The 72,089-nt window shown below is 40.6% G+C and overlaps 1 protein-coding gene across 10 annotated transcripts; it reads right to left on the reverse strand.

Moving 5' to 3' along the window:
* Positions 1-8,134: 8,134 nt before the first annotated feature.
* LOC120803743 (neural cell adhesion molecule L1-like protein) lies at positions 8,135-57,689 on the reverse strand. 10 transcript variants are annotated; one of them, XM_040152585.1, is made up of 30 exons: positions 41,427-41,596; positions 39,076-39,246; positions 38,378-38,486; positions 38,019-38,206; positions 37,758-37,880; positions 36,166-36,336; positions 35,735-35,773; positions 35,451-35,562; positions 35,159-35,340; positions 34,901-35,035; positions 34,024-34,164; positions 32,425-32,536; positions 31,389-31,555; positions 30,212-30,377; positions 29,654-29,793; positions 29,391-29,495; positions 27,346-27,543; positions 26,880-26,950; positions 26,540-26,762; positions 25,427-25,542; positions 23,861-24,065; positions 23,047-23,169; positions 21,113-21,295; positions 16,023-16,085; positions 15,260-15,373; positions 14,787-14,948; positions 14,251-14,430; positions 12,975-13,047; positions 12,711-12,780; positions 9,138-9,208 (listed from the first exon to the last, which is right to left on the reverse strand). In XM_040152585.1, exons 2-29 carry the CDS (start codon positions 39,155-39,157, stop codon positions 12,711-12,713), a joined length of 3,753 nt encoding a protein of 1,250 aa, XP_040008519.1. In that variant the 5' UTR covers positions 39,158-39,246; positions 41,427-41,596; the 3' UTR covers positions 9,138-9,208. The 10 variants fall into 10 exon arrangements, with proteins under 10 accessions (XP_040008513.1, XP_040008514.1, XP_040008512.1 ...); XM_040152579.1 differs by lacking the exons at positions 12,711-12,780; positions 41,427-41,596 and adding an exon at positions 57,544-57,689 and having other exon boundaries at positions 8,135-9,208; XM_040152580.1 differs by lacking the exons at positions 12,711-12,780; positions 41,427-41,596 and adding an exon at positions 57,085-57,128 and having other exon boundaries at positions 8,135-9,208.
* Positions 57,690-72,089: the final 14,400 nt, after the last annotated feature.

The raw sequence follows: 72,089 nt of genomic DNA on the forward strand, positions 1-72,089 counted from the left end.
GTCTGTTGGTTTAGCATGGGGGTTTATGTGTGTTGCAACAAATGAGGAGTCACCAAAACATCATGGTCATTAAATGTTTATACACATTGTACTTCAGAGAAAAAAAATGACTGAATGACTGAAAATTTCTCTCCTGGCCGTGCAAATGTATCCATCCACATACATCAAATAACATAGAAAAGACTGAATTTCACACTCTGCCTTCTATAGGGCAGAATTAGGCTCCATCACAGCTGAATAAGCATGATGGGAAAGGACAGTGAGAGGCTTTCTAGTCATCGGGCATGTCGGAAGAGATTTCTCTCAGGCAGATATTGCAGAGTTAAGAAGAAGGGTGAAGTGCGAATAAATGAGGTAGGCAGGACTTGATGGATTCCAGAGGAGGATGACTGACCAGTAATTGAGGAAGAGGCACCCCTGTTGTGTTTCATTGCATGTCACATAGACAGTGGAGGAAAAATTACGCTTCTTGAAGTCACATGGGAGATATAAGGCGTGATGGAGTATAATAGAGGCAAATGGAATGAGGTGATTTCGACTGAAAGATGCAGAGGACACAGCTCCTTAGGGTAGCTTGCAACCACTGGAGTGTGAAAAGTTATCAGAACTTAGGTATTATGAGCCCACACAAGTCAAACTCTGTGTCCCTAACTTCTTATCATGGACAGTAGCGATGTCAAATCCAACATTACAGGTACAGTTTGACATGGAAGCCAGTTCCACCCAGTACACGCAATGTGAACAATGGAGGCTGAGCCATGAATATGTCATTGAATCTATATGTGTGTGTGTGGTGTGTCTGTGTGTGTTTGCATGTGTGTGCAGTGCACGTTAAAGTCAAGTCAAGTTTATTTATGTTGCCCAAAAGATGTGTCAGTGGGCTTCACAGGTTCACATAGGAATAGGTCCTGACCCAAACAAGAAGAACTCCACAAAGGCTGGAAAAAAAACTTGGTACATGGGGGGAAACAAAAGAAGAAACCTTGGGAAAAGAAGTTCAAAGACAGACTGCTGCGGAAACAATAAGTGGGAAAAGACACTGAGTCTTTATTTATATAGATATACAGTTGGGTCCAAAACTCTGAGACCACTTTCCCATTTAATTGACTTAGACAGTGGTTTCAAACTTTTGAACCCCACTGTAATTTTTGAGAGATAGCTGTAACGGTCAGGAGAAATACAAAGTACAATACCATAATAATCCAACAACAGGATAATAGTTCCAGCACTATTAAAAGCCCGAGGAATGACTCCAACAAGTCCAATAATACTTCTTCACACCCTTTCTGGTCTAAGTTGGCAGGAAGTGAGGTTTAGGTGTTGGGGAGCATCAGTGAATGGGGGCCTGAATGTGTCGTGGTGGACGCAACAAGTTCTCCAAATTAAATGCATAATTTGTAGCTGCCCTCCAAAACACAGACTCGGAGTTTTTCCTTACTGCGTCTGAAGAACTGGGTTGGGCCATCTGGCACAGCACTTAAATCGTATTCCTCCTATTTAACAAATCGGAACTTTTTTTGTATCCTTTGCCGACCAATTGTCAGATTCGGCTCCTCTAACATGTGCAGTTCCTCAAGGATCTATTCTGGGACCTGTTTAATTCTCTCTGTACATGCTTACTTTAGGGCATATTATTCGTCAGTTTGGCTGTTCCTCTTAACATTACTATGAGTTGCTGCCATTTAGTCTAGTCTAGTTCGTCACCAAACAAAATTATTATCCACTAGTAGCAGCAGCGCAGCTTTTTACAGAGGAATCAATGAAAGAAACAAGCTAGTCTAAGAAATAAAATCCACGTTGTTGTACCACAACAAAACACTGTTTGCTGCTGCCACTTTCAGCCTGCGCTTTTAACAGATGTAAGCATTTGAACTGTGTCTCGAGGGGGCATCACATGATTATAATAAAGACTGTAATAAAGAAAAACAGTGAGAGATTGAAAACTCCACTAAACACATAATACCCATCTGTGCTCATTGCTCCAGTGTGCACATGTGATTATGTGTTTGTGTGTTTGAATGCTCAGCAGTAATGGTACACAGCATGCAAAAGGATCAAGTATTTTCATGGCGTATCACAGGACAAAGCCATTACAGTAATCAGTCTGTGTTGAGTGGAATTAAAAGAACCAAATATGCAGGCTTTCATGTTAGTGTTCCACAAGGATTTAAGAGTTGATTGTGATGTGTGATTATCTCTGGCCAAATGATGCCTTTTGCACCAGTTTTACTTGCCATTTTCATCCACTCTCAGCCTTTCGTAACAAATTGAGAAATAGGAGGGGAAGCAGAAGTGGGGAATAAAATCAAAACTTCAACAAGAACATTGGATGTTACCCATTTCTGCATTGCAAAAGCCAAGGATGGACAACTCTGGGAGGGGTCACAGGTAAACAAGTCTGACAACAGGACTTTGTTAGGACAAAGTCACAATGCAGATTAAATTAGCCCAAATCAGATGTTGTTTTTCTCTTAATTCAGATCTCATAGTGTGACAACAATTTTTATGTCTGGACCTACAATGTGGTCCTAAAATGTGGCAAATGCAACCTCAGTCATGTCACAATTTGTGCGAATTTTCAAAGCCCTCAGATATTTCAGTAAGATTTTCATGCCTCTGTCCTGATTCTTGCGGAAACTGGGAGAACAATTGCTATGGAGGGGTGCAGCGCAAGGACAGTGAGCAAATAAGCAGTGAACTACCGCTTGTCGGCAACACACTGTACAACTATTGATTGCTCCAGTTTTTCACACAGAGTTTGAAGAACTTTAAAGCAGCAATAGACTTGAATAAAATAATCAGCTCTGGCTGTTTAACGTACACAATGTAACACTGATGTAGAATGTATTGTCCTGGTCTTAGGTTATCATTTGTCATTATGCTCGGCTGCCAGTCCTCAAGAGGGCGAGTCCTGCATAGTATGAACTGGTTTGAGGACAGAAATCAGAAGAAAGGTGAGGAAGAAGACAGGAGAGTGGTAAGCTGGTAACCCATCTCTTTTGGTGAGAACTATATAATAATGGACAATAAATGATAACTCTCGTTCATATTATGCTTTAGTTTCTGTCTGTGTCTGTTTGTTAACCGAGAAGATGTTAACAAGATCAGGAGGATCGGAGCACACTGCCTCGACAATGTTATCGAGTGAGTAACACTGTGGGGAGCGAGTGGAGCGACGGCAGAAAGCTACCGGCATTCTCACTGTGCCGTTGCGGTATTTTACACCTTACACAACTATCAGGGAACATAGATCATAGATTAGTGTCAAAAATTGGTCTCACTGAAAAATATGAAGAGGTGTAATTATAGGCACGTCAAATAGAGGTGCAAGTCTATTAACAAAGCAGCGTCAATGAAAAAAGTCAAGCCTGCACACTGACTCCAAGAGGCAAAAGTAAACACGTGTACGTGTGTGTTTGAGTGTGTGTGTGTGTCTGTGTGTGTCTGTGTGTGTGTGTGTGTGTGGCAGGTGGCAACTGAATTCACATTTGACATTTCCCCAACTGGAGCTACTTATATTAATGAAGTTCAGCTGTAAATGTTTTTGGAACACAAAGGCCGGTGGTTACACCTGTCTTGCCAATGCGGCTTTTACATTTCAATCTGTGTTCATTAGCCTGATTGCTGCAAACAGGGAGGAAGCTTTTAAGATATGATGGGTGTGCAGATGAGTGTCTGTGGGATTAGATCGGTGTAGGATTGCAAACTGGTGTGACTGAAATGAAAATGTAACAAAATTTGCTCTATCATTATAGATGCATCTGGAAAACCACATTTGCCAAAAAATGTCATTGCCTCCATCAAAATAATTATTATAATAAATCACATTGCTGTAGCTTCTCCAGAAAAGCACTTATGTCTTCCAGAATCAGATCTCATTTATAATACTTTATTTACTTCTTCAAGTGGGTTATTGCACCGAAGAGTTCCACTCTGACCCACTTACATCTGTGCATGGTAATTTTTCATTTCAAACTTTAAGCCCTGTAAGTTTTTTCTTTCTTTTTTTTTTTTTTCAGTTTATTTTGAGACATTTAAACTCTTCCATGTTGCTGGGCTTTTTGGCGGTCCAAGTCTGTGTTAAATTATTTGACATGTACACCAGGATCAAAAGTCCTAATGCATCTTATACTGTGTGTTATGCAAATGGAGGTATTTTAATGAAGGCGGCATGAATAATTCACGAGTGGTGTTCACGAGAAACACATCGCAGAAACAAAATCATAGAGCAAAATTACTTTGAAAAAATAAAAATTGATGTTGAAGAATCTCTCCTTTTTGTTTGGTATCCAGGGTCCTTCTCAATTGCTTATTAACAAATGTCAGCAAACTGAAATAACTTGTTTAATTAGTTTAGTAAAGTACAGGAGATACACTCAATCTGTGTCCACTCAACTTTTCTCTTGCTGCCGCTACCCTTTTGTACAATAACTAAAACTTGAAAATGTCTGTGGTTTCAGAATCAATTTGTCTCTTTGGGGGTTGTTTGTTCAATACCACAGTCTGATTACTCCCTACAAAGAAAAAGAAACAAAAAAGGAACATACTGCTGCAGTTTGTGTTCTGACATTTGTTAAAATAGACCAATTGAATGGTTATTAACAAGCATGTTGATGCACTAAAAATAACATTAAAAACCTCACTGTAGGTGAGCAGGTGGAATGTTCAAACGTGAAAAAATAGGAAAGTGATTTTTGATTTAGCCGTGCAAGTTACGGATGCCATTATTCGCATTGGGTCTCTTGCAGGGATTTTGAGCAGACCTACATATTGTGTATGGACTTTGCTTTGTACCAAGTTGTTGCTTTGACAGCCCCGGGCAAAGAAAGTAAGGTGAGAATTATTCACTACCCACGCAGCACTGGGTAGTGAATAAGTCTATTATCTATTCCTCCGGCAGGAGTCTAGATGAAACCCTTTGCAGGATCAAACTCAGGACGTGTTGACCTAAAAGGGCCCGGACTGCAGTCTTTAATGATATGCATGCCGGAGTTGCTTCAAATCATCATTCATCAAGCTTCTCTTTGTTGGTGTCAGTGTTGTCATGGTCTGACTGACAGCCAGTCTGAGCCTCGTTTTCACCATCTGCACTCACGGCTACACACTTCCACTTAGAGTAATGTAATGTAAGCACGGTACAGCTGAACATCCCGGTGTCCACTTTGTCCTGCGCAGATGTCTCTACCAAAGTGCCCCCCCCCCCCCACACACACACACACACCCTGCCCTCGTTCTCTGACATAGCCAGGCTGACTTTGTAATCTTATTACCAATGCATGTCTCATTAGTTTTTGCCATGGCTGAGTCTCCCTGTCTCCTTCTGCTCTACTTATACCCTCTGACACACAACAAAGCACACACACACACACACGCACATATATCCACTCAATTGCTGGCTGGCATTTGAGGGTGTCTGGACTTGCATCTCAAGCAGTTTACCAGGGAAATAATAGTCCTCTAAAAGGATTCTTTGTATGCAGAATCATCCCTTTCCATTTGCATTCTAGTGAGACAAATTCAATTTTCGCAGAAAGTGAGTACTGTATAGCGCCATGTTGAGATGACAAAACAATGAAAGGGCCAGGGGAGGAGGACGCCAGAGACCTAAATTAGGTGGGAGTTCTTCCGGGTGCTACTGTGAGTGGCACAACTTTTATTTGAGATATTGATGCATTAAGATTTATTTTATTTTTTTCCAAAAGTGGCAATCGATAAAAGCCGGCAGGTTAGCAAGTTTTAATGAAAGACTGTGAACGAGACAGACAGAATGCATTTTAGACTGTTTCAATAACAGCCTCTAGTGTGTGTGTCTAGACGCTGATGTCTTGCTTGATGGCTGTTTTCTTGTTAGTCTGCTTTTGATTTCAATAAATAGGTAAGCCTGGGCCATTGTTTCCACAACCACTTCAAAAAAATGCAGACAAAGAGTGAAGGCCTCGGGCAGAATATGGAAAATAAAACCCTGACATTTGCGTGTAAGAGTCTTGAGCTCTCTTCCCGAGCTTCTTTTTTTCTTCATCGGCAATGTTGCTAAAGGAGGTTTCAATGAAGAGTGTGCAGTCAAATAACCTTCATTACTTAACCCCGTTTTTTCTCCACCCATCCATAACCCCTTTCTTTGGCGCTCATATTTGTATAAGAGTATTTGTATGTACTGCTCTCAATAGGCCCAGCTAGATATTTGTCCCTTTTAAAAAAGAAATTGGAGCTATGGCGTTGGTTTAACTCCTGATACCAATGCTTCTGCAAATGCTATAACTGCAGTCCCTCAAAAGCCAACAGTCTTCCTTAAGAGCATCTCCGGAAACACTTGTCACAGTTCCCCTCTCAGTGAACCTGAAGGTGTTCATTATTGATGAGATCTTCATAGCCATCATGCTACCTCCTTCTTTACTGGGTAGTTGCAGTATAAACTCAATATCTCGCAACCTGAGAAAAGTGCCAATCTTCCCTGCACGCAGTCTCCCGTCCTTGCAGCATCTTCGGTTGGCTTACAGTTGATACAAAGCTGAGTGGTTACAGCCCACGGTTACTGGGCCGGACCCACAGCATGTGTGAGCCTGCTATCGATTTCCTCCCACCAGGCAATTTCCAGGGCGTTTAGCCTAAATATCAGCTCCGATCAAATCGACTGAAAGGGAGTGATGTGCTTTGAGCTCGGACCTGGGTTTTGTGTGTGAGTGTGCAGCGTCCGCCAGTGATAACATGAGCAAAACATCGTGCAACAAACAAGGCTGTTCCATTCAACATGGATTGAAGTGATGTTTGAGGGATCCGGACCTGCGTTCCTTCAAAATAGGGCTATTATGCCTTTTGAAAGGGTTACCTACATGTCCTCAGAATAGATTTAGTGGAGCAAAAAAGCAGCTTGTGACACTTTGGGAGGCTTTTACCGAAGTAATCTTCTGTTGTTGTTTAGAGGTTTTAACATTCCACAGAGAAAGCAATTTTAAAACGGATGAGGGCATAATCCCTGGCAATACAGGGATTATCTCTTTAAATGACCTTTATTTTGGCATGAGGCATGGAGTGCTTTTCAACTCCACTATCCCAAGTCTGGTTTGATTACAGCTCCAATGCCTATTTATAATCACCAGGCTACGGACAGCCTAACTGCAGGGAGGCTGCGTATTCAAAATAGAAGCTAAGGGACTCCAAAGTATTTCAGAGATATGTAAGAAATCAATTATATTATATATATATTATTGTTGACTATTGTTTTCTCATGTTGTTTACTGTGAGGGAAGATTTATTTTTGTCTTTAACATCTTCAAATAAACTCATAAAACATGCAGTTTGGTCATTAAAGTTTCTCTGGTTTGCATTTCTATAGACCAAGTTTTCTATCTTCAATATGAAATACAGTACGTTGTTTCTGAATGCTTAAGTGGTCCTCGTATCTTAAAAGAGCTCAGTGTAGAATCGTAAACATGAAAAATAAGTCTCTAACCAATTAAACATTTAGTACTTTTGAGGCCAGCACCACTGCTATATCCTGTTTTATTACATCTGTTTAAGTAAGATTGTTGAATAGGTCAAATCTCAACTTTATTTGAGTTATATCCTTGATAAATATTTTAGTAACATACATTATGCATATGAGGATTCACCGCATTTATTGCGGAGATAACGGGTAAAATATTTCTGGGATTTGCAATGTGTTTGACCTCTGAGAAAACCAAGCTTAATTAAGCTATGTTTTTATCGTTTCAGCATCAGTTTGTGCTTAGCTTGTGAACGAAACATGCTGTATAATCTGCGTTTTTTTTCCCATTCCATGTTCAGTGGAAGGACATCTCAACTTGAAAATGATATTATCATATAAGTGGCTGCTTTTTAAATTGCAGCAGAGAAGCAGCAAACACAAACTGATGAATAATTTCACCCAGTTTAAAAGAAAAAACTGGGAGGAAAGAATCTGATATTTAAAATTTCAAAACAACAAATAGCCCGGCTGCCTGATCATTTTTAAGGGCTGTAGAATGATTCGCTCTGTGATACCTGGCGGAGTAAAGGCACATGATTAAAAATCCAAAACCTGCTTTGGTTTAAAAAGTTCCACTTCAGTACTGGAGAGTCCCTAAGGTGAAAGCTTTATTCACCAATTAGAGTTTTAAGAAGTTACTGAAATAAATGTCTTCATGATTACACCAATCAAACACAGAAACACACTTATCGGTCTAACCTTCTTTTTGATAACTAATATGTGTCCCTCCGGGAATTCCCGCAATCGACCAGGCGCATGGTTAGGAAAATCAGATACTTGAACTTGTAATCGACTTTGTGTTTGTTCTTACGTTTATGTCAGCAAACACTTTTGATGTAATGACATAAAAGGATATCAGCATTTTCATGATGAAAAAATACAAATGATCAACTTTCACCCATTTGCATATTGACAAAAATCAAAAATGTATACATGTAATATACAGTAAAGCCTTTATGACAATTTGTAATCATGAGAGCAAGAGAAAGTCAGACATCCTACACTATGTGATGAATGAATGAACAAATGATTTAGATACAAACATACATAGCATGTATACGGTGTGTGTGTGTGTATATATATATATATATATATATATATATATATGTATACAGTATGGTTTTCAGTGTTCTTTACTTTGTGCTAAATAATTTTTGATCCGCTGCTTTTTGTTACCGTACAAAATCAATGTACACCACTGAAGAGTATGGCTGATGGGTACAAAAACGCTTTATTATCATTAATAAAAACACTCGTATGAATCAGTTGATTCTCTTACAGTATGTACAAAGACTCACATGGTTTTCACGCTGATTTGTATGGCGGGTGTATTCTCTCCTCTCCAGTCTTCAGGAAAAACTTCTGCCTGCTGTTAAAACTTCTGCACATTTGGGTCATTTTTATTCCTCCATATTTGGCTAATCAAACTATATTTAATGCCAGGAAAGCTGAATTGAAAAAGTATCTTGAAAGGATCTGAAGCAGACAGTGTCAAATGGAGCCTGGCTTTATGCGGTGACTGGGCTGGGTCCACTTGGCTCGCTAACAGAACCTCCGTGCTTGCGTCCAGAATATTCTCCGATAAATGAACCATCCTCATTGAATTCTCCTCCACCGTCGGCGTAGTCGACCAGGCTGTCTCTGCTGACGCTGTCCCCTACCGCATTATTGCCATTCAGGGAACACAAGCTACTGCCCTTCAGTGGCTTTTCATCGCTGTCACTGCCATCAACAACAACAGAGAAGGATGACCGGGGTCAGTGTTGCAGTGCATAGACAAACATATTGTATAGCACATCAGGCAGATGTTTGGAAGCAACACACACATGGCCCTAAGCAGCTGTCTTTGATACACAAACATGCACACATACTTTCACATATAAGCAAAAGCTACACACATATACACAGAAACCCCAGCGCACGGAGCATGTATAGTGCAAACAGACTATTAAATGCTTGGCTGCACTGACAGACACACGGGCTTCCACACACAAAGCAAGTTCTTATGGTTTCAATACATCACTACGGGCAGTAGGCAGGAGTGGATGCAGCTGCTGCACAGCAGGAAAGGGAGCACAAGGGAGGCAGGCAGGGCTTGCTACAATCACTTCACTAATTGTTAATTGTCAAGGCTTCAGGACCAAAGGCAATTTCAAATCTCTTTAGAGCCGACGATGGAAATTGCTGGAGCGCAGTGAGAAAGAGGGCGGCTGGGAGATGTGTGTGTGTGTGTGTGTGTGTGTGTTTGAATTGGGGGGGCTGAGATTGAGAAAGGGAGAAGGGGATAGGGGGGGCATGCGCAATCCCAGACAAACAGCCTGTCATTCCCTTAATTCCCAAAGGGCCCACATGCCGGCCAAGGAGATTAGATGCCAATTTAAGGCTGGGCAACTGGCCAGCTTGCAGGTGTCTCACTACAAGACGCAGGGTCACCTCAAAACACTGAGGATATTTTTCCTCCCTGTCCTCTTTTTTTTTAATTCCCTGAACTATCTATGTTTGGTAACACCTCTCTCTAGTTTAGTATTCATAACACAGAGTGTCTGCATTCAGAAGCAACGCTCAAGTGGCTGGTGTATGATAGTGCCATTTGAGGCCTGCTGTAGTTGACACCTGTGTCAAACACAAGCTTGACATTTTGAGCAGCATTTTGGTGCAGAAATGTGGTTCAAGAAAAGATTACAAATCGGATCTCCCTCACAGGGATTTATAATGACCAATCTTATCTATACTATTTAATGAGGCCTTTTAGCATGCAAGCCACATAAGGTCCGCATTTCAACTCTTATCAAACCTTCTTTCTCTGACGACTCTAGAGTGCTGAAGATAAGTAGCTGTTATCTTTAGAGCAGTGGAATGCCACAGCCGCTGCAGCCCTCCCACAGTGACTTTGAATACAGTGATAAAATGGGGCTGAGTGCTTCTGAGCCGCAGCTCATTCAAGACCCTGGTCAGGATCCAGCTCGGTGTCAGCTGTTTCCGTGAAAAGGCTTTCCTTCAGCCACACAAACAAGAGTGAGATGGAGGCACACCAACCGGACAGAAGATAATTAAATTTGTCTTGCCATTGACCCATGCTGACTTGGTCTTGGGGCAGCACAGAGACTTCAGGTGCAAGATGGATTTTTTTTCCCCCCCTTTGCACCTGAAGTTGTATTTATTTCAGTTTAATGGTGTCTGGAGGAAAACTTCACCGCATCTGCTGCCACCTCCTGAATTGCACATAAAAATGTGAGAAGATGAGGGCTGAGATGAGCGGGGGTCAAAAGAGAAAAAAAAAAAACAACTACAGGTAAGCATGCTCAGGAAAAAATTGCATAACACAGTCGGCTAAAAGGGTAATCCAGTTATGACACCTGCTGTACCTGCAGTGGACCGAGGGGAAAGGCAGCAGAGCGCTGTCTAAATACTCTCAACCATAATTGCCACTTGTCAGCTCCCCAGACATGTGGCACACCAGTGGGTGGTCCACTGCCTTCAGAGTTTCAAAGGGCACAAGAGAGCCCTGAATCCAACTCTAAAGCCCGGAAAAACAACATCATAGTAAGGCTAAGGGCACTCCGGGGCGACAGCAGTCAGGACAGCGTCACAAGCCCAGCCATGAGAGGCATTCGAAACAGATAGCTGCAGCCACACATCTGCACCAACTCACACCTAAACACCTAAATAATGTGGCTTCCCCTGCCTGATGAGCTCCAAAATGAACTTGGTATCACAACAAATATATCAATACAGAAGGTGTGCAAGCCACCATCACGTGTGTGCAGCAACAACTGATAACCCTATCCATCCACACAATTTAAGTCATTCTGAGCTTTCGGATAGTAAAAACTTACTTATTAAGTCTTTAAGCTGTATAATCTATATTAATGGATTTGTAGACGCTAGACAATGCTTTTTTCTTTTTTAATAGAATTATAGTCTTGGCAAGAATCAAAGGAGCACAACTGGCAGCAACCACACAATTGTGACTAATCATGTTCTGAATAATACGATGACGAGCAGAATCAAAGCAGACAGAAGAGGCTATTTTAGGTGATTTCTGTTGCGTGTGCACAAACAAATGCGCCACTGTCACACAGTTGCTGCAGTGCTGTAAAGCGAAATAGGATTCAGTTGATTTCCCTAAACTGTCACTGCAGCAGCTAAACAAAAGCAAACAATGGGAATTCAACAGCTATTATAAAATACAACAGCTGTCTTCTTCGGCCTTAAAGCCTCAGCTTTTCCACCCATTTGCCATGCTTAGTCTATGCCTATTTCCAGAAATTACTGTACAACAAAAATCAATCTGTATGTCTCCAGTGGGAGCTTCCTCTATTGTAATTAAAAGTGTGGCCTCTATTGAAGATAGTCCACAGAATACAACTTAATTCACAATGTGAATTAGTGTTTAACAGTAAATCTAGATCTGTTAAGTTCTCAGGCAAGCAGAGGCACTACAGTAACAGACAGCAACATTTAATGTTTTAACTACCTGCAGTCTCCTCAAAGACAAGCAGATCTAAGAGCTTAAATAGTTAATAGCATTACAGCTGTTGTCTGCCTTCCGTTCACTTTAAGTGAAGACTACGTGACCGCAGAATTCAAGAACAAGCTTCCTGTTGTGGTGCAAGATTCCAGGCAACTTGTAGACCAAAGTTCATGTTTTGCTCAAATTTGAATATGAATCTGAATGGTTGGCAATTACGCTGTTCTGCACAATATGTATAACTGAATTGGCCTAAATATAAGAAAATATTTGTTTAAAAAATGGGGCTCATATTATATTTATTATATATGAGGCCTGTCACTGTATTACACTTTTTTCTTCCTGTTGGAGTTTGGATTTAGAAATTCAGATTCTGACTGTATATTAGGTATATGTGTAAGTATGTTTAAGTCAGCTATAATTATATTACACAGAGAGACAGCAAGCATACACTGATTTTCAGGCAGACATTTTAGTTAAACTAGAGAAACACTCTACGTGCACTCCATAAAAAAAATACACATAACAAGAAACAAGCAGCCTACCAGTATGCACAAACACACACATACTAACACACAAAATAACGAACTAAATCCTACGAAAAACGAGGTGAAACACACTCTGCTGAGCGCACACATGCACACAATCAGAATCTAACAACAAAGTAACTGCACAGACTGCAATTGCAGCTACAGGGGAACAAACTTCAGCTAGTGGTGTCACCCACTACTCTTAACTTCTCCGTGTGATTACCTAGCTCATTAAAGGATGAGAACATTGGCTTCTAGGCCGATCCCGGTAAAGCTCATGAGTGCAAGGTTTGCTTTTCGGGATGGGAGAGAAAAACATTACTGTGACACATGACAAATGAGTTTCTCAGCCAGAAAATATGTATCATATGGTTGTTAGATTAATATTGCTACAACATAATGCATTTCAAGGAGATAAAAAAAATGTCATCCCCTCGGCACACTTTTGCACTGCAGATTTCCTCTGCGGAGTGGGAGTACAGCTCACCTGTATTCACAGAAGGTGTCATCATTCACGCCTTGTGACTCCACATCAGGGTGGAGGTCCTCCTTCTCTTTCACTGTGGGTGGGTGGTGGGGGGTGGGGCGCACAGAAGACAGACATTTCATCACCATTGCTAAAGAGCAGCACTTTCATCCGTAGACATAATACATTCTCCTTGTACTGTTGGGACACAAAATCATTTGTAATGCTTCAAATTCAGATAACTAGAAAGGTCTTTAACATTTGCACACTCTTCACAATTAACATTAATGCCACTAACCAATTTTAATGTTGTGGCTGATCGGTGTATGCTTAGTAGGTGTAAAGTTATAAATTATTTGAACTTTTACAACTCACCAGTGTATATAAGAGTTAAAATTCAATAGTCATAACCGAAAAGCTTTTGAGAAAAAGTAAATATGACTGTGTAAACTTTATATCAAGTTTGTGCTCTGAAAGCCTCTTTCTGTGTGTCTGCACAAAGTACTGCACATCAGCTCTTTGTGTAAATATGCTTTAAAAATACCAGTTGCTTTGAGAGAGACAACAGAGGGATTTCATGAAAACGAGCTGGATGGGCAAAGGGGGAATCCAAAGGAGCTGATGAAATATTCAGTGCTTCATGTCAAAAGCTACAGTAGGCAAAGAAGTGGAGTTGTGAGGAGAGGACGGGAAAGGTTGAGTGGAAAGAAACCGAGTGAAGAGACACAATGCAGGTACCACTGTGAAACCAAATTGGGCTCTGGTACCGCGCAGCACAAAGGCGCAGAGGAAGAGCCAGGAAGGTCTGCACAGGTGAGAGGTGGGTAGGAGTGGAACAAAGCCAGCTGATTCTCACTCATGTTGCTTGGCGAGGTATGTTATCACAGGTACCAATCAGACCTAACAGGGCCATACAAATTATTTCACATGCGGTAAAACTATATTAGCTGCAAGCATCTCATGGACAGTTCATTTGGGGTTAATGATCTTGGGCTTGGCAGGGTTGGCATGCAAAGGGGTCCAACACGCATGCATAATGCATTTCCAAATGGGGTCGGGGTCAGGGTTGAGGCCCACTGCACATTTTCATTCCTTCAGGAGGTCAACTAAAATACGCTTAAGAGTCAAAGCAAAGTTTCATCCTGAGAAACTGGTGGTGTCAGAGATAATTCAAGTAAACATTGCCAAATCTGACTGATAGCTTCAAAATGTACTGTACATTTCGTGAGCTGAATTTTGGTTCACTTCATGAAGTGAAACGAGAAGGGGACCCAACCCTGGTCAAAGACTAACTGACCTTTTTCCATGGAGAAAATGTCTTGTCGCTGGCGTGGCGGTGGCGTACCTGCATACTTGCCACCTTTGTTTCTCCGCACAAAACAGGCCATGAGCGCAACAAGGGTGAGGAGCGCCACAGCACACATGGTCCCAATGAACCATCCCTGGGTCGAAAAGTCGCTCTGCTGACCTTCTGCACCTGAGAAAAAAAAAAAAGCGAACAGACACAGAGCTCAAAGAGCGACTCACCACACTGGTATATTTGAGTATGACAATCATCTCAAGCACTCCTCATATAACCTCTTCCTTGACTAGAAGAGAAAAACACAATGGATTCAAGTTTGTATTTCACTCACATTCCCTTCAGCTAGCACACTTTGTCTCTTCTGAAGGAATATCAGATAAAAGGGAAACAAAACAAATGTGCAGAGACGCAAGAAAATAAACAAACTCACACATTCACCAAAGCCAATATTATTTTGTCACCGACATCGTTTGTACTGTTAGGTCTGGTTACTAAACCCTATTGACTGCTACTTCTTTCTCTCCTCTCACCTTTGACTCGAGTCTGGATAACGTCTTCGAAAATGCTAGCATTATCAAGCAGCCTCTTGGCCATGAGGCGTACAGTGTACAGCGTCCCGGGTTTGAGCCCATCAATTATGTGGAAACTCTGAGAAGTGTTTACAGCCTCTGAAATCCGCCAGTTACCATCACCTACACAGCCAAGCACAAGAAGTGCACAAGCAGCAAGTCTGTATTAGCCTTCATGCAACCAAAAAAAGAAGACAGGATTAGCTGTTGCCAAGGAATAAATGTTTCCTAAGTTAATGTATTTGTAGTACAATATATAACTTTAAATACATCTTAATAATTTTTGAGGACATCATGGAAATGATGGAAGTTGCCATGCAGACATTAGGCTTACAGTATAACATATTTTTAGATGTTTATTGAAAACCTTCCCAGTTGCATTTAAACCTGATGCCACAATGTTAAGCAAGGCGGGGACAGGAAGAGTAGCTTACGGTTATTCATATAAGCCACATAAAGCTGTGAGTCCTGCTGCTCTTCTCTGGCAGTCCAGCTGATTTTGGCAAAGGTGTCACTCACATAGGAGCTTATGTTCAACAGGGCTGGAACTGATAAAGAGAGAAGAAATGGTAGAAGGAAAATCAGAAGGAAAGGAAAACAGAGACGGGCAAAGAGAAAAGGAGAAAGAAGGCAGGAAAAGAGGATTAGTAGAGGCAAATAGGATCCCCCCGCAGCTTGAGAACAGTGCAGCAGAAACACTTCAAGACGACAGTTCAAAAGGCAGCGCTGGGCCCCAGACTTAATTGAGTGGAGCCGGATTTTGGCTCATAAAGGGTAGATATAGAGATCGTGGGCGGGAGTGACATCTAGTCTTCACTCTCGCTTAAGCAAAGCTGGAATTTCCTGACGCCCCCACCATTAGCGGATATCGGAACAGATTGAAACGACTGCACGTCTCAAATCCCATTGTTAGTGGAAAGTTCAGGTACAAGATGAGATTAGATCACAGGGATATTATTGGCTATACATGTGTGAGTTTGAGCTATATACCTAAAGCAGTGGTTCTCAAACTTTTTCTGGTGTACTCCCTTGCAGAAGTTCACACGCCCCCACCTCAATTTCCATCAATCATTAACAAGGATAGAGGAGGCGACTAATAAAAAAGGATCCAAGCTGATTTTTAATGAAATACCCCCCCCAACCAGTGGCTTTATGCATCCTCAGGGAGGCCTGCCCCACAGTTTGAGAACCACTGACCTGAAGAAAGATGAGTAGAATTGCCTGGGATAGAGCTGGGAAAGGAGCAAGAGCAGTTGTAGCCTGAAATCAAAGAGAAGCCTCAGATGTTAGATTCCTGTTACAATACTGTCAGGCCCAGTGCTCTAGATCCTGCAACAAGCGAGCTCCATAGACTACATGAAAGCAGGATTGTTAGAGCAACCAGGAAAACTGGAATAATGGTAGTAACTGCTGAAGTACAGTGCAACTGATAGTAAACACACTGTAACTGTAGCAGGGATTGTGTCGTTTTACAAAGAAATGTATTATAACCCAAACTATATTTGTACAACTATATAGGACAAACATTTGCTGAAGCTCTGGCCATCTACTAGCTGCACCAACACACCTACAACCTTGTCTGTATCTACCATCACTACTTCTATGTTAGCTTGCTGAAGCAGCTGCAGGTGGTGGTACATACTGCTCTGAGCAGGGGCCATAGCTGGAGTCAGGGACGAATCTTCAGAGGGATAAAAATAAAATGAAATACAGCGGAAGATTATAAATATATGGAAAGCCAGCTTCAAGGTTTATAGAACAGACACAAACACACGCGCGCACATACGCACACACACACACACACACACAGATTTATAGGGGTGCGTGATTTCACGTGCATGCATATCCAGATATAAATCCGTGGGTACTGCATCCTCATAAACACTTGCATGTGGATACCTACATAAATGATCTGTTTGTTAGTGGCACTTTCCGTTTGTTGACTGGTGGAGCACAGAACACTGGAGGGCACTGTGCTGCAAAAAGATTTACACTTTTTCCCTCGCAAATACATACTACTTAATGATTCTAACAAGAAATTGAGTATGTAGTGTATTTTATGACAATGATGGTGATTTGATGAACAATCATATCCCACAATGCAATGCACAAAAAATGGAGAAGCGACTCAAAACTGAAATAATTTTGGAATAGATCCAAAAGAAACAATGAATCAGAGAATCTTTTCCATTTCGCTTTTTGTTTAACAAGTTTCCATATTTATAATTGTCAGATCCAAAATCACAGTTCAACTGCCCACACCTTGTATCATTTTTTAATTTCATTTCTTGCATGCTAACTGCCAGGTAGTCTGGTATGATTTGCACAGGTACCATACATATACGCATAGTATTCAGATGTGGTTTGGAACCTAAACACGGCTAGTTTCTCATCACGGTGCTACTTGGACTTGCTTTTCTTTAAAAAAGGGAAAAATACAATATGCAATGAAAAACTACCAGTAGGAACTTGGATGTTGTGTATTTTTATTATTTTTACAGTTTTGAGGATTTGTACTCCAACACATGACGACACAGAAAATATTAACCTGAATTTAATTAGTGAATAGATTGTAGTGTTATGGGTTTTGGATTAGTTTAAAGGGAAATTTGTCACATAGTTTGATTTTTTTTAGTTTTCATTTTGTTGGTTTTGGTCCAATAATCTGTGTTGGTAATTTTCTAGTGTTACATTGATTTTTACATGGACTGAATTTGCAATCATTCGTAGAAACGTTTAATTAGCTGTGAACCACACATCCTTTAATTTGCACATTTGCACATTGCCTGTATTAGTTGTCATGTTTTGTGCCCCTACCTGAACTTATATTGAAGAAGGGAACACTGGTGTACACTGAAACAGCCTGTTCTACTCTGATTGCTGAATCCTGAGCTGATTAGAGCGAAGATAAAGTGAACAAAAACTTTTTCAAACATTAAGTTAAAGCCATTAGCAAATTTGTTGCCAACAACAACTTCGGTTTTCAAATGCTGTGCCAGGGAGCAAATAATTTAATCTCTGGAGGAGCTGGTTATTTTTGTATAGCTTTAGAGGTACAGTACATGCTCCTCCCTGTTTTTGTCTAGTTTGTAACCTGATTTATCCGTGCTGCTTTGTTATCTCATGAGACTTGATGAAGAAAAACTGATATTTTTCTCTGTCTGCCACACTCTTCAGCTATGGCTGTTAGCTGTTTTCTCTCAGATGTTTCACCCCATTCTTCTGTGTCTATCTCTTACTTAAGCCACTCTCTTTGTATTACAAGCCTTTCAAACAAACACACGTGGACAAACACACATGAAAGAACAGCAATAGAGGTATTAGCAGATACACACACATATCTGCTAATACCTCTACTGCTGTTCTTTCAGTCTGGTATGTCATTCTGTAATTTTTCCAGACTATTTTTAAGCTTACTGTTTACCCTAACTAAATGGCGATAAGCCTTAAAAGCTCATTTAGTCACCGAGGTGAAATCTAAAAGGAACAGTTCAGAGCCTGGGCTTACTAAGTCATATGCATTTTTTGTTTCCACTGTCAGTCCATCCCTCCCCATTAATGTCACTAAATTCATGATGTCCCTGCTCCGTGCTATTGGCATCCATAAATCTACTCTGCTGCATTGTGACTAACATGCCCTGAGGACAGCGCTCTGAAGCAGAACCATTTTATCTCCGCTCCGAGCCTCTACTCAACCATATTTACAAACAATGCATCTGATGGCTCTCAGGCTGGACATCCACCTACAAGATGCAGAGCCTCTCAAAGGAAATATAAAAGCCAGAGAGGAATGAATAACTTTTATTAAAACATTCAGAGAGTGGAGAAACATTTTGTTGTGCATTTCTTCCCCCCTGCCCAGTAATGAAGGGAGCAAAGAGTTTTTCAGGAACTTTGAACTGTCACAAAATTCTAGCTCTCATTTCCAGCGTCACTCGTGTACTATTAGGGCTGAAATTAACACCTGCCAAATACAGCTAAAACTGTACTGTGGCAGGTAATGATGTCAAATTAGAAGACCAGAATGGCTGTATTGAATTATATGGTTCAACAAACAACCAATGTAGAGTTTTAACAAAGAGTAAAACTAAAAGAGACAGAATCTGCATGGTTCTACTTTATGTGAAATAGAAATTAAAGCCACTATGTCTGTAGAATTTAAACATTTTGGGCTTTGGCACCCCCTAGTGGTAGAATGTATATGCACGTAGGCAGCACCATGACCAGGACTGTCTAATTTTTTGTACTAAACCAAATAAATAGATATAAAAAGGATGCCAACAGAATGATTTAAATGATGCTATTATCCCATAACCTCTAACACATATTAGCTTTAACCAATTAATGCCATAACTAAGAGGGATTTGAATGAAGTGGCTCAAAATTGTCAACATACAGTAGCTGACTGAGTAAACTATAACATTTTACCCTTGGTTAGCCAGGATTGGAGAGAAGAGATGGGTTTCTACTGACTGCTACATTTCAAATCAAACTACCTTTACTGTGGTTGATCTAGACACATTTTCATGTTTTGAATATCTTACGTTGGAGCTGACATGACGACACACAGTTATCCATAGTTAGGCTTTACAGACAAGCAAAGCAATTATCACGGTTTCTTTGTGAATGATCTTAATTATGCTATCATCAGTTTTTACAGAAAAGTTTTAAATTTGGACCTAAACATTTTCATAAACAATAATGCTGACCCTGATGCTACTGACTGATTAACCTATTAGAATTTACTCAGTTAATAGAGGTTAATATCAAATGGCTGTTTCTGATGGTTATTATGAACTTTTGCTTCCCATTTGTAACTACAAGCATCAGCGAACTCACAGTTCAGAACATTATCCGAGATGCTAGAGCAGAGGTTTTGCTCTCTGAACTTTATCTTTCGTTGTAGCACTGGGCAGATGCTTTGATCTCATGCTCGCTCTTCTCACTTCACATCCTGCTTCCTTAAGGTGATGTATGCAGAGTGTATAATATCTATAATGTATGTATAATATCAGCGCTTTGTTGATGACACATAATATTACATTTCTGTAGAGCCAAATGAACTTAATGCCTTAGGCTCATCCATCTTTTTGCATTACAAACTAGATTAATAATATCTTTCAACACCTCATAGAAAAAACCAAAAAAAACTAGTAGGCCCCAAGGCAAAAGAGATGCACCATCCAAGAATCTTGGATCTCTGGTTCCCCAGATGAAATCAAAAGTTATACTTTAAGTCTGTGTCTTTGAATCTCAACTAAGCTTTAAATTGCACATCAGCAGATGACCAAAATAGCATTCTTTCATTTAATGAAGTTTATGTATAGCGTAGGCCAACATGTCAGGGTACAAATGATCCTAAATTAGCAAGATGCCACAAAGCCCAATCCATTCTTTAATCTCATCCAGCACATTGTAACTTGTTGCTCATAAATCTGGTGCAAGACTTCAAAACAAAATTAAAAAGAGGAAGCACAGCATGATGAGTTACACTGGCTCGCTGTAACATTTCAAAAAGTCCTTTTGCTTTTTTATGCAGCTCTAAATGGCTATCGACCGACCTGATCTGCAGACTCCCTGTCGTTTTACTGGATGTGTCTTCAGGTTCACTTGGATCCTCTGCTGCAGGTTTGTTATACGTTCATAACCTCCATCATTTTTTAAACTGGAGACACACCTTTTTTTAAATGCAAACCGTGGAAAAGGTTCATTCACAAGGATATTAGGGAGGCAATGTCACTGAGCATTTTAAAGCAGCAGCTTGAAACCTAATTTACCTGTTTCAGTTTGTTCTTTCCTTTATTAGTATCCTATTTTATAACTGATAGGGTACGCTGTGTTCATTATTGTTAGTTTGTGCTTGTTTTTTCTCAACCTTTTTCTTGTGTCTATTCTCATTACCTCTCCTCATTGCAAAGCATTTTGAGCTTTTTTTGTGTGAAGGGCACAATTGTAATAAAGTTCATTTTCATTTCAAGAAAACAACTTTGACAAGTGAGAATCCAGAGGGGCAGAAATCTATAACCGAGAACTGATGATAAAACATCCTGACTTATATTCAGAGTGGTCCAAGTTCCAAAAAGATTGGATCCTACAATTCCCTCAACTAAAAATGTTTTCAAAGGCTGACAGGTACTCCCTGTAACTATAAAAAGTGATTTCATTTGGGGCACAGTACAATAAATCATTATAATTACATTGCAACTACCATTATGTTTCTAACACTGGAGGGGCTTTCAAATGCAAACCACACTACCACCACAGGTACACTGATTTCATCTACTCACGTCTTGGAGTGACAGTGTTGCTCTCCTGGGCCACGGAAGGTCCACAACCTGCTCGAGTGCAGGCACTGAGGTGGAGGCGGTAGAGGCTTCCCTCCTCTAAGCCCTGAAGCTGCCACTGAGTCGTGTCAGCCCCAGTGATGTTCATCTCCTGGGAGTCAACCACCAAAAGCGTGGTCTCATTAACTAAAGACAAAGGAGAAAGATGTCAGGTCAGTTCAAGTGGTGTGAGTGAGCCTACGATGGATAGACGCTGAAAAAGTCATCATTGTTTGGCTCAAGTTATATGTTAATGGAACACAACTATAATGACAGTCAATGGTCGAAGGAGGGGGAAGATGAGGAGATGTTATGCTAGCTCAAGCAGAAAGTAAATGTAGCAGATACATGTACTGACAGGTGAGCTGAGGGGGAATACATTATGAAGAAAGGTGATAGAAGATGTAGGGAGCAGATAGAGAGCTCGGGGGGGGCAGTAAACAAGTGGCAATGGATGAAAAGAGGAAGAAGAGGAGAGAGGGGGAGGAAATGGAGGAGACTTAATGAAGGAAAAGCTGGAAAGACAAAAGTGTGAAAGGAGGAGAAAATTCTAAGAACAGATGGAAAAGCAGAAGGAAGACAAAGAGGCAAAAGAAAAAAATTAACATAAGGTAGATGAAGTAAAAGGAAATCAGAAGAGTAGCAATCATAAGCAGCATAACGTATAACCAAACATGCATTATAGATCAAAGTACAGTATGTCTGCAGACTGTGGAAAGCAACATACTTCTCCCCCTAAACCCCCTTTGTTGATGTCATTACTGTGCCAATGTTGAAACGCAGGTGAGAGCCGAATATGTGCCAAGCCTGTTGTACAGCTTCGGAAAAAAAAAAAAAAAACACTGGATATTTTATGCATTTTGAAGACCGTCAGATCATTCACTGACTACTTACACAGCAGTTTCATGACTCAACCGTATGTGCAGACTGTGCATAATGCACGACATAAAATATTTTATTCATAGAATTAACAGAAAACAAAATTGAAATATGCCTACATGTGACATGGTGAACCACTTCAACTGAACAACCTCCAACATCCACAAGACTGCACTGTATGGGAATAACTGTGTAAGGTCTGAAATTGGATATGGGAAAAAGCAGAAAGGAGATGGGGATCGAGTGCATTGGAGAGCTGGCCAGACTCCGTGGGTGTTGGTGGAGGCAGCAAAGGGCCGTCTCTGCCTTCACATTCTACACAAAAGACTTCAGAAATGCCAGCCAATGAGAGTGTAGGCTTTGAAAACAGAGAGAGCTTAATGAAAGACCCTTACTCACTTATTCACCCTAACAGTACTGAAGCTGTTTTTTCTTTCCAAGAGGAAATCCTCCTGAATGATAAATGCCTCAAGAAATTTGTTGAAGAGGCGCAAACAGCACTGTTTAAATGAACCTTTTGAAGAGAACCTGCTGCCCAGGAGGACAGGAGATAAGAAAAACTGAGGAAACTGTCGAACCACAATCTAAAGTAACCTGTACAACTGGGATGCTGCATACCCTTGTGAAGTGTTCAGTGTTAAACACTGCCACCTACTGTCTGGTATTATAACACAAGAGGGGAGAGGAAAGGGAATAAGGGCAGATGAGAGTGCGTGCAGCAGGTTGTCAGGTTTTTCGAAAGGGAATCAAAACTTTTGTATGTGCAAAGGTAAACTGGAGGATCTGAGAACACTCCCCCAACACTTCCTCCCCTCTGACCTGATTTTTTCTCACCTCCCACCACTGATGCTGCATCAACACTCCTGCTTACACATCGCCCACAATGCCTCACCCAACAGAAAATAAAAAACACTGAGCTACAGCACAGAGAAATCTATTCATGAAAAATCTTGCAAGGACAAAGGTCTTCACTGTGTGAGTTGGTGGATAATTAGTCAAACAACACTGTGTGTACATACTGAGGTGGTACTGCAGGAGATAACCAGTGAGGATGCCGTTCGCCTCCGGGGGTGGACCCCATACCAGCAAAATGGAGTCTTTCTGGGCATTGGAGGCGGTCAGTACGGGCACTTGTTCAGGAACTATGAAAATGACAGTAATGTTAATGAATCTACTGTATAGACATGTTTCTCCAATGGCTTGTTTCTTATTTGGAGGTGGTCAAACATTACATCAGTGTGCCAGCAAGTTTTAGTGTTAAAAATATTATTGCATGCTTGAATCATGACAGTCAGTAATGTACAAACGAGCTAAGATTTCTCTCTCTCAGTTCAAGTGTCTTTTCATGCTTGATATTTTTTCTGTGCATTAAACTTTATTTTGAAAGCTGTGTAATTTTTCCTTATCTGCTAAACAGATGAAATGTCACCATATTACAATTTGATGTTTTTAAGCAGCTTTGTCATTTTGCAAGGCTGCAACACTGAGCAGACTTTAACAAGTATTTTCATGAAAAACTTCATCAGGCTACCTTTGATGACTTATTCTTTCTCTACAGGTCTTAACAATAAACACTGTACTTAAACTATTTTATTTAAAGATCCCCTCCCGACATCTTTAAGACATGTTTAGAGACAGAGGCAGAAAAAATTCTGCTTTGAATTACATTTTCTGTGTGATATGTTTTAAATGCCCACTGAGTCATCAATATCTTTTTCTGCAAGCTTGTGTGTATTTTTTAGCGTTTGTGTACTTTTCCCAAGTAGTTCTAAGTGTGTCGAGAACACCCATACGTCGTGTGCTGAACGGTATGTGTTGTTAACGACACCTCACCTCCCTCTGGAGTGTTGAAGGTGACCGGGTCACTGTTGGGCCCATTGCCCTTCTTGTTGAAAACGCTGACAGTTAGCCTGTACTCGGAGAAAGGTTCCAGGCCTAGCACGATGGCATGTCTTCTCTTCCCAGGGAAGGGCAGGGACTGGCGGTCATCTAAAATATTGCTGGGATTCAGCAGACTCCGCCTCCTCAACCAGTGAACCTGTCAGAGGGAAGTAATGGAAGATGTTGAGGAACAAGTCTGAACAGACCATAGAGAGGAGAAAGTCAGAGACAGAGAGTAAGACAGATGAGCAGCAATTAAAGCTTAGTTTCACCTGTAATGAGGCAGATATCTGAAATCGGTGAACTTATTAACATTTTAACTCAGAAGTATAGTTGTCTTTTACCTCTATTAATCACTGTACTGCCTACATACATGCATACATCAATGACAACACCTAAACAGAGTGAAGGTAGGGGAGAATGTGCCAAAGAACATCATTTTTACAGGAGGTTGATCATATCACCACATTTATTAGGCAATTTTTAATTGAATTATAAACATACAAATTTGATAAAATTATACATAAATGAAATTAACAAATTAAAGATTATAAAATACTCCATACACCAGTCAGCAAAAATGTAATCTGGGGATTTATTTCTTGCTTAATTCACAAGGCTATTTATTCTTTCAAAACTGATGCAGAAATCCCAACGGTGGGTTTGTCCTCCACAGGTGCTGCACCACCGTTTCTTAGTTAACTAATGACAAAATCGTTCAGCCAGAAAATTTACAACATTCAGAAAACAGCCATTAAGGGAGTCTGAAATACAGCAAGTGAAAACAAAATGGGTTGGGCGAACTTCACAAAATCTTTACAAATCATTAAATTTTACTTTCTCTACGTGCTCCATACTAAAATGAATGCTCGTTACTATAGTAATGTGTCCTTACCTGATAAAAATCTGTCATATTTAACTGACATATAACTTTATTTTTAGAAAACTGTGAGTTGTAAGCTTTACAAGCAACACCAACATGTCACTCATTATGTCCTGTTCAACCTACACAGCCTATCAGCATTATATAGCCGGACTACTATGGAAGCTTTTCTCTAAAAATATTGATATCAGAGATGAGGCTCAGGTAGCCTCAATCATTAATGGAGCTTTAGAGTTTTTGGATATAACACCTAAACAATAATAAGATTCAGTGTTGTAAAGTCACAAAATTAACATTTTCGTGTCTCAGCTCTAGCCTGCCCCTTTAAAATGTTTGTTTGCACTTATAGTATTTGTTGAAAAAGGGCACTTATAAAAGACAAAGCAGTGGAAGTGAGTGGTGTGTCTTTCCTGGGGATCTGTCTTTGGTTATGACACACTGAAGACAGGTGAGTGAGAAGGCATGAGAGAAGAAATATCTAATACAATGAGACCTAGAAACAAATATGCTAGAATAAATATCTAATTGCGATCTCATTTGTGAAGTGCTACAAAGTCACTGCTGAGTTCCTCTGTTCCCTTCAGTTACACAACGTAGCCTGAAAATAATCACGCTTCAGGACCAAGAAAACTTACATTGTAGCCCCCTAGATGACCTCTCACTGTGGCAGGTGGAACCGGGGTCCAGCTTACTCTCAGAACAGTTGTGTTGATCACCTCCACTGCTACGTCCTGTGGTGCCGCGGTAGGAACTGAAGAACACATGGAGGAAGGTCAGGAACACAGACAAACTGCAAACAATAGGCCACCTTTGCAGAGACTCTGTAACACTACCATAAAACATGTCCAATATAAAGAAAGAAAATTTACTGAAAAATTCTTGCAGCTACAGTAAGTAAAACAATTTTTTTTTTTTAAAAACCCTTTTGGACAGCAACAGCGTATTTAGATGGTCTGAGCTGTTATTTTAAAGACAGAAGAGGTCATTAGAAGTACAAGTGATCTGTTGGTGGGAGAGGAAGTAATGAAACACGGGTGCTAGTAGATCAGCATAAAAGTGCACAAATACATAATCAGCTGGACACCACATAAAGCAGCTCAGTTGTTCAAAGCTGTATTTTCTTTCAGCAGGGAGAAATTCAAAACCAAACATGATATAAAAATGCTCTAAATATTTTCTACTCTACATGTTACTTTACCAGTAAAGGGGAAAGGATAGAAGCACAGCAAACGCTAGAGAGGGAAGCAGCCACTGTGCCTCTGTAGACCCACAGTGCAAAGTGTGTTGTGATCTGTCAAATCTCCGACAGCTTCTGGGACAGAAGTGGAAATTTGAGATCCCTCTGCTCTACAAAGGTTATGTGCCACCTGCTGGATTTGAAAAGGGGCTTTTCTTTTTTTTTTCTTTTTTTTTCCTGAGGGTAGGAAAAGTCACTACTGCACACCTGCACTGGGTTAAAGCCCTGGGCAAAAGGAAAAAAGGAAAGAACTTAACCTGACACATTTTCCCGCCGACAATGCCAAAAGACAACTGAAGACAGTGAGGGATACGATAACACAAGAAGTTCACGATAAGTCACATGCAAAGCAACAGCTACATGTGCTAGTTCAGCTTCAGGAAATGTTTTAATGAAACAGCAGAACTGATGTGACTTAGCTTATAAACATATCATATACTGAAATTATGAATTAAATATACGAATGACATGAATACATACAGTAGTAGGAAGTATTAAGTTGACAACTCACCATCTTCTCCAGAGTAACCTGTAACAACTTTAGGTTCTGGTCCCCAACCGTGGCTGTTCCTGCTCTGAATTTTGATCTCGTATGGGACAAAAGTGGTTGTGTTTTTCACGACAAAGGAGTGTCTTTTTACCAGGTGATCCTTCCAGGGATCTTCCACCCCCAGTTTTCGGTAGCTCACCTTGTACTCAAGGCCTGGGCCATTGTGTTGGATAGGCAACAGCGGCTACAACAGGACAAAGCACTGATGACTTAGTAAACACTAAAAATGCTATCACACTATAATGGTTTCTAGTGTACAGTCTTAGAGATGGAGATAAATTTCAGAAAATCTTTCCCTTACCTCCCAGCTAATGTCCATTTGATGAGGAAGATGGCCTTGGATTTTGATGTTCTCTGGGTTCCTATCAGGAGCTTTGGAGAGATTTGTTAATTTGTATAATTATCTCATTACAAATGAAAAATATACATTGTGTTAATCTCACTATTTTGACTGTAGCCTTTTACAGCTAAACTGCAAATATCTATCCATACCATTCAGCTTAAAGAGACTCTTGGGTAATTGTAGTACAAATATTCAGATTTCGAGCAGTAACACGTGCTGGAGCTAATACTTCAAGACTTTAAGGGCTTCTAACACCCAAAAATTATCCACACCTCCTACTGCTAAAAAGTCCAGTGGCCAAATGCTGGCCTCTCCACATGGCACCTCTCGGCATATTTCAAAAGAAACATAAAAAAATTTGCATGCTCTCACAATCGACAGATAATCACAGCAGAAAATGTTAATTAAATGGAACGAGCCTTACCAGCAGGGGGTGTTTTGTATCTCTCAGTGGGCTCACTAGGGGGTCCAGGCCCAATGGCATTAACAGCATACACTCTGAACTGGTAGTTAAGGTGTCCATGTAGTGCCAGTTCGGCTGTTGCCTGGTTACCGGGCACTTTCTGTAGCTCCTTCCACCTGCCAGGCTCCCATTGGCTCTCCTCATACTCCACTATAAATTCTGTGCTCATGGAGGAGACAGGAGACGTAGACACTAGACTTTCACTAGACTAATAAAGGAAAAGTTCAACATTTTAATAAATATGATAAACAGATGAGAAGATCACTACCACTGTCGTGTCACTGTCATGTGAGTTAAGTATGAAGCTGGAATCCAGAGGCAATTAGCTTAGCTTAGTATAAGGATGGGAAGATAGGTTAGTTACAGATATCTGCCTCCTGTAAAACCTAAAATTGTGGTTTCCTTTTTTGTACAGACTAAAAAAATGTTATATAACATGTTGAGTGACTTCCTGGCTGTACTTAATGCACAGACATCCCAGTGGTGTTGAACTTCTCACGTAACTCTTGGGAAAAAAGGTGAGTTTTTCAAAACTTCAACACCTATCTTGCAATAAGTGCACTGTATTTACCTAATGAAATGTTTCACTACCCTCAAAAAGTACCACACCGTGATAAAGAATTAGTGAAAAAAAAAAAACAAAATCCCACAATAACTTTATCCTTGCTCCTGAAATGACAGATGTGTAAATTAGTTATGCAACACCACACCTCTACGTGTGTTGAAAATGATGATGACTCATAAGTTTCCAAAATTGCTAAAGTACCCAACTGACTGTTTATAATGTAGGGAATAATAACTGAGGAAACAAGCGAGTGATTTCAGACACAGCCATAGCTTTTGGTAATTTCCATGGCAAATTATTTACATTAAATTAATATTTCCACACACATCTACCTTGTGCTGAGGCAAACGTTGTGATCCACAGATATTATTAAGAAAAGAGCTGGTCTAGAGATCTCTTGCTCCAAGATGTTTAATTAAATCCCTGAACTAAAATGACTACACATTTCAGTCTAACAAGGGTTTTTAGGCTTGACTGGTCTAATCTCTGATCATAAATAACACAGATCAAAGCTAATAAACACTGCCAGCCTACAAGAGGACAGACTGATCAACTGATATCAATTCTTATCACCACTAACTTCCAAAAATAAATGAATCCCTTTTTGAAGCATAAACGAGAGACATGCTTCCCTGCCAGGGACCTCAACACTTTACAGCTATTTGCAGCCATCGCTATTAAAAAAAAACTCTGAGTTAGCACTCAGCAGTTATCACAGCAGCAGAATCTGTTAACAACAATTCTCCCCAAAGAGGCTACATGATATTTAGTGATGTACAGTAGCTAAATTAGAACTTGTATCAAAGAACAATTCTAATCCAGTTTTTAACATCAGTCTGCAGACTTTAGGTGAGGAGATCTATTATCCACACAGCAGTCCCTGAACAAAATCAGCTGAAACTGCACCTATTGCACAAGTTCCTGGGCAATAGGTGTGCACATGTATATACTTTGTGTATAAACTCTTACTATATCTATATACTAATATGCTATCTATTGTCTGAAGAAAAAAAATCCACCTCTGGTCTGACAATGAAGTTGGAATCTATTTTATTCTATTCTATTCTCTCAGCAGGGGTGTGTCTTAAGGATGATTCCAGTTGGCACAGGCCATACGCCATAATTAATTTGAAATTACATCGTAAATTCAACATTCTCAGACAGTTTTTTTCTTCTGCAACTACATTGCATTGCACTCTATTTTTTTTTTGTAACTGCACCATAATTACACAGTAATTACATCATCATGTAGACTGTAAACTTAAGTGTAACAACTGATGGTCACAACAGTACACGGTATACAAGCAGCTGTTGATGACGTCTGCGCAAATGTTCTTTTTCCGATGCATTATTTAGCACTACTACCCCCCCCAAAAAAACTCATAGTAGTTTGAGAGCGTGCAGAATTCAGATTTCCTGCATCTTCTGCATTAATTTCTACCTGTTACAGGGCTGTTGTGATCACTCCCAGGTACCCAAGACACGGAGACATTACTTGGACTCTTAACTTCAGATAGCTCTAAATTCTTTGGAGCATCAGGAACGTCTGAAACACAAAATGCATACAGCAACATTAGATGCCCATTAGCAACTGTCAATTCAATGACCAAAACATCTACAGAAGTTAAATATAATAAATCATTTCCAAAAATGTGCAATTAATATTTAATGAATTAACTATACTTTATCCACAAATAATCTTACCCAGTACTGTGAGTAGAGCTGTGGCATTGTCCTCATCTAGACTGGTTCTAGCAATGCATGTGTATAGTCCTTGATCACTCAGGTTCACATTCATGACCTGCAGAATGCCGTCGTCCGCAAAGTATCTGAACTTATGAACACTTTCATGAGGAGATGAGGACAGAGAAATGAATAATAACATATAATTATAACAGTTATTATTAATAGATGAATGAATCATTTAGAAAGTATTTACTCTTGGGTCATAGGTTAACTTTCCAACATATGTCTTTGAAACCGTAGCATTTTTAGATATTCTGCTTATTAACTAGCTAATAACCAGACCAACAAAAATATAATGTCCTTGGCATAGGTCACCAATCAATTAATCAAGCAGGCAATAGAAATCTTTAGACAAAATCCCTCTCATTTGACCTTCCATGTCTGTCTGCACTTATTAGGATAAGGAACAAATCTTTCGTAGCATTAGCATGTAGGCAAAAACACTGAACAAAGCCATTGTAAACATAGACACACCAGAAAACTAATGGAAACACTAAACAAACCGCAACCATCTACCTGGAATTTTCCTCAAAGGAAAGTGGGATCTCCTCCCCATCCTTTCTCCATACCACCTCAAAGGTGCTCCGCAGGCTTTTATCATGCTCTGCCTGGCACATCAACTGGGCTGTGGTCCCACTGATGACCTGCACGTCCTGGGGTGGATCTACTATTTTCGTAGGGTCTAAAGATAAAACACAACGCCCGGGACAAAAGCACATACTTTAAACAGATAAGATAATGATATTTGTCTTGTTAGGCTGGAGCCAGAGAAATAATTATTCATAATTCTTGCATCCTTCTAAAAAGATATGAATATTTGAAGTTGTTCCAAATTATTTACTTTATAAATGAGTCTCTCTCACAGTAACTGCGTCTTTGATGAGTGAAATGAGCAATCAAAATGGAAATGTCTTGATATTGCTCAATGAATTTCCATCTGTAATTTGCATTTATGAAATGTCCATTTCTAAATATGTTCCATCACATTATTATTTATGCCGCATCCTTTTACAACATCAATAAAAGATGAATTTAAATTCGAAATGCAAAGATATTTATTTGCTTTTCAGCACAAGCCTGTTTCAAAGAAACTAAAAGACAGACCACCTAGTTTTAACTACTTGATCAATCACAGCAGAGCATATTGAAAAGAAATAAAAAGCCTTCGACCCCCCCGCTCTAACTCCTGAGCCATAACCAGCCCTGTGGCTCAGGAGGTAGAGCAGGCCGTCCACTAACTGGAACCGAACCGGTGGTTCGATCCCCAGCTCCCTGTCCACATGTTGTAGTGTCCTTGGGCAAGATACTGAAAATGTCGGTGTGTGAATACTTGCGTGTATAGAAAGTACTGTTTGTATAGAAAAGCGCTGTATCAATGTGTGTGTGAATGGGTGAATGTGGCATTAGTGTAAAGCGCTTTGAGTGGTCAATAAAGATCAAAATTTGCTGCGTGGTTCTGAATAGAACCCAAAGCCTTCTATTGAACAAATGTCTATGTTTCAGTTATAAAAGTACTAGGTCAAGTTTGGTTATAACACAGCCACACTTTTACTGACTTTTATTTCAAAGGGTCAGTTCACCTGCATACCAAAAAACTTCACTATATCATAACTGGCCATTTAATGAATGATTATGTGCAGTGATTTGTACTACTTTTGCTCAAAGAAAGCAGTAATCATTTTTGCTGAGATACCTTTCACATCCAGCACAGCACTGACAGTTGACCTCCCCTCCGTGTTAAAGACAGCACACACATATTTCCCACTGTCATCTTTTTCAGCACCGATGATTTGCAACGATCCGTTCTGGAGGTGAACAAATCGTTCTCTCTTGATAGTTTTTGGAGTATCATCTTTGGCCCTAGGGAAGGAAAGTTTAACACCTTTTTTAGAGTGTGTATACAACTCTCCGAAGCGCAAATCATAGTTTGTCAATTATGGTTAAAATTGCCACAATTTCCGCCTGACTTCTTAGATTTAAACATATTTGGTTTGGGTTGGATTTGAGCCCAGTTAATCATGCCTATTTATTTTCACCATCATTTCAGGGATTTCTCTTCCATACAGTAAAGAATCTTCAGTATTTCATATATAATTTACAATACAATTTATTTATTTCCTTTGATTGCTCACTCATTTTTGAAAGAACTGTAAAGGTTGTCAGGCAGGTTTTGGTTAAGGCATAATTTAAAGTAAAGCAAACCATTGTTAGTCTTGTTGATTACATTAAAGTGAAGCATTATCTAATAGAATCAGAAGTGCTGTCTTAATATTCTGGTGGGTCTTTGTTAGGTTAGGACCGTTTTGTCATTGACCGTCTGAGATCCTATTTCCCCTTCGTTGAAATGTAGCAGAGACACAGTGGTAGTTGACAGGATTTAATCAGACCAATTTCAAGGGGCAGAAGAGGATTATCTCATTAAACAGACATGAGTGTAGACAGCACACTATTTCATGCAGACACCTGAAGCAGTTTGGAATTAATAGCATGACTCACTGTGCTGAGACTGTATGTGCTCTGCTTCATTCTTTGGAATACAACACAGCCATCTGCAAACTGCACACAGTTTGCACACTGCACACGCTGAATGAATGAATGAATGGAGGGATGAAATGAACGCTGCACACACTGATGCAGTGATGTAAGTGCATGGATAAAACCATAGTCATAGTCCTCTCACTGACAGATGTCACCAAGACTAATTCCTGATTTTCCTGGTAATCACTTACCAAGAGATGATAGGTGGTGGAGAGCTGAAAGCACGGCAGTTCATGATGATGTCCCCCCCTTGTATAACAGCGTACTCTTGGTAGTCCCTTGTCAATATCAGCGGCGCCATATCTGAAGGTAAGTGGAAAGAGGAGAGATTACACCTACTCAAATATCAACTTTTTGCCCATGAGAATTTTTTCGCAAGAAATAGAGGCAGAAGAACAGATGACTGAAAATGCAGATAGAATTCATATTCAGGCAGAAGCGTCACATACTCTTGTAACTCTTCAAGGGCTATAAAATCTCAGAGAGCCGGAATGCTGAGGTAAGAAGACCTCATTCATAACTACACTGATATTTGTAATGGTGCAAATTACTAAAAATCTCTGAGCATAAACCTGCTCAACAGTGCGTCATGCAGTTCACTCCATATGTCCAGAAAAGAATTGTGTACTTCTATAAAAACAGACTAATATCAATGTTAATTCAATATTACTGTTTTAGCGGTTAGAGGAGTTATGTCAAAGGCCATGGTTGGGTCAACTATGGCTGTCAATTAATCAACTGACCGATAATCAATCAGCAACAACTTTGATAATGAATAAACCATTTCAGTAATTGTTAAGCAAAAATGTCTTCTATGATAGCAGAGGAAGTATTGTATATTTAGGTTTTGGACCATTGATCAGACAAAACAAGGTATTTAAATGTGTCACCTTGGGCTCTGGGAAATTATAATGGGCATTATTTACTCTTTTCTGACAATTTATAAACCAGATAATGAATCAGTTAATCAAGAAAGTCAATCAAAAACAATACCGACTCAGTGATGGAATTGAAATAAGTTATTGTTTGAGTGTTGTTTTGGTGCTTACCATTGGAACTAACACAACATGCAAGGTGCCAGTGCCCTACATGGTAGCTCACTGCTATCAGGGTGTGTGAGTGTGTGTATGAATGGGTGAATGAGAGGCAAATAGTAAAGCACCTTGGATAAAAGCACTATATAAATCTAGCCTCTATATTATACTGTAACTATACATTAATAAATGGAAGATCCAGTCAGACTTTAGCTGAGGGGAAAAAAATCCTCATTCATGCTAACAAGCAAATTAGTAGGTAACGGCTTAGAACAACAGGCAGTGTTGTCTCACATGTTGAAAAATCTTAGAGCTATACAGATGTGGGTGATTTCTTTTTATTAAATTTGGCAGAAGACCAGCCTCTACTGTAGTCAGCCATTAAGAAGATGGGTGTGAGCACCCATGTGAGTTGTGAATTTGTGATAGAAGATGCAAATTTGCTGCAGCCAGTATACAGTAAATCCTGCAATCCATCACTGAAAGACTGCTGTTGCCCAGGTATTGCGGTTATAATCAACCCTTAGGCAAATTCTTCCAGGTTGACAATGGGGATGTTTGGGATCCCCTTAAACAATGTTTGCAAAGAGAATGAACCACCTCAAAATCCGAAGGAACTGTGAAATGCTATTCAGCCCACACACTCTGCACATTTCCCAGATCCAGTTGTACCTGGTAAAGTACTCACTGTGTTTATTAGCTCATAACTATGTCCTCGCTGGCTGTGCGGGGTTCAAGACGTCCTGTAATACTCACTCATGATCATGATGTTAACGTTGGCCAGAACACTGCCATGACTGTTGGAGGCTTCACACTGGTAGACAGCACTGTCCTCTGGTCTGGCGTTATGGAGCACCACAGTGTCATCAAACACTCGCCTGTTGCTCCTTGGGTCATCTGACAGCAACACACAGACATGACAACACAACATCAAAATCCTTCCACGAGTACTACACTAAAGTGCACCCAACATGTTTTAAGGCCGACGTTGATGTCAGTATTTGAAAGTTGTAAATGATGAAAAATTAGAGCTGCAGTGAGTAGTTGATTAATCAGTTAGTCGATCAACAGAAACTTGGCAACTATTTTGAAAATCGGTTCCAGCTTCTCCGGTTTCAGCTTCTCAAGTGTAAAGATTTGCTGCTTTATTTTCCATTTTATAAAATTGTAAATAGAATATCTTTGGGTTTGAACTGTCAGTTGGAGTTAACAAGACAGTTGAATATGCTACCTTGGGCTTTAGGAAATTCTGATATATAATTTTTACTATTTTCTAACATTTTATCGACAAAAAGTTTAATCACTAAACATCGAACATAATCACCGGATTAACTAATAATTAAAACTATTGGTACTTATAATCAGTAAAGACTATTAATACTTTTAATTGTATCAATGCATACCTCAATTCAGTGTATCTTGTATTTTTAATTCTGAAATAATACAAATCATTTCTTGTCAAGCCTGTCTCGTGAGTTTTGAAGAACATTCAACAGAACAGCTGCTTGAACTCTGCTTGTTGACTTGAACTCATGGTTGTATGCTTGAGGTTTACTCTAGCTGCTCACTGCACTGTCTTCCTGCCCAGTGGCAAAAGGTGCATAAAACCACAGCTAGAATTATTCCCACTCACCTCGGAAGGATTTTCCATTCTTCCTCCATGTTATGTCTGGTGGTGGCTTTCCACTGACCGAGCACTTTATGTGAACATCAGACCCAATTACAGTCAGCTGGCTCTTAGGAGGCTCTTTCAGCCACTTTGGTGGCTCTGGGAGATTTTAAGGAGAGAGGGTGTTGGTCTGAGTCAAAGCAACTGCCATCCCTGTGTCAACAGCTTTCCCCTTTGAAACCCCACAAATACATACATAATTATCCCCTGATGTTGACCTACCTTCCACTATTACATCAAAGTAGTGGACATACTCTCCAACAGAGTTTTCGGCTCTACACATGTATTTCCCTTCATCACTCTCTTCTACAGCAGAGATGGTCAACAGCTTTCCAAAGTTGTTAAATTTTGTCCGTGGAGGCAGCTTGTCTCCCATTTTCATCCATTTTACAGTCGGAGTGGGGCTGCAACATGAAGTGATGATATGTTATGAGCCATAATGGCAGATAAACATGATATATATAGTGATTATGGGGTTGCAGTAGTGATAATAGAGCATACAGTATATACATACAATCCCTCTGGTATACACTCGAGCTGCAGCTCCTGTCCCTTCAACAGCACCTTCTCTGTCTGAACACCAGAGGGCAGCAGTAGGCCAGGTATTCTCGCTGGGGGGGGTTCAGCTGCATTGACCATGGAGAGTAGTCTTCAGTGGTCATTAAAACTAAACACAAGCTTACAAGCTGTCTCTTATCTGCAGCTTTTTGCAACATGCAAACCAACCAACTGCCTGTTCACCTAATATCAAAATTTATCTGATTGAAGTGAAGGCTTTGATGAGGGAATATCACTCACCAGCATCGCTGCTGTCAACAGATTCATTGTCAGGTTTCACTGGAACAAGATCAAAAGGCAGTGAGAATAATGCTGGTAGTGATAGTGATTTTTTTGTCTTCTCCAACATGTATTTCTGAATCCAGTGTCATAACAGAGCCTCCTGGAGCATAAACATGACAAGGCAAGCCTTGCTTCTTGGTATGCAGTGGAGGAACATCTTCAATACACCCATAAAAGTATGAGGAAGAACGTGCAAATGTCCTCTTTTTACACATTTGAAAACAGCAAAAATGGGCTGTAAGGATTTGTATAATTTGCTTGTATTTTAAGATATGTATCACATTTGCTTTTCAGGGATCTGTTATTGATTTCATGCTAAATAAGCGAGCTATAGTTGTACAGTTGGCTGTATTTTGGTTAAAGCCAAAAAGTCCATTTTTCAGACTTACAGCTCTTGACCACGACAGCCATGGCGGTTTTCTGGACGATGGTGCGTATTCTAGAGAAGGCAGCAAAGCAACAGTAATCCCGACGACTGTCTTTCTGTAAGGCATTAGAGAAGTACAGGTTGCCATCAACGCCCATGGAAACCCTCTCATCCTGCTCAATGTGCTCGAGACCTGGAAAAGAACATATTTGTATCAATGATATGCTACCAGTGTCATAAATGTCAACCCGTGTCATTAATTGTGGCTAGTAATAAGACACAAATTGGGCTTTCACATGCATTCTCAAATATATAAATTGGGTGCACCAGAGGGCCAAAAGCCAAAGGTAAAAATGACCTCAAAAGCAACATCTTGAGTCAGGTTATAATGGACTTCAACACAGCGTAGCCTCATATACACTAGACATTAACTAACGTATGCCTTCACTGGCTCTATACAAGGAAACTCTTTAGGGCGTTTCCTCAAGAGTTTCCTTGTATAGAGCAAACTCCTAAGTGCACCGTGACAGCATATTTGGTTTACGTAGAGCTATTATTTAAACTTATAGGTCAGGGACGCTCTGTGTCGCTACTTGGTCAGCCCAGTCACAGCATTTGGCAGCTTCATTTTAAGACACAGCCTTAAGACGTTGCTGTTATGTCAACATTCAAGGCAAAGTCATAAAATAACACATTTGGTTCTGATTTATGTCACCTGGCACTTAAGGGAAAGATGGGTCACGAATACTAAGAGGACAATATTTTTAATGTCATGCACATGGAGTGGATGCAGAGAGCACAACGTCCTGTCGAGAATGAAGACATATACATATTAAAGTATCTCTTAGCGTGTCTGATGCATCAGTTGTTGTGATAATCCCTTGAAATATAGATGTGTGAAACTAAGACTAAATAACAAAGATTTTAAACAAAATCAAAAGCAAGACTTGCAGACTTTTTGATATCAGTCAGGTTTGTTGGAAACGGATGAGAACCTCCCAAGGGGCTGGACAGAAATCTGGCAGTGGTGGGAAAAGGGACTCCGTGGGCCTCAAGTTTGTGCCTTTCCTTAACTGTCCTTCTTAAAGTCACCGTTAACTTCACTGAAGGCCAGTGGATGGTGACAGCCACGTGCCTCTTCCAAAGCACATGGTGTCACCAGCTACTTCTTTGCACCTGCGAGGAATTTCAGGAAGGTGTGACATTAACAGATCTCCACTTTATCTGCACTGTCCCTAGAGCCCTGCACGGTACTAGTACAATGACAAGGACATGATCCCTTACCAGCTGCTTATTCGTGAACAGTGGAGGCATCAGTATGTTTCATATAAAGTACTTGTCACCTAACAGCATGTGAAACACTCTATCCTGCATTAAACAAGTTTTGTAATTTTCTGAAACAGTCGATCACAACCACTTTCTGCTGTGAATAGCCTGGTGTGCACAGAAGTGAAAGAATCCAGGATTTGAACTTTTATCTCGTGCTCTCTGTGCACTGTGTGCAGCACCATGAATGTCTTTGAGGAGAGACCGCCCAAAAGTGCACACCCCATCCAACAGACAGGCATGTCCAACCTATAAATTACAAGCATAAACAGTTGCTTCTTGGCCTACCAATAGACATCCAGTAGATCTGACGTGGACCCACGCCCTCTGGAGGGTTGCACTTCAGGACGACTGGCTCTCCCTCCTTAACAACAAAGGGATCAATTTCCTCCTTGGGAAATTTAGGGACACCTAATCAAAGAACAGACGTTAAATAAAATGAAAATATTATCTTAAAACTTGAAAAAAATACAACTGCATGATGTCTCTGACAAGCATTAGTCAGCAACTTGACATAACAGACGAGCTTCTCATGTAAAGGTTACTTACTGGGAACTATCAGTTCAATCTCCTCTGTTATGGCAGTTCCCAGCTTGTTAGAGGCGTAGCATCTGTATTTTCCCTGGCACTGAACAAGGTGCTTATTTTGAAGTACAAAAGTGCCACCTGTGTGCTCTGTTTTGTTTGTTTTTATATGGGGAGGGAAAAAGGCTTCGCCATCTTTTGTCCATCTGTATCTGTTGGAGCAAAACATAGTGGGTTTCTTTCAATGAATCTCTGATCAGCGATCAATGTTTTGTGCAAATGATGAAAGCTATGATCTTTCGTCACAGTTCATCTTTGATCAGTGATGGTGTTTTGTTTTTGGTTTTTTTAATTACAACAGAGAGCACGTTCATGTCACTTACTCTGGTGGCGGGTTGCCCCTGGCTTCACACCTGATAGTGACAGTGTTGTCAAAAGGAAGGGAAATAACAGGACCTGATGTTTGAGTTATTATGGTCGGAGGCTGCTCCACTATGAGAATGAAGAAACACACACAAAATGTTAAATGTTAACATTAAGTTTCTGTTACAAGATCATGCTGCAAAGGAGAAACTACAACTTGTAAACTTGCATTTATCCTGTTTCTAGTTCTTTCCTACTGCCATGTATGAAGAAGAGAAGTCAGCAACTTGGCAAAGTTGCATGCCAACAATGCTGCATAATCTGAACAAATAAGGTGCCTTAGATAGACAGTGAACTAAAATAGCACACCAGGCCTTGATTGCGAAGCATTCTTAGCCTTAAACAAAGACACCTCTTCTGCAGCACTTGTGACTTAAACAATTTACTTTTAGCTGTTATTTGGTTGTCATTATTTTAAAAGCTTCCAACATTTATACTCAAGCAGGATGGACAAATAAGAACACGCATCTCTGACAAATGTTATGTTACTCAGAACAAAGGGGGATGAAAATAAAGATTACACATTGAACAACTAGTTAAATTTGCAAATAAGATTAATTTTACCTTCCATGTCAATCAAACCTTGTAAATCCACTCTTCAGATTAATTAGAGAAGTACTGTTTAAGTAAACCTTAATCAGTATCATGACAGTCCTACCTTCCAGAGGGATATTGAGGCCTGCCGCCCTGGAGGTCAAGGCCAAAAGCAGAGCAAGCTGCAGGCTCCCTGCCAACCTCATTACCCTCCACTGGTTACCGGAGACAGCAAAGAATCAGGAAAACGTGTTGATCAGCTGGCGTCACTTGGAATTTGTAAGGCACAGAAGACCTGGAAGAGTCAGAATAAGATCAAAAAATATACTGTAAGTAAAATGCTCAATGATTCAACACCCACTGTGTCATTTTTACAAGTGGTCAGCTAAGGGCCTTACAAGCATCTGTTCTAATCACAGAAATACAGTGCTGAATGAACATCCCAGAGGGATTAGTTGCTTTGGTCTAAATGGGCTACAAATTCTCACACTTATCGTAGCAATGTTGAAAACATTTTACTTTATACAATGTGGCTGAATTCCAAGTGAAACTAAAGACGAACTGAAAACAAGTAAGATCTGACAACATAAAAACAGAGCAAACCCATATATTTTGCAATGTTTTTCTGTGATAATACAAACTGAAATATATTAAAGATCTGTTCTACTTTGATAGTTTCATCTCAAATATGCTGTGTCTCAGAGAAGGTATAATGTTCTTCATGATGTTTTGCAAGTAAGTGTGGATTATCTAAAGGGATTTTAGTGAATGAATTTGAAGGCTAAGCACTCGAAGGCTTAACTGTCACAAAGGAGAAATGGAAAATATCAGCAAAGGGCTAAATAATCTTAAATTCTTAATTTTGACTTAAATTAAATTTCAGCTGTTAGCACATTAAATATCTTTGAATTTCCATTAATAAAAAAGAGGGACATTTAAAGCTCTGTAATAAGCCTCCTCTAAAGAACCTGTGCTTAACTGATGCAACAATTTCCCATTGAGGACACCAGCCATTTAGCATCAGTTGTCACTCATTGTTGTGATGTTGTAGCAGCACAACAGAGCACTTGTCTGGAGATTACCCTTTGAACTGTAAAGCTTGGGTGGTAGCATTGCATGGCTTGCTTACAGTAAACCCGACTGGCACAAAGGCTAAGCCGCTGCCTGCTACGATTGCAAGATCCAAGATGGCAGACTATAAATTGGTCTAAGCCCATCAGTGTACAGCTTAGTTCTCACAGTCCTGAGATTGTGGCAGCAGCACTGGCAATGCCAAATGCGTTCACCCTCCAGCTAATCCTGCTGGAGGAACATGAATGCAGGGAGCTCCAGCAGTCATAAAGTACGCTGATTAACAACGACTGAGTGCTACTCAGGGTTCTTCTAAGGACACAAGGGTTCATGTGTTGTCTCTTCTTAGTGAGAAAGATTAATGTGGTAATTGTAGTAGACTAGATTAAGCTGCTTGATTTTAGAATCAGTTAACAAATTAAGAGATTGCAGCAGTTTTATTTGAAATAAGGACTTTTTGTAATAGAATGGTACACAAAGCTGTTTAGATGTTTGTTTTAGTGGAGTAAACATTTTTCAGCTTTTCTGATTCTTAGTCTGGTGATACTGCATACTGTATTTCAAACAGGGATGCACACACACACACGCAGGTGCATACACACATGCACGTCTTCATACAGACACAGCTTTGCATTACAGACCACCAACAGCACTACTGCACAGGCATAAGCAAAAACTTTAGCGACAGTGTTATGATTTAAATCGCAGGCGGATAGCCACATAACACCGTCAGAATCCTTGTTAGGAAGTAGGCCCACATTCCGTCAGGGACATGGGAAGTGGGACCTTTTATCCAGCTTTGTGTTGATCCTGACAACACAGCAACAAGCAAATGGGCAACTTTCATTCATGTGCAGCATATCCACTGCCTGGTGCAAACTCAAAGAACCTTGTGGGTTAGGCAAATTACCTTGCTGTATACACACGTGGAGAAGTGCAAGCCTGCCACTTTAATGTGAACTCAAACAAAGCTGACACAGTCTGTTTAAAAGGCAAAATCCTTTGAGTGTAAAATGGGGTGGAGTCACTATGTAAACAGATAACAAAGCACTTGTTTTGGGAGCCAAGGGATCTGTTACCTGAACACATGGCTGATCATAGCCACAAATCTGCAGGGATTGTGTTTCCTAAGCCAATAGTTGGCCACAGCATGAAGAGTGTGACTACTACACGACTAAGCCTTGCCAACACACACTGTATACAATGACCCTCTTGCTTTCTTTAAGCTCAAACTTAGTACAACACATCCACAGACTATGAATGTGTAACTGCAAGGTAAAGATTGTTAAGCAATGCAGAAATGATCTGTGCATTCTACTCAAATACAATTACAGTAAGTACAGAAGGAAACCATTTCTCAGGGACTAATAACACCAATCTTGTCATTAAGTAACCAATACTTACTCTTTTAAGAGTCATTCTACATCTTAGGTCCACCTCTAGCAGGGGCAGCTGCACTACAAATCCACAGAAAAAGTACATGAAAGAACCACCAAGGGGTCATTCCAACAACTCTCTCTGAACCATCTCTGACATGTCCGTCCTCCACCACCTCACGCTGCTTCTCTCCTGGTGCACAGACACGCCTCCCTGCCCGCCCCTCCACTCTAGCGGCTAAAGGGGCGACTTCAGGAGACTCACCGAAGTGACATATGTCGCCCCAGTCTCTCACTTGGCAAAGACACTCTCTAAGCCTGTGACAATGAGTGGGACAAAGCCTGCACTGCGGGGCTACTCACTGAGCACTAAAGAATGGGCGGAAAGGAAATACGAGCATGTCTCTCCCTCTCTCTCTCACTCACTCTCTCCCTTTTTCCTTGATCCCTCCATCCTGCCTTCCGCAAACTATGCACACCCATTTACACCCAGCTCCGTCTCAATGATTTTAATGCAATGTGTCTTAGCTCTAATGAAAGGGGAAGAGAGTCATCTTCTCTCAGAGTACTAGAGCTTTTGTGGAAGTGTACTTTCATATCCATGCAGTGCTCCAGGCTATTGATAGATGGAGGCTTGGGAGAACATGCCTGAAATAGACATGATGTTGTTGATAAAAGACTAATAGGATCTTTAGATACATGATTTGGCTTTTCCTTTCCAATTTTTCCAAAGGTTTTTTTATCGTGCAAGCATATTTTCTTATCTGGAGATGTGTAAAGAATGATTCTGTTCAATCTGTATTTATCCTGAAGCTGTTCGAACAACATAATGCCACTTTTATTTAAAGGTCTCCAATGTTATCTACCTGTATTTCTCTCAATAGGACCCATTATATTCTAAGGAGCAAAGCAGGGATGTGAAGTATGGGTTGCATAACAGACACTGTCTTGAATTCAAAATGTTTTCCAATTTGTTTCCAGATCTGTACTGTATTGGGAATAATGGACAACATAATTTGCTATGCCTAATGGAGACATAATGATCATACCAAGAGAGAGTAAGCAATGCTCACAGTGCCCCGCAGGATCATCCAACGAGCAAAAAATTAGTTGACATTCACAGTCCACTCTATCAAAGCATGAAATTAACTAGTGCAAGCTCCTTGCTAGTCTTACACTGAGATGGTCAATTCTATGAGATTTATAGGAGCCAGATAGAGTGAAGAATGACAGAATAACATTCTAAAATTTTGAAAACAATCTTGATTTACTCTGCATAATAAAAAACATTAGAAGTATCTCCCATAATTCTATTTTTTTTGTGTGTGTTTAATTATTTGAAGATAAAAAACTGACCTTAACTGGGAAGCTAAACTTTTATAGTACACTATCGTACGTTTTTACTTTTAAATCAGAGACTGTTTCAGATTTTCCTGCAATTCAACCTAAAGTCACTGTGAAAGCAGAGTGGCTGGACATAATTACGCAGTCCATTTAAGATTGTTGTTATCACTTCAAACAGATCTTTTCCATGTTTAAGAAAGCAGGGCTCCTGTAAACACGGAGAAAGAACGGACTTGCATGTTCAGTCAAAGCTTGACATGCCGTGTAGAAATGGTACCATGTGCACAAAAGATTAATGTAAATCGAAAAGCAAGAGCTGTAACATGACCAGACGTGCATTGTCATGCCCAAGTAAATATAAATGGAGTCATCTGGCTGTATGTTGTGAGAACTGGGACGAGCAAAGTTAGAGCCAAAAAGAAAGGAGACAAAGAGTCACTAATACATTACATAATATATATTCTATGATTACATATGTTCATTCACACATTCTTTCTGAGTGTGTTTCAAATAAGACAAGTCAGTTTTGTGGAACTGTAGAATTTTGAATTTTGTGGACTTTTGTCTTTGCCTTTGATCCGCTGTGTGTTTAGCATTTCACCTTTTTGTCATGGAAACTAATACAAACTATTCTGGTAGAAATACAGATTAATGTTAAAAGAATACTCAACATGAAGAAGACGACATACTGACACGGACATACCACGTCGCACATCCCAAGTTGGACAAGCCCAAATATTTGCTATTTGGTTGTGCCAACTGAAGAAAAGACATATTAAAATATACATGTAAAATACTACAATAAAATATTTCATATTCAAAGTGTCATCGTTCTAATTATGGCCTACATCTTACTGATGACACCTAGATACTCACATAATGAATTCAACAAAAATACATTCGAAGAGAATGCACAGGACTTTACCAAGTGTTTTCAGGGTCCCTGTTCATGACTACTTCCATTGTGCTTGTCAAATTAACGTGAATGCTAAAACAAAAGGAGACAGCATCATTTGCGAATTCCAACGTCACGTCTCCACCAACATCTCAATCCCCTGTGGTGCCTAACTGAAAAGGCTGCCCTGCCCCGTGCTTTTGTCATGATGCATTTCCTCCTCGACAGTCCTTGCCTCTGGTGCTTCCTGATAATTACAAGCCTTCAGACATAATGTATTCATGAACAAATACTAGAGTGCTTTTACAAACAAAAACTTGCCCCTGTCTACTACTTTAAAAGTACACAAAGCGATTTAAACTCAATGAGTCGGGCTATTTAAGGTCTCATTCTTAAAATTCAGGATGTTGAACACAAATGTGATAGTAAAGAATATGTAATTAAGGTGAAAAACATTACAACTGGTTCATAATCCCGATGTCATGAATTTCACATTGTTTTTAGTTTTATCTACAGTTTTGGGGACAGAAGAGCGAAACCTGAAAAACACATTAAACAGAACTGCAGCTTTGAGAAATGTGTTTCTGAATGTGTGCCATGTGACTAGTTTGTGTGTATTATTGGTAGAAGAGGTGTGGTTTCCATCTCTTCTACCGAATGACATAAATCATTAGATCCTGATAGGTACTGACTGATTACCTTTTGTGTGGCAAATGCCATCTCTTCATCTTTATTATATGCCACAAGTCTTCCTTAACAACACTGTATGACTGCCCTGCTTATCAGTAGATGACATCAATTTGTGCATAGATTAAAACAGAAGATGTAGTGAAGCTGTGCCAACATCAGGAAAATTCCTGTAGTCCTAGAATTCTCTTCACAACCGTAATACCCTGAAAAACACAGATAAATCCTCAGAGATATACAAAACAGGCTTAAAGCTCCTATCCTATAGCCGTGTTTGGGTCCAAACACATCAAGATTTGAAACCAGTTAAACTCATAAATAAAAACTCCCCTTACCTTTAAGGTCAGCACATCTTTCTATCGCTACTTGGGGCAGTAACGTGTGTCTTATCTCTGTTTTAGTGCAGAGTCCAGAGCACTTCAACAAACTAATAATCATGTAAGCCTGGAACTCAGACAAACAGCTCTCTGACAGACATCAAACACATCCACATCAAACCTGTGCTTCCAGTATTATGTAAAGAGGCAGGAGATCTACACTTTTTCTTTGTATACAAGCATAACAGGTTTAAACCAAAAGCATGTAGTAGCTCATATCTCAAAACCTTTACACACTTCAACAAAAACATGGCGAAGCCTGTGCAGGCAGAATGCTGGAGGTAAAAAAACATTAGCATCGAATACTTCTCATGCTTTATGTTTTTATTTCATGTACCACTGCCATGTGGTTTATTTGACCTAAAATTGATGGTTGTTTTGTACTTCGTACCTGTGATCAGTCCCTACAGCAAACAACATGCTAACTCTTTTCTCCCAAATGGTTTCATGGGTTTCATTCCTCCATCCTTACACGGAAATGTTGCTTCTGTAGTGCACATGTACTGTGTGGAAAACTGTGGTGCTGTGTCGCCCATCAAAGGGTCGCCCAGCTCACTCAGTTGGGTTTTAAGTGGTTTCTGCGCTGGCACACATTGTTTTGTGGAATGACACGTGAAGGATTGTGTCTCTAAACAGGAGCTAGCCCAGCACACAAACGGTTGACATGCCGTTACAACTTTAAACTCCTGATATCAAAACACAGACCTTAAAGTCAGGTACTTCCTGAACAAATAAAGCTCCTATCCTCAACCACTCCTTTAGCTTTTTTTTGAAAATATTACCCTCCTCGTAGAAAATTTGGAGTTATGATAATAAATTATTACAAAAACTGAATTTCCATACAAAAGAGTCAAAGTCCGCTGAGTTACACAGGCTAGAATACAAAATGAATCACTATAGAAACCTGTCCCTTGCAGAAGAGAAGAGTGACAAAGACTGGCATTCAGGAGCTTAATCAGTTTGCCACAGCTAGCAGCACAGAGGGAGACGGTGTGGAGACAAGCAGTCACACTCAACTTCCTCCCACAAACACTGTGAGGCCACGAGAAGACCTCTTCACACCTTCCTTGACCCCCACACATTGTTCATCACTGTTGCAGAGAAACAGATAAGCGAGCAGCGCTACGCATTGTGCTCTTAACTAAGCTGCTAATTAGTTTATGGGATAATCTTGAAGGCCCTAAAGTGGTATTTAGTTGGGTTGGTGAAGTTCAACAAATAATACATTTTGCTTCAAAAGTGTCTTTCAGGTCCAGTCCTTCAGTATTTTGACTAAAGCTAAATTTGCAAAAGTTTGACTTGAAATATAAACATTTTGTTGGATTATAGTTGAAAATTTACACCCATCAGCCACAGCTCAGCAGTTACTGCTTTTAATGCTGTGGCTGAATGGTGTCTACAATGGTGTATATACAGTATATATCTATACATATCTATCTATCTATATATATATATATACTGTGTATGTATCTGGTTTTAATGTTGTGGCTCATCGGTGTACCTCTTTACTTCTGTGTTTACAAATAGTACTGTTATTAATTAACACTAGCGCTAACTTTTACTCTTAGACCATGTATTAAACCATCTGATTTTAGTTGTCATAGGGGGTTCCACTCCTGTGTTTTGAATTCTGAGGATGGGAAGACATTTTGTTTACATTCACATCACGGACTACATCTTAAATTTATTTTAACACAATGACTTCTGTCTGGTTGCTTGCTCGGGGTAGGGGAGCTATAAATACAACACTGGCATAGTGTGTGTGTCTATTTGGGTGCAGGATTAGATGCCGAAACACGAGACACTAGCTGTGTGAATTCGGTTTTTTAACTGGGATTCCCCCCTGAGAACTTCAAATACGGAGAAACTTAGTAATATTTCTCTGTTCAATGGATCAGGTGGGTCATGATGGCTCTTTTCATATGCAGCTCAGCCTGTGTATTGGGTATTTAGAGAATTTCTTAGGGAAAGACAATGCCATTACCATTTATTAACCACGTTAACAAACTGCTTTACAGCTTTTGCTTTTGCTTAAATTGCTTGACTGAAATAAAACGTCAGTTATCCATCATCAGCATTCAATACACAACAAATCCTGAGTGATTACTATGAATACTGTAACAGAGACGTCAACAGCACATATTCACCGAAAGCCAACTCTTATGTGCCTACAAAATGGCAGCAAAGTTTCCAATTGGGACAGTGGGCAGGCCTACAACCGATATACCTGCTGACCAGTGGCGTTCCGTCGGGACAAGCCGGGCGAGCAGTTCTTGACCAGCCAAAGCCAAAGGTCGACGTGAGTTAGGGCGACACCATCGTGGAAGCGACGCCTCTCCTCGCATCTCAGAACAGCGCTCTGTCCCATGTAGGATCTGATGTTGCCGGTTTTTAATCCATCTTGTAATTTACTGCCCCCGTGTGGTCGCAGTAGGCTATTGTCTCTGGAAGCTAGGTTGTCTGTCAACCGTTGCATCTCCCGTTTGTCTCGTTTCTGTGGGCGTGACCGTGTGCTGTTGACAAAGGCCGGGGCTTGTCCATTGGAGGGGAGAGAGGCTTTTTTTTTTTTCTTCATTTTTTTGGACGTTTGCGCACGCACCTTGTGCATCATCCCAAGGATCTCTGACAGGTGACTAGCTTTAGCCACTAGCTAAAGCCACTAGCTATAGCCACAAGTGTCACCACGTATTTAAGCTCACAACGCTACGAACTGTGGGTCGTCGCCTCTGGCAAGGCCTGCAGAAGTGCCGTCTTACGGAACGTGTGCATGGAGGCCTCCCAGTGTATGCGAGAGAGCCCTCATGCGCTTGAAGTTTTGACAGTGGGAAAGCCATAGGCCCCCACGGACTTAGCGGGAGAGCGCCCCAAAGTCAGCGAGTCCGTGAGGGTGGCCACTGGGACTGTGCCCCCGACTCAGCCACAGTTCTGAGATCAGTTATGACGAAGCACGCATTATTATACACATGCGCAGCTGTGTGTGTGGAAAGTGCACTTGCGCCTTAGAAAATTACTTCCAAGTCTTTCCTCCCCAACTGTTGACAGATAGCAGTGGCAGGCAAACGAGCCGGTGTTACGTTATTATATTGTTACGCAAGCAGCCCAGCTCCTTTCAGGGATAGCTCAGTGTGCAGGTTGTGTGCAGGGCGAGTGGGCGAGAGAGAGTGCGGGTGTGTGAGGTGAGGATGGGACTGGAGCAGAGAGTTGGAAGCTGGCAGTATAGCTGTGAACCCAGCAGTGCAATGTTTGTCTGCTTTAGGCTGTATGTCAGTAAATAAATGCTAAAACTCCTCAATGCGCAAGCCACGTTCCCGCATCTTGCTTGCCTTGCTTGCTACCTGCTGATTTAAGTGAAGGGGGGGGGGTTAGCCCCCAAAGTCAGGCGCCATCTGCCCTGGAGCAGAACAAAAAATGTCCCCTCTGTGGTTCCGGATTACGGTCCGGATGATGAGCTGGAAATGGTTAACAATTTTGAGGCAGGAAAATACAGGATTCTGCTTTGTCACTGGAGTGTGTCATTGTCAAATTTTTAAGATTAACATAGAAGTGAATTTTTTTTATATATATATATGTTTCCTCTATATGTTTCCTCTATATTGCACATTTGATGTTTAATGTCAGTTCAAAGAATTAATCCTAATACTTCTTCAGGCAGGAAGGTGACGGGGGTACTTGGTCTGCTTGCCTATCTTTAAAAGACGCATGCCACTACTGCTGACACACTTACGTTCTGTCATCTCAGTATTCTTCCCATAAGTGGGAGGAAAGGAAAGAACTGACAATAACAGCCACCCATAGAGCTACAGAGACTTCCATGTAATTAGTTACAATTTGTGATAAATGCCATTTCATGCTGTTTAGAAATAACAGCTGCTGTTTCGATCCAGGAGATTAACATTCTTCCCCAAAGAGTTTAGGCACAGAAAGTAATGGAGCCTCACATCAGTGCGAGACCTGCCCGATCTTGTAGCATGCACACACATGCACAGCATTGTGAGCACTCTATCTCCCACGTCTTCTCCCATCTTGCCTTTCCAACACTAAAAACATACTTTGTGTTTGTCATTCCTCAAGTTTAAGGCAGACGAAAGAGTGATTTTCCTGTCACTTTGGGTCTTTCTTCAGACGGCGCGCACCTGCAGCCTGGTTTTATTCTCAAGCAAGACAGAAAAGGATAAAGAGTAATCTTTCCACCGTAACATCTGTTTGCCTGGATAAGGAGAGTCTGAGCCAGGACTCCAATCCCATAAGAGTGTGTGACATTTAAAGGTATCATGCATAATCTGTGCAGATGAAAAGTATGACAACCTTTTGATCACTGAAATATGGGTCAATAATTATAAATGGCGACGATAAACGCATCATGTACTCTACAAAACGAAATATTTTTAACAATTCTAGATGGAATGAAGAGGAATAATGTTACGTCTTGACAATAACTGATGAAATTCTCTTCCTTAACTGCATGCTTCCTGGAAGAAAAAAAAACCGCAGAGGCAATTTATCTAGCATCCACTGCATTTACAAAATCATCACACGTCTGAGAAACTCATCAGGAAATAAACCTATCCGCCTACTCGTGATGAGTTGGGAATCAGCAAGTTTTGAAGCACCTGCTGCAACATGTCAGGACAATAAGGCTCATGATTCACCTCATGCTGCACCCTCAAAGCTATTCCTCACAATCGTTACATCTGCAGCAAGCTCTGACAAGGGCTCACGGCGCAGAATAAATCAGTTAAGTATAACCTATTTTTCAAAGTTGAAAAATGAATTGGACAAAACCCTGGCCTTTTAAATTATAATGTGTAATAAATAAAGGGACCACTGAGGGTTAATTTGTGACTCATATTATCAAAGAAAATCAATCAGTGAGAAAAGCTAAAACATCGGGTTCATCCTAATATAAGAGGGGCTGATGGTAGATAAAATGTGCTACTTTGACATCACTAAAGCCAGCTCAAGCATTTCATGAGGTGCTTCTGGCAGCTGACTCCAATTTCCTATTCATGCTTGTTTTAACCTGGTTTGCCCTGCTATGGCTCAGAGCCAATGGCGCTTGAGGAGACTCATCGGCTCGGTAGGTCTAAATTACACTCGGGACAGCTACCATAGGAGTTGTACCTTGCATCACCCTGTGTGAGTGATAGCCTCACTACTGTCTAACACAGGCCCATGGCAGGGGTACCCCTGTGAAAGTGTCAGGGCCTTGCATCATTAGCATTTTTGGAACACCATGAATGAAAGTGTTTGTTCTGGTCTGTGCAGCCAATTGAAAGGGTCCATTAAGGAGTGTTTTAGGGGTTCCACTGCGTTGGGTCGGAAGTTTGGGAGCTGGTGTATGGAGGAAAGTGCCAGAGCGAAGGACGTGATGGCCCGAAGCATTCTGTATGCAGATGATAAACTGCTTGACATCTTTCTGCGTATGAACAGGTGGGAAACATAACAAGTGACGACATCAGTCCTGTTAATAAATGTTCCAACGCAGACTATGAACATGTTTGGCAGACTGTGGCTGGTCTGACATTTCGAGCCAGGTATCAACAAAGACTTGTTTGCCGTAATTCAGTGATTGCAATATCCCCCTGGCAATTCCACTGACTAACAATTATTAAAGACTTTCGACACAAAGCTACTGCTAGGAGTGAGGCAGACAAGTGGTTATTACGACACTGCGGTAAGACTTAAGGCGCAGAGCAGGCTACAATGCTCCTTACAGTGACTGGAAGTGCTAAACCTTCCCCTCTACTTTTACTACCTACAGCAGCAAAAGCATGTATTAAAAATGATGTGACTAATGCCATTCGTTCGTTAAATCCTCTTTTCACAACGGTTTGATGTTAGCAGTTAGAAAAACCTTGTTGAATGTAAGACAAAAAAATGTTTCAAGCATGAGTTGCACTTATGATGAACACGCTTTACTACGTGTAGATGGATGTGGGTCAATGTTATGGACGCCAGTGATATTTACACTCACTGGCCACTTTATTAGGTACACTTGTACAATGTTTTGCAATTCAATACAGCGGCTCTGCACTAAATTATACCTGTACAAAGTTCTATTGTTGGTGACATTGTCACAAGTGTTTCAGTTCAATCATGTCTTTATAATTGAGGCCATAGTTAAAGGTGGTATTGTACTGGACTATATTATATATAGAGCGGTTTCGAATTTTTTGTCCTCTACGTGCAGAATATTAGAAACACCTCTAAATATAATGCAGGCAACTACACAATTCAGTATGACCTCAGTGCTAAAACATTGTCTCCTCTATGACATGGTCAAAAAAAACCTTATTATAAAAAGTTAGTATCTAGTTCATTTTACCCTATGAGAATTACTTGCCACTTGCTTCAGTTACCTGCAGTGTAACATCCCTTCGGCACAGATTAATGACAGTGGTTTAAATGTTGACCTGAATTATGTCTGCCATATCCTCATAAAAAATGTAAACAGACCCCTGCGATCAAATCAGAAACAAGTCGTTTCTGTTGCTAGGTTTTAATTAACAGTTGCCAGTCCCTCATGTTTATACTAACGGAAATAAGAGACTGCATTTTGATGTAGAGAATTTTTCCACAGGCAAGTCGTAAACTCAAGTCATCTAAACACGAAGGATTATCTGAGGGAAATTTCAAGCTGCCTTATCTATATTTATTCATTGGAAAGAAGCTTTTCAGACAAGCAGGGAGATGCATGCTGATACGCCTGAACCTCTAAATGGCCTGATGGCAAAGCAGAGACATATCACCACCTGCCGTAAGGACAGAATTGCACACTCCGTTATAAAGTGTCTTGGGTAAGATTACTGTGAGGGAGGTTGTGAACCCCCGAAAGAATGAAAGTTAGACGGCACGAGAGAGAAAAAAACATACAGAAAGCGAGAGGGGGGAAGCAGAGACTTTAGTGGGTAACATCTATGGCACAGGAGAGAGAAATCCATGGGAATTCAGCTCATTAGCATATGAATCAAATTCCAGCAGCAGGAAAAGACAGACATTCAGTTCAGAGCACGTTGTTAGGAAAACCAGCAGTATATGAGCAAAATCGGTGCGCTGAGTACAAGGGTCAAAGTTAATCCTCCCATGTTTTGCTTAAAAAAGTAGAGCTAAGGATTTCAGAGGCCAGGGGAAAGTATGACAAAGATAAAACAACATATATTACCATAACACATTGTAGGAATTTAAACAAGCTTGCAGAACACTTGCGCAACGTTCTCGCCATAGGGGTGAAACTCTGAGCATTAAAGAGAATGCTGGTTCTAATGGTTATAAAAGAAGACTTTAAAATGATATATTTAATAAATGTGTTCATTAAATATCATCTCATGCATGACTGCCATTTCTGCTCTTCAGTTGGATGATTGAGCTACAACTGAAGCGAGTAGATGATTAGTCAATCAGTTGATTCACAGAAAATTAATCAGCAACTATTTTAATAATGGAATAATTGTTTTAGTGTTTTGTTTTGTTTTTATCAAAAATGCCAAACATTTGCTGGTTTCAGCCTCTGAAATGCGAGGATTTTATTCTTATCTTAGTCATACATGATCATAACCTGAATGTTGTTGGGTATTCTCACTGATCACATCACCTTTACGAGAGGCATTTTTCACCATTTTCTTACATTTTATTGCCAAAACGATCAATCAAGAATATAATCAGCAGATTGACTAAAAATTAAAATTATAATTAGTTATAGCCCTAGATTTAACATTTAACAATACAGATCCAGATCATGACAATGATCCACTTTTGGAGGCAAGTGTAAGAAACTAAATACCTTTACATACATTTACATTTTCAGTTTTGAGGTACCTGTACTTGACTTGAGTACCTACACTTTGTGCTTCTTCATACCTCTGCTTCAGAGAGAAATACTGTACTTCTTACTCGTTGTTCAGCTGCTATAGTTACTATTTATTTTGTAGATTTTCCATAAACACATTTTCCATAAGCACAAGCACCAGTATAAAAAGTAATTAAACTGAATTATGAATAAGTAAGAGTGATCAATATTACACTTTAATGTTATTATTAAACTTACATTCACCTGTAATTGAGAATTTTTCTTTCATTATGATATTTCTATTTTTACTTACGTAAAGATCTAAATACTTCCACCACGACTGTCCACTTTATATGTTACTGAAAATCACACTGCAAATGCTACACGTCAGCAGCAGCACTGAAAGAGACATGTTTTGAGCCTGCTATTATTTCTCATAAGTGGTGGGGACCTGTTGCAGCTCATGTAGATCATCCCAGGCAGGGTATGGTGTATGAACATGGAAACAGTGCATCTTATGAAAGTTTTTACTCCTGTGGAACACGGAAGACTTCTTATCATTAGGTTTCCAAACGTGTCACCTGTACAGTCAGATGAAGTGTCGACTGTGTGACGTGCCCTGATTTTGAACTCGCCTATATAAAGTCGCTCCCTCTCCACAGGTTTGTGGACCAAAACAACACAGCGTTTGCAATGATCCACTGAGAAATCTGCGGGGGGCGACCACACGCAGAGAGGATGTTTACTTCACAGTCCGGCAACTGGGACACGCTGTCACTGTCAACAAGGCAATATGCTGTATATGTCACAATTTATTTCTGTATTTGTGTCTCAAAGTGAATGCCCCGAGAGAAGGATCTTAACAGTGAGGGCACTGTTCAATTGCGAGAGTCCAGATGAATGCCGCGAAGAGTTTTTCAAGTGCCAGCAGACCATGTTACTCACTTGCTAGGAGGACTGTGGTCTATTGTCAATTGAGCTTGTGCAAAAGCTCCTGAAAGTGCAGCACAGGGAGGGCGGAGGGAGGCTGAGGACAGCATACGTGACCACCCCTCAAAGCTAGATCATCCGGCTCTTCTGGTGCTCACTGGAGAAACTTGCTCCAATTCAGACAGGGTGCAAAGTTATTTGTGCCCCCTGTGTGAGGCGTTGATCTCACCAAGCAGTTGTCGGCTGGAGCGGTCATGACCCTTGCTCTTGGTTGTTAGGAACAGCCAGAGCTAAGAGGCAGAAAGCCAGGCACCATGGTAACGAGACCGCTGCTATCTACGCTGGAAAGTTTTACTGAAGATTTCTAAGAAATTTCCACAGGATACAAGCTTAATCCCTCGGCGGGTGAAAGTTGGTAACAAATCTGTCGACAATTGTTCGAAAAGGCAGACAGGGTAGACAGGCTGAAGACACCATCAGTTTGTGACAGCAAATCCTCTATTTTAGACCACAGGGTCGACTGTGGCGAGTTCCTGTGTCAGTGACTCCTGTAAATATTTCACGAGCATTCCAAACGTGGACCGGCTGTCCTCAGAGCAGAGCAATACGTCTCCTCAACTAATACACACACACACACACCAGTGCTCAACCCATTTAGTTTTTTCTTTCACAGTCATCTTCTGATCAAAGCCAACCATGCATCATTAAATTGTTCAGCTGGGAGTGGGGAAGGGATTCCTGCATGTCCTTTTATGGCACAGAAGCAGGGATTTACTACACAAACTAATACTCACAGCAGGAAAGAGCATGGGAACGACAAAGCAGAACCACCTGCCGTCCTTTATCAGATGTAAAAATTCTCCTTTAGATTCCTTTTTTCCCATTTCCCAAAAAGAGTCATTTAGGCGAATTTTAGTTTGCAGAAGACATTATCTAAACATGAAAAGATCGATTATGACACTATGTTTCTGACAGCTCTTATCTTACGTTCTCAAGAGCAGATTCAGAGGTACACAAGTTGCTTAGTTTACTCATTCATGCATCCTTCTCAGGTTATCTTCTTAAACAGTATTTAAACACTTAATCCACATGAATGCTTACTCTGAGACTATTGATATGTAAAATAAGTGATTATTGTGCTTCTCTAGAGAAGCAAACACAATCACATCGCACACTGCATTTTGCTTCCCACAGACGGCTGAATCGTTTGTAGAAATGACAGTGAAATTGTGATGTATAACACGGCTGTAAATTTACTCTTAGTTGTTGTTCCGCCTGCCTTTAGAGAGCTTTGAGGATTAAATAATTTAGCATTGCATGCCTTTTTAACAACTCCTGTACTCTGCGGTGATGAGAAACCATTTGATCACTTTATACTGAGCAGGTGACTGCCGGTCTGACGTTGTGAGTTTATGTTAGTCTTTTATGGCATAAAGTGTTGGGACTTGGTATGTGTGTTTGTCTCCCTTCCTACACTAATCGGGGGAATCCCCAACCGTGTCTGCCTCATCAACAGAGTTCCACACATTTCTGAAATCTGAAATCCTCAGGAGGTGGCAGAGGTTATTTGTGATGTACAGTTTATTCCACCACTAAATTATATGATTAGATTATGTTATATTCTTAAATAATAGCATTTATTTACTATAGTAGCAGTTATTTACTACAAGTGACGGGTATGGAGTTCTACTCTTCCTAGCACGGATTAATTGTCTGAGAAACTCCCCCCCTGCCTGGTGAGGCTCTCATACTGCACTGCTCCTAACGGATAACAATGAGCTGCTCCGTTGCTGACAGCAGCTAAATATACTCTGTTCTTTCACGACACATTTGTCAGCGAGTTGCACGAATACGCTACCTTCAATATTACCTAATAATGAATTACAGTATGATATTTATTCTACAAAATTTTAAGTTGTGGAGGTGTTTTTGTCAGTTTACCACCTATGTAAAGTCAGGGTTCGACCTAGAACTGCAGTAATGCGAGAATATTGCAAAACCCCTCCAACAGCCTCCAATTTACACAATTACATAGGCTGCTGAAAGGTAATTATGTCTAAGGCAGACTGGATAGGTGGACACAGCATTCCCCAGCATGTGGCAACACATGCTGGATATAACTGTCGCAGGGTGATGGAGTGTACAACCTCTGCAAAAGTAGTGGTAAGTGATTTACTGGGACACTTTTACATTTATGTTCTCTCATTGTTACCACTGGGGAGCTATTTGCCTGGGTAAGTTTTGATTTCCATTTCACAGCGTCAAAGCATTATGACTTTTCCAGTGTGAATCCACGGTCAGTTTGCATTTAAGCATTTGCTTCAGATGAAATACAATCAGGAAAACCACTGACCATATGACATTTGAATTTATCATCCTTTCTTTTCTTCTAATAAACTAGAAAATGACGGTGAGCTGTGGATGTGAAAGGTTCGGTTCATACTTGTGGAGAACCCTTTAGTCAAAACAACCTGCACAATACAGAGTGTCTTAAAAAGATGAAGAAAAAAAAAAGATTCCAATTTTATGCTGAGGAAGGGAGGTCTGTGTGTTTACGTGGTCCGTTGAATACAAGAAAAAGTATTGTGAGTGTTTACGAGGGATGCAACTGATTAACATTTTCATCGCTGATTTTTCTGCCTATTATCTTCTTGATTAATAGATCAATCGATTGGTCTATCCAAGTTCTGAAAATAGTGGAGAATGCTCATCACAGATTTGCAGGTGACGTCTTCAGATGTCTTGTTTGGTCCAACCAACAGTCCAAAACACAAAGATAGTAATTTATTCTGGACCAAAATGTTGCCCCAACAGACCAAAGGACTGACCAACATTGCCATGTGGCTAAAACCCTTGTTTGTGTTTGTGTTTCCTCATATGCATGTATACATGGTATCGACACATTTGCTCGGATGTGTATTCACACTGTCATATACTGTACACTGTTCATGCGAAGGGGAGAGAATCTGAGGGAGCGCACCACGCCTGAATGAACCCAAAACTGGATCTTTAAATTCAAAGCTGACCTGTTTCTCATGTAACAACTTGCTGTACTGTAAATGAATTTACTGAAAGCTTGGCCCAAAACATCACCACAGGGAGCGAGGACACCAGGATTCCCTAATTACCGCATTTCAGTCAAGTTGCGTCACACAAAGAGAGAGAGTCGACCCATTTCGCTTCGACAAAGCTGCAGGGGACTGAATAGGGACGGCTTCACAGGGATGAGCGTGGCCATTGCTCTGGGCAACTCATCCGCCACCAGTCCCCTTCACTCTCTGAGTGGCCAGACAGAGGAACAGATACAAAGAGATGCGATCTCACCATGAACAGTTTGCACATGTAAGGAATTCTGACAATGGATGTATAAAGCCAGTGGGCACGTGGGTTTAACGTGACTTCACAGCAAAATCACCTCTGATTTTTGTGACCCATCCAGAAAAATTCCAAATAAGTGTCAATAAAAATCTCTGATTAACACTCTAATTAAATCTGTTGTAGGAAATGTATTGATAAATATTCCTCGCATGTTAGATGAGAATAAAACACCTCAACTGAAATCAATGTTCCTCCTGGGCCATGCCTGGCTTTCAGATGCCTTTACAAACCACGGGTCAGAAATTCTGATAACTTCTGAGTGAATGGATCGTTAAAACGTGTTACTCACCTAAATTCCTCACTGATCTCCCGAGCGAGGGAGAGGCAAGGAGTGAAAATAATCTCCAGAGCATGGCGACGAACTGCCTCGAAAGGCCACGATTAACATTCTTATCAGAACCTACGGGGCTTTTCACTGCAGAATTTCATCCACTGTAAGGTATTTACATTTTGGCTCCAATATCGGTCGGTGATCCAGAGTTGTTTTCTAATCGTTTCCGACCCCGAGCTCCGCAGGGATCAGAGAGCTCACAGGTAACGCGTTCACCTGGGAACGGCCCCCGATTGAATCTGATGAAAAAAGTCGTCCAGGTCTAGCGTGAAGGTTTAGACTAGGTTTCTTTTGCGAGTTCGGACTTTATGCCACTTATCACAATATGACCCCTGCGAGCAAAGCTGCGTGGCTTTTTTCCGCCGCATAACACATGAAATAAAGCTGCCCAGAGGTAAATTTAGTCGTGCGACTCACCCATAAGACGAGCAACTAGAGAGATGAAGGCAGCCTTGTATCGACCCCCTTCAGTTTTCTCAGAAGGGAGATTTTACAAGTGATGACAACTTTTAGTCCGCGAAGTAACCGAGCGCTGACCGTGTGGCAAACATCACATCTCCTGCGGGAAAACCGTGCGACAACTTAAGTGCGCACTGTTTTTTTTTTCTTTTTTTTTCTTGTTTTTTTCTTCTTCCCTTCACCTCAGCCGCCCACCTTGTGAAACTCTTTGACTAACGGCCAAAAGTGCGCCGTCAACAACTGCAAACCGTGACTCACGCCTCCACAGGGTCGTTCCCCTATTTTAGAAAAGCGACAGAGGTCAAAGGACAGGCAGGGGACTCTGAAGACGGTTGCGTGGGGAATGGCTGCTGTCACACACTATAACCGGCATGAGCCCCGGGTGCATATGCGAAACGCGGGGAAATATTTCACCCCCCCCCCCCCCCCCCCGCGCGCGCGTGTGTGTGTGTGTGTGTGTTTGTGCGTGCGTGCGTCAACTGTCAACCAAGGGAAAGTCAAAGGCTTGGGAGTGTCACAAAAAGTACAAAAAATAAAAAAAAACAAAGACGGTGGAGCATTCGTATAAACGTCGTCCTTTGCATTTGGCATTGGTGATTTCATTGGACAATCACTGCACATTTATTAATTGTCCCTTTCCGTAGATCTACAGAGGATGAATGGCTCCCGGGGGGAGTTTCCTTTTTCTTACCTGTTTCCTACTGTGCACCTGCAACCGGCCCCGCTCAGACTGAAAGTCGATACACCTGAAGAACAGCTATGATTTAAGCGGAAAAGTGCTGCCGTCCAATATTGACAGCGTCCCATCCACACAGAGAACAACTGGGTGTAGGTGAGAAAAAAATAAATAAAATAAAACCATGCCTCTGTTTGTACAGCACGAGTCCACACCCATCTGAGTTAAGTTGGACAGACTCATATCAGCTCTAGGAGAGGACAACCGCATGAAAAGCGAGTACCGAGAACGAATAACATGTGTTGTGTATTTTACAGTCCCAGAGTTGAGAGATCCTTCCACCCGAAGCGCTCGCGCACGCGTCTGGGGGAATGTGAGATGTGCACATATGTGGAGAGAGAGCATCCTTGGAGACCAGCACAAATGGGCTTACACGTACTGTGTACGCATACAGTAGCATGTTGTTCAGATGTTCTAATTAAACATCAATGTAAAACTTCTACGTTATTAAACAAATCCAGAGCATCTGAACACATCAACAGTACATACAGCATATATATGTGTAGTGTTCAGTGACTTTTATAGATAGGCAAACAGAGCCTTAAGAACCAACTACGGAGAGGAGGAACAACCCCCCTGAACTGACAGTAAACATATTAAATGTGAGGTATAGAGGAAAAATATCTATAAAATCACTTTTATGCTAATCTTCAGTGACACACTTCAGTGACGATCCAGAATCCTGTATTTTCCTGCTTCACTATGCTGTCTCAAACTTGCTGCAGATCTTGCACAGCAAACCCTAAACCTTGATTATAATATGATAACTAAAACGCAGAGCTGATTTAAAGGCATAGGTACAATGCCGCACGGGATTAAAGGAAAAACCCGAATAAATGAGTGAAGAAACGTGACAAACGCAGATGCTTCCACACAGGTGCGCTGCATTGATACAATTAAGCAGTTAATATCCAGTCATGCTCTGTGGCAGGTATAAACATGCTGAGCACGCCCGGTGATCCTGATTTTGTATCAAGATGGCAAGAGGGAAAGATCTGAGTGAAATTGTTGGGGCACGGCAGGCAGGAGCTACGGTCTATGGGAAAGACGTCAGTGAATTGGGGCAGAAATTGGGGTCGACAGCGCACATTGGATGACCGTGGTGCTCGTGGATTACTGCGATATGTAAGGAAAGACAGAAGAGCAACTCCTCCTCAGGTGACTGGGAATGTCAATGCAGGACGTGATCCTGACTGTATCACAACAAACAGTCTTCGACAGTTACATAGAGCATATATATAATAGTAGCAGCGCTGAAAAACCCCTCCCTACAATGAATGCACATTTGAGAGTTCAATGGTGCAAAAAAAAAACCACCAGGTAAGTAAGAGAGATGAAAGAGATGTGGAAAAAGAGTGTTATGGTCAGATGAGTCGTCCTCCTCCATATTCTGAATATGTATAAGTGTGGCAGTACTTGTGTGGGCATACAGAAAGAAGCGAAACTGCCTGACCCTTGACCCCTGGGTGAGGGGGCTGGTGGCTCTGTTATGCTGTGAGGGGCATTTGGCTGGCATGGTTTGGGTCCCCTCCAAAAGGTCACTGCAAAAAAAAAACAAATCAAAATCAATCAATAGTTGTTTTGAGGATCAGCTTTATTCAATGATGTGATGAATTGGTCTCCTCTGGGGGGACAATGCCCTCACTTCATCATAATGCTGAGGGGGAGGAGGGGTAACTGTAAGGGTAAGGTAAATGAAGAATGTGATGTGTTATGGCAGATCCGTCACCAGTTGAACATCTCTTTGTCTTTTTGAGATTTCTGACTTTTCTGTTAGACCGGCGCCTCCACCGCCATCCGCCAAACAACATCCCAACCAAATGAGGGGGATGATTTGGATGATTCCCTCCAGTCCATCCCCAGCAGAGAGAGACATCAGCAGAATGAGAAGCTGCTCTGCCAGCACTCTGGGGGCTCATGGTGGCTCAACACAACACAGGACACCCACACCTCTCTCTCTTTGGAGAGTGGAGAAACATAGTAAATGCAGGTGCCTCCACACATACAATCATATCAGATTGATTTTCACTTTATTTATATAAATGTACCTTATTTTGTCATGCACATACTGAAAACACACTAGACAAAGCATGTAATTATGTAGTATGTATGAAATTGTTGATCCCCCACAGTGGAACCAGATGATCAGATCACAAAATGTAGGATCCTCTCTCACACATGTAAACTCCTTTGTAAAAAATCACTATTGCTGACAAATAGTTTTCACTATAAATTTGAGATTTTAACTTCCAGGCATACCTCGGCAATCAAGGTTAGGCCTTTAAAAAAGTTGTTGTGACACGACCCTTCAATATACCTGTGCTTTGTGTACTACAGTCACAAAACAAGAATGCAAGCAACACAACAAATAGGCTACACAAACACCAGAATCAACACCTTTGGCTCAAGTTTAAGACATTAGGAAACCAAAAGAATTTAAATGTAGCTTATTCGTTAGTTTTTCAAAAGTCTCACAATACTTAATATTATTATTTTATGATGAGTGCATATGTTTCTTGATACAGTGAAAAACTTTGATGTAACTTTTGTGGTAATTAATACACTGAAAAACAAACTGGAAAAAGGAACTTTACTTCCGTCAACATGAATAGACCATAAAATAAAGTTCTTCACTTTCAAGTGGTGCATGGCATGCTCCGTTCCCACAAGGTCCAAACCTGATTGTAAGGCCATAGAGAAGAAGCTTACATTCCAATTACCACTTGAACCAGCAGAGAACACTGTGTCCTGAACCCTGACGCTACCCTCCAAAGAGAGAGACACCAGAGCACTGCTTGGAGTTCACATGCTTTCACCCATTATAAGGCCATTGCGCTGCGCCGACCTGTAATCTTGACCTTGAGTTGGGTTTCTCTCTGGTTGGAAGCACTTCATTGCTGATAAGTGAAATCGGCGGATTCCTCACCGCGTCTGACTATCAGTGTGTGTTAGCGGGAGTGATTCTGAGGTATGAGGGAAAACAATGTTTCACCCAACCTGAAAACCCTTTATCCAAGTGTGGAATCTAATACCTCGGACAGCAGTTTATTTTTGTCAATACATACATTCCCAATGGGTGTTCACACTGGCCTCTGAGCTACAGAGGAAAAGATACTGCACAGTGGAGGCCGGGTAGGAAACCTAGTTGCCATGGTAACGGATGTACATTATGCTGGCGGCAGGTCTTCCTGGCTCCTGTGGTCTAACAATGCCCCCTAGTGACATCTCAGGTGGCCTTGCAAGCCAGGGAAGCAGCAACACGAGCAAGAAATTGTACTTTCACAGCCTTACTCCGGCAAGCTCAGAAAGCTTGAAATATTTTACAGTAACCAGGCTTTGCTTTCAATTTCGGTAACTGTTGGACATATTAAAACGTTACTTTTTGATTATCATCTGTTCTCAGAGAGGCTGTGAAATGCAAGTCGAGAATTTAAGCCCAATAAGTACATCTGAAAGTTTATGTCAAATTTTGATATTACAGAAGGTGATGTGTGCACTGCATATCGCAGGGTCAATCTCGTGCAGTGGATGGACTGTGTCCGTTTTTTCTGAGGTGCATTTTAACATGAAACATCATTTCTGCCTGCTGTAGTGTTTTTTTTTCCCCCTTGGTTGAATGTGGAGGACACTGTATGTGTAGATTTTTCGGTTGCTTAAGCAGGAAATGTTCCCCAGGTACTCCCACCTCTTGCTGAGCCTGTTGTGAACAAATGTTATTTATTGGCGTTAAACACTAGAGAGCGCTTCTGAGCACATGTCCCTGTTGTTTCCATACTGCTGTATAGCCCCTGTCTCAGCCATCCAGGTAGTGAGTTGACATAAAAGAAAACATTATATCAGATCATCAAATCTACTGACCTTGCAGTTAATGAAAAAATATTTCACAATTCATCCAAAAAAAAAGTCTTCACCGCAGTCCGTCAAATCTCCCGAAGGACTCGGGCTCCCTGGTGAAAGAAGATAAAGAAGGTACAGAGAGCAATATAAAGAAGAGACCATTTTGTCAAACCTGTGACATCCTGTTGAAAAAAGTGATCTCTGGTTACCTTCAATTCCCCCCTGTGTTGTGTCTCTGCCCCAGAAAACATCATGGTACTTAATTTGAAATCTTCGGCAAATTGTTGCCAGTCTTCCCTAGATTGTGTTATGGAATCTGAATGCAGAGAAAAGAAGGCGGAAAGTAGATAAAACACAGACAAAAAGGATCTACTTCTTTTTTCAAATATAACAGTAAGGGAGACATTTAAAGGTAGTACTTTTTTTTTTATATTATAATTTAAAAAAAAAAATTATTTTTGACTTTATTTAATTTTTTTTTAAATGGCAGATTCAGTCACCATATGTATATAGCATGTATAATGATATATGATCAATATTGGTGCAGCAAACATTGTAATAATGTGAGTGTAAGATTTGATCAATGTGGGCTCCTCTAGATGACAGGTAACCGGCAGATATGCAAACTAAGTGCACACGGTGTAAATTTTGCTCGGGAATAAATTTGAAATATAGAGCATGGGATTCACATTTATAGAGATTTCTTCAGCAATATAGAACAAAAAAATTCAGTGGGCTTCTGCCCAGGAATATGCTTTTAACTGATAGTCTTTTAGATAGTCACACTGCTAAGCTACCATTCAGACTGTGAATGTAAGCTACGCCTCAAGAGTTATCCATTGTACAAGGCTGAACCCCTGCTCGCTGTATAAAATCATCCGATTGTGAATTTCTTTGTATTGAGGCGCAGCATGTGAGCACACTGGCCTCGAGGTGTAAGGGATCTTTCTCTACATTCATTCACTTTAGTACAATATTCAATACCTGCCCGCCATGCAGAAGTCAGGTGTTCTTTGCATTGTCTGATTCCACCAGCCTTACCTCTAAGTGTCAAACTCAAAGAAGAGTGCGAGAATGGACAAAAGGGGCGTGCAAAGAAAGGAGATAATGCAGCGCAGAGCATTGCTCTTTCTGAAGAGGAATGCTTCAGAGAATGTTATACATGTGTCTAATGTCGGAGGAGATTGCTTCTGCTGCATGCGTTTTTTTAACGACTGATCATATTATGTAGACCACACTGGGGACATCAAACACATCATGGAAAATTTCAGTTTTACCGGCAGTGAATTATCTCATTTTTTCTGCTCAACAAGATTACAGCATTGCAATGGGCGCTAAATAGAGATGGACTGGGAATAAATGTTGACTGATAAGTGCAATCAGAGCCAGCTGCCTTCATTTATTGACTCAAGACCCAGGGGTGTGAATCTGCGTGAGAATGTGTGTAATATCACTGTTGCAGTGGAATAAGAGAAGTTACATCATCACCACTTAACCGTATTACTGGCAGCACACTAAACTATTGGGTAAAAATTGAAATGTTAAATGACTTTAATACACGTGCATATTGGGAATATGTGACTATGAGTTGCACCTTGCTCTGCTTTGTATATAAATGTATCTCTCTCTCTGTCTTTTTGTGTGTGTGTGTGTGTGTGTGTGTGTGTGTGTGTGTGTGTGTGTGTGTGTGTGTGTGTGTGTGTGTGTGTGTGTGTGTGTGTGTGTGTGTGTGTTAAAGTTGAGAGAGAGAGAGAGAGACAGAGGAATAGAGCAAACCTGGCTACAAATATGTGTTTGTATGTACACTTGCCTCACTTTATATAATGCTGTGAAAAACAAATTAATATGTTGAATATGTAGCTGCCATGTAAATAGGAACGGGATGATATGCTGATGCAGGATTGTGTGTGGCTCAGATGGCACTTCATTTGTCTAAACAACGAACAACACTTTAATGTGTCTAAACTAGTACACAAAGCCCTTTTCTGCTGACCTTTTCATCTAAGAATCAAAACTTGTAAAAAAAAAAGTACGATATCAGTTGATGGAAGTTATTATATTTAGAATATAAATATTCCACATGGGTCAAAGTCAAAGCCTTGCAGTTTATTACAATTGCTTTAGGTCCACTGACCAAAACCTTGACAATAAAAGCTGTCAGAGCTCTAGAATGATTCATTTGTTATCTATATAAAAGGAATAAGCAAAGCTTTGCATAAAAATTTGAATATTAATGTAGAACACTGGGATTATTACAAGCACATTCAAAGCAACCATTTATATAAAATGAATCTACTGAATAGATTTTCCATTTCATGTACACCCATAAGTAATCCCGTTGACCATTAAAGGATCCTTTATGTTAATTACAATGTTTGAATAAATCATGTACTTGACATTCTGAATGCTAAGCTATACAAAGGCATCAGGAAACAGTTGTGTTCACCCTTAACCATTTAATGATCATCCATGAGAATGTGAGAGCCAAACAGATGTATTGTTCTTCCTGGTGGACATAATGAGAAAACTTTGCCTTTTTACACTTTTTCTGCATCATTTGTCACCAAAAAATGTGCAAGTCAACACTTGAGAACTGCAGACTAGTCGCTCATTACCAGCTGTTTGAGGATGATTGTGTTTTTGCATTTTCTTGTGTGTGCTGATTCGAATATTATGTGTACTGCGTGTTGTGTGTGGATGTAGGTGTCTAATTGCTACTTAAGCACATCTTTTAAAATCAACAGAGATCATTTTTGTTTTAATACACAAGCTTATCTGCTTGTAGCCTTTAATGTATGCTAAGTGCAGGGGAATCGTTGTGTGTCATTGACAAGTAGAGAGCGAAAACATTCATTACGAAGAGACTATTGAAAATCCATACAGCAGTCTGTACCTTAGACCTATACACACCTAAATCCCAATCACCTATGAATAGAGCTTTTCATTGAACACTTGAGAATAATGTGTGAAAACAAATGCCAACAGAACTGGGCTGCTGTGATGTGTGTTTAGGTGCAGGAACCCTCTCTGGAGGAGAAAAGTATGGGATGGAACCCACTTTTATGGCATCCCCATTGTTGGTTTCATTTTACTGCAGGGTTCATTTGGCTATAAGCTTCTAATGCTCTCAAAATGAAGGTAAACAGCTCCCAACTGTCTTGTTTTCGCATGAAGGAGGCAAACGCTTTATTTGAGGATGCACAATACAGGTCGAGGCAGTACTTCTCCGGTTTAGCAAGTTAGGTGAACACTTTTTTCTGCTAATAATAGATTACATTTTTCCTAACTTGTGAATGGGTTTTTATGATTACCAGGGCACTGTTATTAGGTATTCAAAAGATGCCTACGTGTATTCAAATAAATAATATGGATGTAAGTTGGTAATAAATGATAAATATTAACACATCCTTTTCCTCAGTTCTTTCCATTTTTTGAATAAGTGAATTAAATATTAGAGCTCTCTCTTTCCAATTCTCGTCTCCAGAAATATTATAAAAGAGTAAAATGTGACCCTGCAGCTACCAAAGACAATGTGTGACTGAGTAGATTCATGCTGCTTCTTAGAAGAGAAAAAATTGCCAATCTCATGTGAAGTAGGCTAACCTTGTAGGTTCAGAAGTTTAATTGATTGCAGACGTCAGACATGCCGTGGCTCTGAGGGTCAAAAGACAACAACATTTCACAAGACACGGCAAAATTTCAGATCACGGAAGGATGGGACAACAAATGTTGTTTGTGATTGAACAGAACCCAAGTCAATTCAGGGTTTATTCAGTGGATGAGTTAAGGTTGGTTGGATCAGCCGAAGGGTCGCTCTAAACTCTGCACTGCTGGTATTGGTTGTTTTGCTGTCAGGCAACTGATGATGCACTGAGCATGTTACAAAATTAACTAGAATGGCCAGTCGTTTAGGCCTTTGGCTTTATTGAAAAAGCTCCCACTTCTTGTCCGCAGTGTGTTGTTCGGCTTCGTTGCGCGATTTCTAACCAGAGTTTGTGCTGGATAAGCCCCCTGCATATCATGGCTGCATTTTCCCTGGTACGAGACCAGCTGCAGACGTGCAATCGGTGACGTAACACGATGTCACTTGTTGAAGAATAGCGATCCCGTCTCCTCAGTCTTAACTCTTTTAAGCCTGCTTTTAGGGTTCCAGGGGAAATTTTGATGTCGTGATATGTTGCACAGAAAACGCTAACACTGTGCAGCAAAACTAAACCTTTAAAACAACATACCCACATTTATACACACACACACGTGATGAGTCAATGGAAAGCTGGTGAAATGAGAGTTAAAATATTTATAAGTAATGAATATTCAGCTGAGAGTACTTTTGCATCATCCCCCACAACAGTTTTACAGTTTAAATATTTATAGAAGCTTAAATAAATGGAACAGCCGCACAACCTAAACGTTGGGGGATGTCTAGGTGAATATAAACACGCAGTACAAAGAGGCTTGTCGGTCTCTGTGACAGAAGTCTAAAAGCATCATTTAAATCTGTACGTCTTTACCGTGCGGTCAGGTGAATTATCCCTGAATATGCCAGCAGGATAGACTTCCTGTCCGAAAATTCATAACACAAAGCAAGTTGTTCCATTTAACAATCTCCTCTTCCCACCCTCTACCACACTTAACGCCTCCCCTCCCCCCGCGCTGACTGAAACGAAAGCATTAAAGCAATTTTGATTCAGTTATCACTTTATGTGTTGCCAATGGCAGAATTTATAACCAAATGAGCTGCACTGGAAATGCCTGTTCAGCCTGGCATGAGGACGTGGGCAGTAATGTCTGCTGCCACCTGCTCCTTTCCCAATGTTTTCTGCTCAGCAGTGCAACTGGCAGTGAATCTAACTCTGTCTGCACTGCGAGTTAAGGATTTAGGGACCTTTTACCAGGGCTATAAAGGCATCGGGAGAATATGATGTCAGTGCAATTTAATCATGTCAAAACTTCAAGGTTGACCTAGAGGAGGACATACTGACGATCAACAAACTACTGTAAGAAACTCTGCTGGGTTGATTCCTTGCACCGGGTGGGTGAGGTGTGTAAGCCATTACATTTGCAGACTATCAACCCCAAGGTGGCTGTTGTTACAGACCACAAACACTGCTTAAGAGCCCTTGAGTGAGACACTAAACCCTGAATTACTGCGAGTATGATGTACGGCTGCTAAGAGGACGAGTAAGTGACTTTCTGGCTTCTTTGTGCCTCTTTAAGTTGCCTTATGTAGATTGGAAAAGTCGTTGTAAAAACTGTGATTTCTGATCTCTGTTACGGTGAACGCTGGTACATGCGGCTAGTTGGTATTCATCTTAGAAATGACTCACTTGTGTGAAGCTTTGTTTTAACTGTTGTCGCTGCTGAAATTGCTGGTGTATCAGTTACAAACACGTTGAATTCATATAATGCAGCAAAGGGAACTTCTCAATAAACAAATCCCACACTCAGGACAACTGCTTTAGCAAAGAGCACTGGTGGTCACAAGTAGCCCCTCACCACACTGACTAAAAAACACTTAACAGGACATTTACTCAATGACACTACAAACTACAGCCAACTCAATGACCATTGAGTTGAATCAACACCTCTGACAGTCTCTAGCACAACTGACCATTTTGAGCTTCACCAACTTTACCTTGTTGTTTTGTCCATTACATGAAAATACAAAGGAAATTTTTATTTAGAACTGCTACTGCACAGTATGTGTGGCACTTTAATCAGCATATCATTGTGCAGCATTTTTACTGTAATCAACATATACCATTATTTCAGTCAATTGCTTGAGTTACCTTGGTATATTTAATCACACTGGTGGTTGAAATCATTAGTAATAGCCTCTGTTGCACAGGAAAAGCTATTGTGAGTGCTGGTAAATTGCGATTCTTATTATGACCACATCTCCGATAAACTGTTTTGCTCCCGGTTGCAAAGGAGAAGGCTACTGTTTGCTCCCCCAATCATCACTCTGCATGAGTTTGTTTAATAGAGCAAGAAGGATAAGATTTGACAACGGATAGAGTAATTTTTCCATCAATCACTCACACCGACATGTGTTGTTGCGAGAAAGTTTTAGTTCACTTTATGCTTTGAGAATATCGTCCTGCTCATCCTTTGTGCTGTTAAGCAACCTCTTTGTGCCACAAATGTAGTGCAATACAGAATTTCTGTACCCAGTGACTCAAAATAGAGTAATAGAGTAAAAAGGCATGCAGAGGCTTTCAGTTTATCAGGACTGGATTTTTTTTTTTTGTGGGTTCATAGTTTTCATGTGTAATCAATATCTCAAAATATCTTGAGTAATAATTAATTCATGGTGAAAAGCTACATGCAGCACTGCAGTTTTCCCTATAGGCCACATTAAACTCATGGAAAATACAGGTTTAATTCAACTGCCTTATATTCAACGCTTGCTTACTAAGATTAATAAATTGAGAAAGGTTTTTAAAACAAGATATTACAGCTTATGATCAATGCATTACTGCCATATGCATTTTCATAAACTGCCAGAAAGACAGACATATAGTGCATCTCCCAGCTGAATTTACTGGAGTCACCCCAGGTCAGACCTCACCAGCTGGTTTTTAATTGCAGGTCTCTTCTGTAGCCAGGCAAATTTTTCTATTGACCTACAGGAGGATTTATCTCAAAGTGGATCTTTCCCTTCATTAGCCTCTAGCGAGGCCTCGCTACAGTAGAGGGTAAATTCTCGATCATCCAGAGTAATGGACCTCCAAAGCCATGGAACTGCAGTACGCAATAAAAGGCATGCTGGCCCATTAGTCTTCCATGCAAGGCTGTTGAAAAGAGTCTGGCTAATGAACTAAGGCTACCAGAAACATTGGAAAAAAAAGAAAACAACGAGAGAAACTGACTGAGGTAGTATGAGAGAGACAGAAAGCAGAGAACCCCCAGGAGCGTCTGTGTGATATATTTAAGTGAACTGCAGAAAACACCCAAATCCTCTTAGCCTAAGAATCACGTAGGTGAGAGATGTTTTTATGTTCAGATGTATTATACAATAGAGCAAAGGGGGTATGAAAAAAGGTGGAGGATTTATGGTTTAGTGAAAAATGATAACAATGATAAAAAGTGGAAGTGATGTAAGTTTACATATTTGCAGCAATAGCTGTTAAATTTTTCATGATATAATAAAGTAGGCAATATAGTGTTTCCTCCAGTCCTGACAAATTGACAAATTGTCAAATTACTTTCCATTTACAAGTGACGAATTGCCTCCAATTTCTACCTGTATATGTGTGTGTGTGTGTTTGTGTACGTGTGTATGTGTCCTTTTTAATACAAGAGCCTCCACTTTCCAGTCTTCAAATGCGCGCATTTTTCCCCACACAGCCTGAAGAATTCCCGTCAGGTGTGCAGTCGTGAGTTGAGCAATGTTCTGCGATCGGGAAACATCATAATTAACATCTTAAATCCCATTTGAAGAGGCTGCGTTTCAGATTTCCTCCACCACTTTGTGAGCAATTGCTGTTTTGCTGTCTGTTAAACGACCTGCAGAGTGAGCAAATTATGCGGTGATGTTTTCCTCTCCAAAACTGGGTTAAACATGGGGGTCGCTGTATTGTGCGATAAGCACAGATCTTGCAACCACTTGCACTTTGCTTTGTGCTCTCCCGAAATTAGACGCGCTAGTAATACAGGAGAATATACGTCGAGCCCTCTTAATGGTTGAGAAATAAGACCTAATGACTTTTGCAGCTTAACACACACATTCAAGCACAATGCTCCTTGCCATCATGTACACACACACGCATGCAGACACACTCACATACACTGACGGAAGTAATACCCTCAGGGGTTTGCTATTAAGATGGTTAATCCGTGAGCCTCAAGAAAAGCAGGATGAAATATTCCTGGAGGAAGCTTTTCACAACAAGCTCCTAGGATCAAGTGCATGAATAAATTACGGGCATAATTAAAGTAAATGTCAAATGGCTGCTGTATGGAGCATTATTAACGATGCCCTGGCCATGTTAAAGGAACCTGGGCCTGAAAAGAGGCTAATCAATGTAGGTTTAATCGGGTTCCTAGTAGATAATACAGTTAGGTTCAATGAGACCCAGCAGAGATATTGTGACCTGCGATTGTTGTGTTTGGGAAAGAGGGGGGTTGATGTAGTAAAGAAGAAGGATTCGGTGTTTGCATCTAGGAGAGAGAGAGAGACCGACAGAGTAATGAAGGCTAGTTGTTTATCTGAGGGAGGGAGAGTGTGAATAGAAAGGAAGGGAGTTGGAAGAGAGAAAGCAGTTTATTTCCAGTCTTGTCATGGGAAATACATCTTTTCAACATGAACCAAAGCTGTCAGCAGATGCTTATCAAAAACGGTCAAACTTCTGCCTTCTGCAACTCATTATGTATAACAATCCAGTTTCTTTAAGTTTGCAAATGCAAATTTGAATTATAGCAAAGTCTCCTGAAGCAAATTTTCTTTATACGGGCAAAACTACAGACACTAATTTGTCTCAGAGGGCTTTACAATTTGAACAACATACAACACCCTCTATTTATCCTTAGACTCTCAATTCGGACAAGTCGGGGAAAAAAATCTTAAATGGGGAGGAAAAAAGAGAAATCTCAGAAAGAGCAATAGAGGAAGGATCCCTCTTCTGGGATGGAAAGACATTCTGAGTATAGAGTAGACAAAAGTAGGAGTTTTAGAATTACAATAAGAAAAAACTGAATCACAGTACTAAGTAATTAATGTAGACATAAATATTAAAATACAGTAAAATATAGTATTAACTGTTAGAGTTTCAGGCAAAATGTAAAAGTGTATGGAATACTGGCTAACAGTTATATACCATGGTATAATCTGTGATGACCTATGTGGTTGTTTAAGTTGAAGGACTTGTTGGTTCTATTCAGTACCAGGATCCTGAAACCGAGGAAGCTAAACTGAATTCAGCTGTTATTAATTTTATCATTTGCAACTGTATTTTCCCTACTGTGACATGTCAAAATGTCAGTGAATAGGGACAGTACCAATATCAGTATCATCAATATTACTCAATTTGTATTTGTTTTGACCGCAGTTACCTGCTTCATTACATTTCCATATCAAGCAGGTGCATTTTTTTGTGCAGTGAGTGTACCACTCGCAGTGGGAAACTGGTTCAGTTGTACCCACAACACTTCAGTCTCCTCCAGGCAGAAACTAGTTTGAGTGATGCCATTCAGCCCCCATGCATACCCCACTTGCACACAAAGAAGAAGCCACACTCACACATTTTCGAGTAATTTTAACACCCCGCTCGGCCGCTCAATGTTTTCAGCCACTTGCAGCTCATTATATTGCTTTCCTGGTATATGTATGCTTGAGTCCCAGTGGCTCTTACTGACCCCACATATTATAACTGGCAACCACTCCTAGCTCATAAGCTCACACAAGCTGGTTTTATGCTGCCTGTCTAGTGTGAAATGAAGGCTTGCTGAAGTAAACAAGTTATTGGTGAAGAAAGTCAAGCCAAAGCGACTCATTTTTCTCAGGAGTTTGAGACTTTGTCTTTTAATGCTGCTTTAAGACTGTCAGGAAGGGCCAAGCAAAACTTAGTGATAAAGAGTAGATAGTTAAGACACAAAATGATGAAAGCCGGTGTTATTACGGGTTGCAAACAGACCTGCCTGTTTGTTTTAAGTTTGCTGAGAATAAAGCAGTACAGCTGAAATCCGCACTGTTTGACACGTTTGACTGTCCCTCACATTGAGGTGCATGAAGCAATAGTTTACATTTATATTAAATCAAATGAAAGAACAACGAAATTCAAATGACATAACATTAACGATGGTTTTGTCCCATTGAGGCGTCGGAGTAAACTATGCCAGTGGGCTGTCGTGCAAAATAGAAATGAAAAAAACTAAATGAAATGCAGCAATTACTCATCTTATTAACTACACCTGCGCAATTCCTGATATA

Source organism: Xiphias gladius, chromosome 18 (assembly GCF_016859285.1).
Source record: "Xiphias gladius isolate SHS-SW01 ecotype Sanya breed wild chromosome 18, ASM1685928v1, whole genome shotgun sequence".
Classification (NCBI taxonomy): Eukaryota; Metazoa; Chordata; class Actinopteri; order Istiophoriformes; family Xiphiidae; genus Xiphias; species Xiphias gladius.

What these genes read in the sequence shown, in the direction of transcription:
- LOC120803743 (XM_040152579.1), bottom strand. Translation starts at nt 39,157, where the DNA reads ATGAGGTTGGCAGGGAGCCTGCAGCTTGCTCTGCTTTTGGCCTTGACC. An exon ending in ATACAAAACACCCCCTGCTG is followed by an intron (nt 26,951 to 27,345) that starts GTAAGGCTCGTT and finishes ATCTCTCCAAAG; the next exon opens with CTCCTGATAGGAACCCAGAG. An exon ending in CTTCAACACTCCAGAGGGAG is followed by an intron (nt 23,170 to 23,860) that starts GTGAGGTGTCGT and finishes TCATTTTCATAG; the next exon opens with TTCCTGAACAAGTGCCCGTA.